The 68,571-nt window shown below is 44.0% G+C and overlaps 5 protein-coding genes and 1 long non-coding RNA gene across 11 annotated transcripts; 4 read left to right on the top strand and 2 right to left on the bottom strand.

The window, feature by feature from the left end:
* The first annotated feature begins 1,318 nt into the window (after positions 1-1,318).
* LOC146432416 (fatty acyl-CoA hydrolase precursor, medium chain-like) lies at positions 1,319-10,934 on the top strand. Of its 2 annotated transcripts, XM_085072045.1 has the most exons (14): positions 1,319-1,406; positions 2,830-3,034; positions 3,852-3,996; positions 4,442-4,575; positions 4,906-5,059; positions 5,926-6,027; positions 6,861-6,965; positions 7,092-7,145; positions 7,647-7,787; positions 7,872-7,958; positions 8,943-9,090; positions 9,279-9,410; positions 9,706-9,778; positions 10,196-10,934. In XM_085072045.1, exons 1-14 carry the CDS (start codon positions 1,334-1,336, stop codon positions 10,368-10,370), a joined length of 1,728 nt encoding a protein of 575 aa, XP_084928171.1. In that variant the 5' UTR covers positions 1,319-1,333; the 3' UTR covers positions 10,371-10,934. The 2 variants fall into 2 exon arrangements, with proteins under 2 accessions (XP_084928171.1, XP_084928172.1); XM_085072046.1 differs by lacking the exon at positions 7,092-7,145.
* Positions 10,935-13,250: 2,316 nt separating this feature from the next.
* Positions 13,251-19,237, top strand: PDCD2L (programmed cell death 2 like). Its single transcript, XM_085072047.1, has 7 exons — positions 13,251-13,390; positions 13,523-13,686; positions 13,799-13,868; positions 14,845-15,275; positions 16,655-16,768; positions 18,403-18,551; positions 19,081-19,237. Exons 1-7 carry the CDS (start codon positions 13,280-13,282, stop codon positions 19,209-19,211), a joined length of 1,170 nt encoding a protein of 389 aa, XP_084928173.1. The 5' UTR covers positions 13,251-13,279; the 3' UTR covers positions 19,212-19,237.
* A 9,110-nt stretch (positions 19,238-28,347) lies between these two features.
* On the bottom strand, positions 28,348-37,947 carry LOC146432414 (fatty acyl-CoA hydrolase precursor, medium chain-like). Of its 2 annotated transcripts, XM_085072041.1 has the most exons (14): positions 37,805-37,947; positions 36,246-36,450; positions 35,284-35,428; positions 34,705-34,838; positions 34,221-34,374; positions 33,249-33,350; positions 32,311-32,415; positions 32,131-32,184; positions 31,487-31,627; positions 31,316-31,402; positions 30,192-30,339; positions 29,872-30,003; positions 29,504-29,576; positions 28,348-29,086 (listed from the first exon to the last, which is right to left on the bottom strand). In XM_085072041.1, the coding sequence occupies exons 1-14, from the start codon at positions 37,875-37,877 to the stop codon at positions 28,912-28,914; spliced, it is 1,728 nt and encodes a 575-aa protein (XP_084928167.1). In that variant the 5' UTR covers positions 37,878-37,947; the 3' UTR covers positions 28,348-28,911. The 2 variants fall into 2 exon arrangements, with proteins under 2 accessions (XP_084928167.1, XP_084928168.1); XM_085072042.1 differs by lacking the exon at positions 32,131-32,184.
* Positions 34,802-51,362, top strand: LOC146432413 (uncharacterized). Its single transcript, XR_014854584.1, has 2 exons — positions 34,802-34,872; positions 50,488-51,362. It is a non-coding gene; the product is annotated as an uncharacterized LOC146432413 (long non-coding RNA).
* Positions 41,891-52,998, bottom strand: CES2 (carboxylesterase 2). The gene is made up of 13 exons (XM_085072044.1): positions 52,825-52,998; positions 52,074-52,278; positions 51,607-51,745; positions 51,229-51,362; positions 50,602-50,755; positions 50,269-50,370; positions 49,425-49,523; positions 48,809-48,949; positions 47,533-47,613; positions 45,152-45,299; positions 44,335-44,484; positions 42,520-42,592; positions 41,891-42,369 (listed from the first exon to the last, which is right to left on the bottom strand). The coding sequence occupies exons 1-13, from the start codon at positions 52,898-52,900 to the stop codon at positions 42,180-42,182; spliced, it is 1,692 nt and encodes a 563-aa protein (XP_084928170.1). The 5' UTR covers positions 52,901-52,998; the 3' UTR covers positions 41,891-42,179.
* Positions 52,999-53,798: 800 nt separating this feature from the next.
* Positions 53,799-55,761, top strand: CIAO2B (cytosolic iron-sulfur assembly component 2B). Of its 4 annotated transcripts, none has more exons than XM_085072040.1 (5): positions 53,799-54,024; positions 54,113-54,190; positions 54,384-54,509; positions 54,963-55,038; positions 55,542-55,761. In XM_085072040.1, the coding sequence occupies exons 1-5, from the start codon at positions 53,884-53,886 to the stop codon at positions 55,637-55,639; spliced, it is 519 nt and encodes a 172-aa protein (XP_084928166.1). In that variant the 5' UTR covers positions 53,799-53,883; the 3' UTR covers positions 55,640-55,761. The 4 variants fall into 4 exon arrangements, with proteins under 4 accessions (XP_084928166.1, XP_084928164.1, XP_084928165.1 ...); XM_085072038.1 differs by lacking the exon at positions 55,542-55,761 and adding an exon at positions 55,257-55,535 and having other exon boundaries at positions 53,827-54,024; XM_085072039.1 differs by lacking the exon at positions 55,542-55,761 and adding an exon at positions 55,257-55,534 and having other exon boundaries at positions 53,829-54,024; positions 54,993-55,038.
* Positions 55,762-68,571: the final 12,810 nt, after the last annotated feature.

Here is a 68,571-nt window from a genome sequence, read left to right as displayed (position 1 = left end):
GCCTGGACAAGAGAAGGCTCCAGGGAGACCTTGGAGCACCTTGCAGTACCCCAGGGGAGGCTACAAGAAAAATGGAGAGGGACTTCTGCCAAGGGCATGTAGTATCTGGACAAGGGGGAATGGCTTCAAACCAATAAAGGTAGGTTTAAATCAGATTTACAGAAGAAATTCTTCCCTGTGAGGGTGGAGAGGCCCTGGCACAGGCTGCTCAGAAAAGCTGTGGCTGCCCCTGGATCCCTGGAAGTGTCCAAGGCCAAGGTGGACAAGGCTTACAACAACCTGGGATGGTGGAAGGTGTCCCTGCCCATGGCAGGAGCGGAATGAGTAGAGCTTTGAGGTTTCTTACAACCCAAATAATTCTGTGATCTTATCATATGATTCTTTGAAATGCTGTTTCTGACAACTGAGAATTCCCATGATCTGAAATTGCAAAACTGCCCTTCTGGGGCAAGAGTTATTGCAGTTGGGAAAAAAAAGGGCAGAGCAAAAACCTTACGTAAACTTAACATCTTAGTTAATGTGAGCAGAAGATCTCTTTTATTAGTTACTATTCAGCCATTCTATTCTCTCCTTTTCACATCATCCTTCAACTATGGATGTGAACTGACTCGACATAAATCCTCCAGATTTTTCAGAGGCATTAAGTATATAGTTACCACCCAAATACCACCCTTTAATATTGTTCCCACATTACAAAAGCTGATAAGTCATCTCTTTATTGCTGTAACTGTATTGCAACGCTATATCAACCGTCCCTGAACACACAGGACTGAGTGACAGATGTCTCCTGCACCCTGCAGGAAAAGCTGGGATTTTTCCAATGATGGTTTAGTCAGAAATTATCCTTTAGTGAGAATGAAAATCACTCAACTTTTACTTCAGTAAAAGCATGCTTTTCATATTGCTTTGGATTTGGATATAATGTGTTTCTTACATTGAGATCTTAATACGCAAATGAAGTAAACATAATAAAGTAGAATTGAGGTGCCTTCCTGGTCTCCGTGCTGTGCAGAGTGAGGAAATCCTCCCCTCCTTGTCCCAGCCGGTGGTGCTGCAGCAGCAGTCAAACCCTCCCGCCGCAATGCAAGGCTGTTTTCCAAAGCCTTTCGAAGCCCGCTGTGCCGGAGATGTTTGAATAAAATTCCAAGGGAGCAGCAGGGAGGCAGCAGGAGCCCCGTGGGGCAGGAGGGCTCCGTGCTCCCCACCCGAGCCGGCAGTGCCGCTCCTGGCTCGCAGCCCGGGCACTCCCTCGCCTCCTCCGTGTTTGCCTTGCGTAAGGTGGCCCTGGCGAGCCTATAAAGCCTCAGCCCGCGGGGTTCGTGCCAGTGGCACCATGGCAGCTGCGAGGGACACAGCGCTGCTGGCCTGGATCCTCCTCATCGGGGCCACGGCGCTGGTGGCGACAGGTAAACACCGGGGGTTCTGCCCTGTGCTCCTGGAGGGTGAGAGAGCACCGGCAGCTGCCTCTGGGGGCAGCCCCAGTGCCACCCGAGAGCTGGGCACCGAGCCTGGGCAGAGCTGGGCACCGAGCCTGGGCAGAGCTGGGAACAGACCCTGGGTAGAGCTGGGCACCGAGCCTGGGCAGAGCTGGGAACAAACCCTGGGCAGAGCTGGGCACCGACCCTGGGCAGAGCTGGGAGCAAACATTGAACTGTGATGGACACAAACCCTGGGCAGAGCTGGGCACAGACCCTGGGCAGAGCTGGGCACAGACCCTGGGCAGAGCTGGGAACAGACCCTGGGCAGAGCTGGGAACAAACCCTGGGTAGAGCTGGGCACAGATCCTGGGCAGAGCTCGGAACAGACCCTGGGTAGAGCTGGGCACCAACCCTAGGCTGAGATGGACACCAACCCTGGCACAGCCGGGCACAAACCCCAGGCAGAGCTGGGCACAGACCCTGGAAAGAGCTGGGAACAAACCCTGGGTAGAGCTGGGAACAAACCTTGAGCTGTGATGGACACAAACCCTGGGCAGAGCTGGGAACAGACCCTGGGCAGAGCTGGGAACAGACCCTGGGCAGAGCTGGGAACAAACCCTGGGCAGAGCTGGGAACAAACCCTGGGCAGAGCTGGGCACGCAGACTGAGCGGCAGTAGCAAAAAGTTCATTTCAGTTTTTTAGACCTCTTTCAGTCATTTGTCTTTACTGCCTTTCTTGCAAATAGCAAAATCAAATCCCTTTCCCAAAATCTTGCCTGCTGAGGCCAAGCAGCCACAGTACCACATCTGTATTTTGATATTAAGAACTTCCACATTGATCTTAAAATGAATCTTGCTTCAATGTTAACAGTATTTGTTTGTGCCAGACTGTTCTTAGGTATGTTAGAAGCTTTTTCTCTTAGCTGTACATACTATTGAGGATCTGGAATATATTTTGTCTCTTCATTGCCTTTTCTTAATGAGAGCAATCTATTGAACTTTTATCTAACAACCCTGAGCAAAACAGGATTAGGCTCTATATGCAAGCACTAATGTGTGTGTGGCAAGACAATAGATATGATATACCTGAGGGAGATCATACATACAGACCAATCAAAATGAAGGCTGAAATATTGTCAGCTATACTGACTTAATAAAGGCATAATAAAAGTGTGTTAGAACAAATTAGTAAATCTAAAATGTAAATTAGTCAATACTAGTAATTAGTAAAATAGATGAGTGACATAAAATAGCAAATTAGAATGGTGTACAGTTAAAACTGATTAGTTTGTTGAAGCTTTGTGCATAAAAATTACTTGTTCAAGTAAACTAAAGGTGTATATTTATGTAGCAAATCTGGCAATACTTTCTGGATAGATCAATTATGTGATTTTGTACTCTCATCCCACAGAACAAAAAGCAGAACAACCAGAAGCAGAGACCAAATATGGGAGAGTGCAAGGGTACCAATTCAAAGTAGACACAGCTGAGAAGAGTGTGAATGTCTTTTTGGGAGTTCCTTTTGCTAAGCCTCCGGTTGGATCACTGAGGTTTTCTGAACCCCAGCCACCTGAGCCATGGGAAGGAGTCAGAGATGCCACTTCCTACCCACCAATGTAAGGCAATGACAAAACCACTGCATTTTAATGATGTTATACTCCATGCAATCCCATGACACTGATCTACACACAGGGCAATGCACAAAGATCAATTCCTTGGTGCCATCTCATTGCACCTGCAGCTGTTACAGAGCATGCACTTCTAAAGACACCTTTCTTAGCTGCTCTCTTTACAAAAGCTGCACTTTCATGGGCATCAGTGATGGACTGAGATGGACCAGCACTTTACTGATAATGCTCTGCCTCAGCAGCACTTGGCCATCACTTACCAATGACTGTGAACCTTTGGAGCAGAGACAGAAAGAAGCTGAGGAAATGCTGGAATACAACATTAGGGGAAAATGCAGAGTCAAGTGCTTAAAAGGGCACATAAGAAATGCAGAGCAATTCTAATCTGCATTGTAAATGTCTCACTCCCATTGTCCTACTGCCCTTGTTTAGTGTCTCAAGCCTGACACCACTGCAATATAAAAACCTACTGGAGATGTAAAATAATTACCTTATATTTCCATTGAAGTAATTTATAGCCACATGTATTTGCAGATATATTTCTGTGATATTTTCAAACATGCAAAACTATATCTCCATGTCACTGTGTGGCTTTATTTTTACAACTCTCATTAATGACAGGTCATAGGAAGAATATACATTAAAAGCAGTAAAAAAAAATTATGTTTGCAGTTGCCACCAATCCAGAAATGGAGTAGAGATTGGTTTCTGGTCTTCACTTAGTTGTGGAAGTGCAAAAAAGCTTCTGTTCATAGCTTTGTGGTTTTAGTTATTTCTGTTGCTTGTTATTTTTTCATTAATTCAGGTGTCTACAGGATAAAGTACAAGGACAACACTTTTCGGACATGATTACCAATAGAAAAGAGAAAGTTCTTCTCCAAGTGTCTGAGGACTGCTTGTACCTAAATGTGTACACACCTGTTTCTGCAGGAAAACAGGAGAAGCTGCCTGTAAGCAAAATCCTTGTAACACCTTGAGCAAAGTTATCTGACAGCAAACCTACAGCCTGTGCCATTTGCAGACACACAGGGGCAGTTGTGGAGTGACGATCAACTTACACGCTTTGCCCCAGCAAATATCAGCTGAAATTTCAAAGACACAAAATCCTATTTTACAAGTAAAATTGTATTGTCATTTTAGCTAAGCAATGCTTGATTTCCTCTAAATAATCTGTCCAAAGTCACAGGACACTCACATAATGTAGGCATTTAACAAAACCAATGCCACTTTGTAGAGCTGCAGGCCCTAGACTAGAAAGATTTCTACCACCTGTGAAAAGTAATCTGAAAGAATCAGAAGTGAAATAACACAAAAGATTATATTTTGGGTTATATTTAGTTTTTATCACTGGGAGCTCACACCTGTGCTGGGTTGATCCTGTCCTTTTCTTTACAGGTCTTAGTATGGATCCATGGAGGTGGATTAGTTTTTGGAGCAGCTTCATCATATGATGGCTCAGCATTAGCAGCCTTTGACAACGTGGTGGTTGTAACAATTCAGTACAGATTAGGTATTGCTGGATATTTTAGGTAAGATGTTTTATCTCAGTTTTTCCTATGTGGTTTCCAAAATGATGTGTGCAAAGCCTTTGTGAAGTGCAGAAGACTTGCTTAGGCAAAGAAACATTCCTGAGTTGCATCTGCAAGGGTTGGGGACAATTTCCAGTCCCAAGGCAGCTTCCAGATCTGTTCTTGTGGGGTTGCTGCTCCAGTCTCAAGGCTTTCTGAGCCATTCATTTGTCAGTTGTGTAGAGCAGTTCTGCGTAGAGAATGGCAGATGCTTTTTCACACCACAGACTGTATTTTCCTTTGTCTTTTTCTTGCACTGAGCATTTAAATGAATCTCTTCTCTCCCTGCAGCACTGGGGATGAGCATGCCCGAGGTAACTGGGGGTATTTAGATCAAGTAGCAGCTCTTCGGTGGATTCAGGAAAATATTCAATATTTTGGAGGAGATCCAGGATCTGTCACTATCTTTGGAGAATCTGCAGGAGGAATCAGTGTTTCAGCTCTTGTAAGTTCACAGGAATATTGAATTTTAATTACTTAGGGGAAAAGAAACTCCTCCATCCATTTTCAGTATGTGCAGAAGTCAGTGAGAGAAAAGGGATGGTGTAACAGTGAGAAATCACCCAGGTCTTTGATTGAACAACAAGGCAACAATACAGCAAAACAATACAGATCCTGATAGATGAAAATGTTTCATTTTCATGTTCAAATGCTGTAGTTAACTCCCAAAATGTTATTGCTCATCTCCTGAATTAAATTCTGGAGCTTTTTTCAATGTAAAAACCCCCTGAAGCTGAATCTTGGGAGAAAAGTCCCTTAAGAGGAGTTCAGGACTGCTGCCCATTTTCTCTTTGCTTTGACAGCCATTTGTGCAAAGTGATTGAGGGGAATAGTCATGATAGCTGAACTAGACCTGAGGTTTGTGACCCAGTGGCTGTGCAAAATCTTTACATCAGCACTGAGCACGTTGGCTGTGATGCTCTCCTTCTCCAGTCCCTCACAGTCTGGTACAGATCACACAGTTGTACCAGGGCTCATTGCTACACGGGATAAAAATTCCTGTTTCCTCAGGCCAACAGTTCTTTCTTGCCCTTCTGCAGCACAGCCAGATTACCTTGGGCACATTCAATCCACACCTGGCTGGCAGTGTAGTGCCATGCAGTGCTGGAAGCAAAGTGCTGTGGGAGGGGAAAGGCAGCTGAACTCCTCCCTGAGTGCTGCCAAAGCACTTTGTGCAGCTGGACTATGGTCAGAGGCTACAGGATAACACTGACGACATGGCCTTTCAAAATGCTTCAAATGGCAATTGCTGATACTGAAATCCAGAGGTAGAGCACAGTGCTTGTCATGCTTGTTCTTGCTTTTCCACAGGTCTTGTCTCCCCTGGCCAAGGGCTTGTTCCACAAGGCCATTTCAGAGAGTGGTACTGTACTCCTGGGTTTGTTCACTGACCAGCCTAAGGAGGAAGCACAAGTGGGTATTTGTGGTCATTTTAATTACTTTTTCCAGATAGTTTTGCATATCTTCAACTACTCATTCCAAAATACAGAAATATATTTTTTTCTTGTGAAACAGTCCCCACAGTCATTAAAGGCAGTACTTCTGTGTGTAAATAGTACATGTTTAATGATGTGCTGCTTTCCAAATACCCAAATATCCACAAAGAAAAGAGAGAAGGCAAGGAAGAATCAAATGTAAAGGAATATTACAAGATGTAATGTCTTCAAGAAAAGGCCACCTATAATTTTTGTCTTGAAAATGGTATCAGATTCTGAATACTCTTCTCTCCCTCCTGTTTGATGCCTGTAGTTTGCAAATAAATGAGATCTTATTCAGTTGTTTAATTTGAGAACTAGTACTGCCTTCAATCCCCTTCTTTCTCTTCAACTACAAGAAACAATTTCCAGGAACCTGGATCCTGGGATATAAAAGAGACAGCTCTCTCTGATGACAGCTGCTACAGCTGAAAGCACGTCACCAAGAGTAGTAGAATGTTGCCCTGCAGATGGTTTATTCTCTAAGTCTTTTATATCACCCAGCCTTCTCAGCCTGGCATGTTATCTACCAGAATTCTCATCCTGGAACATTTCTGTATCAAAAGAATCTGGAGGCAGAGGTTCTGTCCTTCTGCCCAGCCCTTGGTGTCAAGGGTTGTGAGGGTTTCCAGTGCCCTCCCTCTGGAGCTGAGACATGCCAGCCTCCAGCAATCCTTGTGCAGGACCTTCGGCTCCTCTCGCTGGACTCGGTGTCTCACAGAGCCAGATATGGGAAATGTGTCCAAAACTGTTTGTTTTTACTGCTTACAGAAAATTGCTGCTGTCTCTGGCTGTGAAAAATCCAGTTCAGCTGCAATAGTTGAATGCTTGAGAGAAAAAACAGAAGAAGAGCTAGTACAGATAACACAAAAAATGGTAGGTGAAATGGTATTTCTTGCATTTAAATGATATTTCAGACCTTTCCATAACAGAGAATACTCTTGGTGTGATATTAGGAGAACTTGAAGTGAGTGTAAAATCTGACTTTCTTGACCTTTTCAGGACATGACAACACTGCAGGTGTGCAGCAACACCTCACCTGAAAACTGCAAACAGGTAACTGCCCTTGCACTCTGCATGCACTTGGAGCTACCTGTGGTTTGCTGTCCTGCTCTGCCAGGGCAGGGAAAAGAAAATGGCATGGATTATTCTAGAGAAACTGAAAATCAAATACTATATTATGTCCTATGTTAAATTCTTATCACGATAATGTGATATCACATCACAATATGTGCATTTGAAATTTCAATACAGAAGTTGGGTTTTCCCCCACTGTTCCACACATCCATTACAATATGGAACTAAGAAAATATGTAAGTTCAACATAGTGACTTTTGTTTCACAAAAAAACCCATCAAAAATACAATGTTAATCTTCACAGAATCTTCTGCCTAATGCAGAAAATATGTCAGAAAAATTTAAAATGGCTTGGATCCCATTACTTCTTGTATTTTCATTTGGCTTCACTTTGGAACTGAAGTAAAAATCTGAACTCTTTTTAGAAGAAAAATTAATGTATTAATGAAGTTTTCCCTTTTTTCCCCCCTTATTGTTTAGGATTTCTTTTGCATCAGTGCATGTGTGGATGGTGTATTTTTTCCAAAGAGTCCCAGGGAATTACTATCGGAAAATTCAATCAGTGCAGTCCCATACATAATAGGAGTAAATAACTGTGAATATGGATGGGTAATCCCAATGGTAAGGGACTTTTAACGTTGTTTTTTAAACATCACATTGTAAATACCAGATTTTTTTATAAGTACGATTCTCTGTATCACACAGCTGCTGAAATATCCTCCTTTTGTGGATGGTCTGGATAAAGATGTTGCACATCAAATTTTACAGAGCAACTTAGTATTAATCACTAAGGTAAGAGACCATTTTCAGAATAACCCAGTCCTGCTGCTTCTCTGGTCTGGCTCTGTTTGTATCCTCAGAAGGACACATTTGACTCTAAAATGTCGTTCTGCTGGACAGCTCCCTGCCATGGGGCACAAATGGGCAGAGATGTGCTGCATTCCTGTCACCTCTAGTGACTAAAAATACTCTCTAAATATCCAAACTAAATGCCCCTCTTCTTATAAAAGGAGTTCTGGGGGAATCCAGCAGTGATTCAGGTACCTAAACACAGGTCTCTTGGGACATTTTACATACCCCCAGGTTATCCATGACATGCAGAGTACCAGCAGGTATGACAGGAGATGTATGGGACACAACCTCCTGAGGCAGTAGCTGGGCACTAGAAAGGAAAAGCCAAAAGGTTTGGGGAGCACTGACACCTACGTTCAGCTTTCCTGAGGTTTTGTTTCCCTGTAATTTACAAACCTCTTGGCTTCATGGTTCCTTTGTGCTCTCCTGAAACTACAGTATAGAAAAGTACAGATTAAAAGGTAAGAATTAAGGACTCTATAAACAGGATAAGTACTTGCAAGGCTTCATTCAGTGACACTAACATCCACCGTGAACCAAGAAATGCAGAGCCCAGGCTTGTTCTGAAAGGGAGAAATTATGGTCATCTACAACAGTCAATGGATTTTATGAAATCCAGCAGGATTTCTTTGCTCTTATCAGGGTGGTTTCCACACAAGGGAGAGCAATCAGCATCCCTGACTGCTCTTTATCTAAACATGTTTGATCCTTAGATCTTGCATCCCTCTTTTCCCCAAGAACACCTGTACCCATAGCTGTGTAACTCCAATCCTGAGCTCTGAGCCACACTCTGACACAGCTGAGGATTTTCTCTGAAAGGTGATGTTTGGGGTTTAGCCAGAGCCATGCAGATCCACATTCCTTTACTGCTGTTACTCCTTATAATATTCATCATCATTATAAGTACTTTTACTGTGATTTCAGGGTGTCACATCTGAAGTTGTTGACAGAGTGTACAAGGAGTACATAGGGGATGCAGCAAGCCCTGCTCAGGTGCGAGATGGCCTGCTGGATGCAATTGGAGATGTCTTCTTTGTCATCTCAGCCGTGGAAGTGGCCAGACACCACAGAGGTAACTCAGCAGCTTTAGAAGAACTGTAGAATTCTGTCCTGGGAGTGGTGGGGACAGCATGCAGCACTCCTCCCTATCCAGAGAACTGCTGGAGTTTTCATTTAACCCAAAGAGCTTGTAATGAAACTTTATCTTCTTTGGAGCAGGTATTTTCAGCTCTCAAACTAACACTCTTCTGTACCCTCTAGATGCTGGACACCCAGTCTACTTTTATGAATTCCAGCATCGAGCAAGCTCACTGGAAGGTGTTGTACCAGAGTTTGTAAAAGCAGATCATGGAGCTGAGATTGCTTTTGTCTTTGGAAAGCCATTCTTAGCTGGTGATGTATCCATGCTTACTCCATATTCCTTTTAGAACCTCAGTATTACTCATCTTACTTACTGTAGAGCTTTAGAATAGAATTTCTCTCTTAGAAGCACTGTAATGAGCATAAACACTTTCCATCTTCAGTAGGAGATACTTTCCATTAAATCATTCATCTGCAGTCCTCTCCCAGAAAAAAAACTCCCATAGCCCAGGGCAACAAGTGGAAGTGACTACAGTCTGTTGGAATTGATAGAGCTGCTACTAATTATTTAGTTCCTAATGTGGCCCTTTCATCTCTCCCTTTGCAGGAGGTGCTACAAAGGAAGAAAATAAACTCAGCAGAAATGTTATGAGATACTGGACCAACTTTGCTAAAAATGGGTGAGAATCACAATGCTAATTACAGCTGAAGTTTTGCCTGTGGTGCCTGGAACACACTTACTTGCCTGAAGCAGTACTTATATGGTGGTTCCTAGAAATCTGGCAGAATTTAAGATAAATATTGAAGCAATTTCACTTTTTAATGGTCTTTTAAATGAACCTGCAGACACAAAGAGAAAAAAAATCTAAGAGCTGTTACTCCATCTGCAATGGAGTTTTAGAGCTAAAAGGAATGGCAACTATTACACTTTGGCTGTTCCACTGATGAGCATTTCCATAAAAAACTGTCCAACCATTCAGGTACCAGAATCACATGATCTGGGCTCATGTTGGTTTTCTGAAATGCTCTGAACCTGAGCAGTCAGAGAGCAATGGATTGGCAAATGAAGAGCTAACTTCTCATTCTATTCTTTCCAGAAATCCAAATGGAGAGGGCTTGGTCCATTGGCCTCAGTATGGCCTGGAGGAAAGATACCTGGAAATAGACCTGGAGCAAAAGGCAGCAGAGAAATTGAAAGAACACAAAGTGGAGTTTTGGGCACAACTCATGAAAGAAATACAGACTGAAAGGAGACATCACACAGATTTATAGGAGCTGTGGAGGGTACAGTTTGCATTCAAAACCCAAAGAAAAGTGAAACAAAATGAGTTTATCAGGATGCAGAGTAATAATCACCTTCTAGCTGACTGTTATGTGATCTGTTTCCTGATCAGTGAAAGGAGAGAAACAAGGGGAATTTAGAATGTTTTTTTAATTAAAAATCACTATTTAATGAAGAAGCAGAAAAAAACCCCACAATCTTTCAGGCTCAAACAGACCATGGTACCTACTCAATGCATATCAAAACTGAATAATGAGGTGGAAATGGACAAATGAATTGAAATCTGTAAGAAATTATCTATACAGAAGATGCCATAAGAGTCAGACTATCTGACAAGCTTATTTCCCTCTTCTTTCACAAGAATATGGTCAGTTGTCCTTCCTACAGCCTCTTTCTGCTTTCATTAACAGGAAATAGCTTGTAGGGAGCAGAACATCCATCAAACTACATCTGGGAGATGGGCTGGACATCTCACAAACGTGGACAGAAAGTTTATACTTGTTTCATTGGTTTGTGAGTTCTTATAAATAAATGTTGCTTTTGATTTTTTGGAACTTCCTTTTCTTTCACCTAACTGACAGAGACTAATTCCAAGAGGTTAAATCACACCCAAGAAGCCAGAAATGTGCCCAATTTCTTCCTTCAACCTAAAGGGTTCCAGGTGTGAACCTTTCAGGTTGCTGTGCAGGACCTGAGGCTTTAGGCTCTTTCACAAACTGTTCTGGGGTGTGGTTGTGTGTCCTTCAGCCCTTCCTGGCAAATTCCCTGTTCAGTGGCTGCAGGGAGGGAGGAAGCACTGCTGGCCAGACAGACACCCAGGGAGGCAGAGGGGAGAGCAAAGGCTGGTGGTGTTCCCTGCACATTGTTAGCTCAGCATTATCAAAAAGAAGAGCTGCTGACAGGCAGAGCTGCACCCCCAGTCTCCCACAGCTGCCACCACATTTTTGGCACATCTGGAATGGGTCAGGGCACACAAGTACTGAAGTTTTTTTTTGCCAAGTGACATGACAAGCAGGATACAAAGGAACAGGCAATGTGGGAATCCAGGAGAGCTCTCCTCATGCCAGTAATCAAACAGCAATTCTCTAACTACCCCTGTAACTGGTGTCCAGCTCACCCTCCCACATCCCACAGCACCCCACAGCCTGTGCCCTGCTCTTCCCAGGAGGGACTCTCACAGTGACACAGCCCAAGCTCCTGCCTGCACATGTTGATCCCTTGTAGGTGACTTCTTCTTCCTCCTCCTCCTCAGCTCTGGGTTCCCTTGCTTTTACACACCTGTGGGCCTTGAGCGGTGTGATCTATCTTACCTGACCATCCCCTTTTGTGCATTTTTGTGTAACTTGTGAAAACCACCAGTTGTTACAATTAGTAACAGCTAATTGCAGCAACCATACTGCTGCTTCTGGCACACATTTAATGCAGCATGTGGGGGACACTGGGGGCATTTTATCCCTTCCCTTGTTTTCCTCTGGCACAGCTTTTATGATCGCTATTGGTTTCTTTGTTGAATGGGAGTGTCTGTCCTTGTAGGTTCACAGAAATCATTCTCTTAAACAAGACAGAAAAACCCTGTGTGTGCAAACTCCTACGTATAACTGCTGTGGAAAAGGGAGGTATTTTAGTAGCTGCAGATGATAACAAAGTAGTTTCTGACTGTGTGAGGAGTGTTCTGTCCATCTGTCAAATTTCAACCCCAAATATCAAGACTGACACTGTCACACTGCTGAGAAAGGGCTACAGTGAGTAGGATACATTTATGTTCCTAACTTCTTTTTATTTCATAACTTTAGTAATAATGGTCACTTGTTATAGATTCCCAGTTGCATCTATATTTGAAGAAATTCTTAGCAGTATTCTTATTGATTATATTCAGCAAGAACTGCTGCTGTCCTGTTTTTCACATTCCATCAATAAGACCTTTAAACCTTTTTTTTTTTAATTTATTAATTATCTGTAATTTCTGTGGCTGCCTTTCAAATCTGGTCAACAAGTATGTTTGTTCTGTGCCAGCCCTGCTTCTCAGGACATCTTGTTGCAAAATGTGAAATATGTACAATTTTATTAAGAAAGGGGGTTCTTTGATGTTTGAACTTTGTAACTTTCAAGCCTAGTCAACAAGAAGGAGAGAGATTTAATCCGTGAAACAGAACAGCCGACAAACTCTAAGTGATGTCCAGGTGTTGGAAATACAAATTCCTGCTCAGGAAGGAAGAGGAAGAATTGCCCTGTTAAGGTTTAGGGCTGGACATGTTTCAATGATCTCAGCCCAGGGGAGGTTAACAAATCTTGGGGAGAAGGATTTCCACTGATACACGAGGAATGCAGAATTTACAGGCAATGAGGACACTTGGCAGAAGCCCAAGGTAAGGAAGAAACCAATAAACTAACTCAGGAACAGCACGGAATCAGCTCTGACCGGGTAAGGAATTGCAGCAGGGCAGATCACACCCACCAACCCACGGACCATGGACACGAGAATCCCCCGAGGCAAAGGAAGAGAAACACTGAGCACGGCACTGATTAGCGGGAGAAGCAAGATCCAATAGAAGACACAATGCTAATTAGTAAGAGAGCGGTGTACCTTGCAACCAATGCACAGTAACGCCTTTGCTAAAAGGAGTAGAGCGGAAAGTTTTGCCAGCCGTGCTGCTGGCTTCGTGGATTCGCCAGCCAGCGCCGCTTCGTGCGCACAACTGTAAATAAATAGTTTGCCTGCAGTCTTGTGTGGCTCGGCCCGTGGCAGGAAAGAGCCGCTCGGGGACAGCGCCGTGCTCCGGGCAAAGGCTCCGCGCCTCAGCGGCGCCTCAGGCGGGAGCTGCGCGGGGCTCGTGAGGGGAACTCCCGGCGCGCGGGCACGCGCACGCCGAGCTCACGGGCACGCGCACGCCGGCGGGCCATGGCGGGCGGGCCGCCCGTGCTGCTGGGGCTGCGCGACGCCGCCATGGCGGGGCCGCGCCCGGCCGGGCCGTTGCCCGCATGGGCCACCAACAAGCTGGGCGGCACCGCGGTAGGGCCGGGCCGGGGCCGGCGGGGCCGGGGCTGGCGGGGCCGGGGCTGGCGGGGCCGGGGCTGGCGGGGCCGGGGCGCGGGGCGCGGGGCGCGTCCCGGCCGGGCCTGAGCGCTGCTGTCGGTTTTGCAGGACTGGCTGCCGGCGGTGCGGGCGGCCCCGCCGCGGTGCGCGCAGTGCGCGGGCGCGCTGGCGCTGCTGGTGCAGGTGTACTGCCCGGTGGAGCGCGGCCCCGCGCACCGCGCGCTCCACGTGTTCGCCTGCGCCGCGCCGCGCTGCTGGGGAGCTGCCCGCAGGTGAGCGCGGGGCCGCGGCTGCTCGTCGCTCGTCGTTATTGTCCTTGTTATTCCTGCCGCTGGTCGGTTTTCCACCCTCACCTTCTGTTTCTCTTCGCCCGGCACGTGGAAGCTGGAAGGTGCTGCGCTCCCAGTACTCGCAGGCCCAGGAAAAACAAGCCCAGGATCTCAGCGTCAGACAGGTACAGCTGAGCTCTGCCTGCCCGGGCTGTGCCGGGGCTGCAGGGAGAATGCTCTGAAACAGAGCCTGGCTGAGCTGAATGAGCTGCACAGCCTACACCTCCTTGTCTAGGTAACCACAACCTTCCTCCAGAAGCTGCACTCTGGGATGGTTTCCGGTCCCGTTCTGTGGTTGTGTGGAGAAGTCATGGTCACAGACTTTTTCTCACTGCACTACGTTGTTTACTAGGAGAGTAACCTACTGTTTGTGATCTGTGTCAGGCTGCTTTTCAAGTGAAGATTGCAGTCCAGCTGTACCGCCAAAACTGATACTTAATACTTTAATTACTTCAGCTAACTAAACTGTATTTTTCAACCTCAAATGATTGGGCTATGCTGTCTAGGTAGGGATCTTTCAGATGTTTTCTTTACTTTCTAATTTTAATTGATCTCTTTAATATATCACGGATTTTAATTAATCTGACTCAATTATTATTAATGTATTTGTGATGAAGAGCAGCACATAGGCTTAAGCAGATTGGAAGAGGAGGGTGGCATCAAACTCGTGATGGCACGCAGGGAGAGTTTGCAGTGTGAAATTTTGGGCTGTGGTAAATGAGCTTTTGCTCTAGTCAAATGATGGTGGTGGTATTATAATTTCCTTCTGTCTTCTGCCCTGTGAGTTGCCTGTGGTGCAGTAACTGCCTCAGCTAGACTCTGCCACAGCCAGGTCATGGCAGCAGGAGGCACAAGGGCCACTCAAAACACTGATGAATTCTTGTTCTAATTCTCCAGTGTGAGATGTTGTTGCCATAACAGTGGTGGTGTGAGAAGTAAATGTGGGTGTGTTGGGAATTAGCACTGTGAGGAGAAGAGGTGCAATAACACTGAGCATTAGGTGAAGGTCTCAGTTTTCTCCTCTGTTAGAAGCTGTATCTGAGCAGCACTGGGGTGGCAGACCTTGGCAACGTTCTCTTCCCTTTTTTTTGTGCTTCTCAGAAACAAGAATCAACCTTTGCTGCAAAGGATTGGTGTGAGGATGCAGATGACTGGGGAGCCTGTGATGGAGCAGAGTCTCCTGCTTGTGCCTCCCTCCAGCTGCTTGGCCTAAAGGAAGCTGTGAGTAGCGATGTGGAGTGTGCATCCCAGTTCCAGCAGCTCCAGCTGTCTGATGGCTCAGGTCCCCAAGGCACACATCCTGCAGCCACTGAGGAAATGGATGGCTCAGGTCCCCAGGGCACACATCCTGCAGCCACTGAGGAAATGGTGATGGCAGCAGCTGGTTCATCTCCTGTGTTCCAGCCCTTCTACATTGATGTTGTAGATGAGGAGGACTACACAGGTTCTCTTGATACAGATCATGCAGATAAGCTACTGAGGGAGTATCAGCAGAGAGAGCATGTTGATTTGGAACAGATGATGTCAGAAAGGTGAGAACAAGTCTGGATTTCATGGTGAACCTGAGGGAATTGTGTAGTTTTCTGTGTGCTGACTGTTCATCTAAATGGGACTCTCAGTAAAGGTGAATGATTTTGTCTGGAAGCTCCTTCAGGAGCCATTGGTGTGCAATTCTGTGCTGGAAGAACAGAACAGTGCACGCAGGGCTGTCAAATCTGGAGTTACTCAAAATGCATCTATTTCTGAGTGACTGAGCAGTTGGAATGTTCTTGGTCTACAGACGCAGCAGAGGATGGTCAACCTCTGGATCCAAACCAGAATGGTGAAACAATATCTCTGCGAAATGACATAACTGTGTTTCATGAAATTTCACACTTTTCTTCACAGGGCTAAAGCTTTTCTTCAATTTCAGTTGCATTTTTAAGAGTTTAATTATTTAGGGATTTTGGCTAAAGACTGGCATGATGGTGACACCTGAAGGTTTAGTAGAAGTTGTCTAAAAATGCATTTTTGAACATAGTTATTGAAAATATTTTCTTAGTAAAATATTTAACTCGGGTGATCGCAGTGAGCACTTATATCTCGGCCATTAGTGCCTGAATTGTGGACAGCATTGAATTTCTTTATAGCTAAAGCTGCTGTCATTTGCCAAATCTGCACTTTTCAGCAGTGGTGTTCCTGTTGAGTTTTGTTGACCTTTATAAAATTGTAGAAATTTAATTGTGCTTGATGCGGAATTGAAAAAGATATCATCATAATTTTAAAAACAGGAAAAAATTAGGAAAGTTATTGAGGAGTTTTTTGAATAAATAATGTCGGCACTTGATTTGGGGTCTCAGCCTGGTTCATGCAAAGTCGTATTTATTGTACAGAAAACATCATGGTTTTATAGTGTTACAAAGTATAACTTTAGCCTTTACAAGAACTTGTTACATGTTTTACTTTCTTAATGGGCAACTGATTGCTTTCGTCCTGCCCAATCCCTCCTGCTAATCACCCATGCATAAGGTAAACAGTCCTGCCTCACTTATCAGTCTCCTGCCCCTGCCAGGGGCTATTCAGCTCAACCCTCCCAAATGTCTCACATTAACTGATAACAAAAGATCTCCATAGCTGCAACCTTCAAGCAGCTTCCACCCAAACTCCCACGGAAGAAAGCGGGTCTCTGCTGGATTTGAGTCCCATGTGATAGTTTGAAACACTGTTAGTAATTGTGAGCCACCAAAAAACGAAGAACTAAAAGGAAAATGTTCACTAGCAACCTCTAACAGGAATTGTCTCTTTATGTGTGTATCTTTTTTTAGCATACTTAGTATAATTTAATGTGAGTGTATAGTAACCACTGCTTATTTAAAAGATGCATGTCATACTGAAAACCTCGCTGGACAGTTTGTTTCTTGTTTTCTTACAGTTTTGCTGGTGAAGATGGTAATGAAAAATATGAGAAGAGTGAAGTCAAAAGCTGGGACCACACATTCCATAAATTCATGAAAAGGATATCTGTGTGTCCTGAACAGATTCTAAGGTATGTTGATAATCTGGTTCTAACAGGGAGATACAAATCATAGGCATGGATGGTTAGTACATCAAAATAAATAATTTTCTTGGAAATACATGTATGTTTTAATTTTTTAATCAAAAGAATTTGCTAAGGGGACTGTTGCCATGTCTGTGGTCAGACTTCAGTCCTGGTTGGGCTTTTTTATACAACATCTTAAGTGGATGAAGAGCAAAGCAGGATCAGAGATGATAGCTCTGACTATGGGAGGCTTTCGACATAGGACCTGATGAGAAGAGACTCAGACTGTCTTTGAAGCCTCGCTGAAATCCAGGCACAGAGGTTTCCTAGTGACAGTGTTGAGGTGCAGGTATGACACAGTGGTGTGCTGTTGTGGTAGATTTCCAAGGTTGTCTGCTGCTCTGACATTTTGTAACCTATTTGGAATGTCTAATGTCTGTCCTTGACTGAAGCAAGAAATTAGTGGTTTTAAAGGCCCAGTTCTGCAGCTTGCTGTGGACAGCCCTCAGCACCCAGCAGTCCTCAGGTCATGTAAATCTGTTGCTTTTCCTGGAACAGAAGCAGGGGGAACCTCTGAGTAGCTGCTCTTCCTGAGAGAGGCGTTAATTCTAGATGGGGGTATAACAAAGAGTAACTCCTAAGTCATTCGTAGTACCAGGAAAGACAGGTTTTCATGGATCACACCAGGTGTTCCAGGGAGTCCAGTGCTGCCTGTCTGGTCAGGCTGTCCCAGTGTGGTCACAGGGCTTTTGTTTATCAAGTGTCCAGAACCAGCTGGAACTGACTGGTCCTTTTTCTGCTGAGGAGTTAAAAGTCTGAGTGACTGGCTAGACAGAAAAGAAACATGAGAAACTTTTACTGATTGTCAGAGATGAATCAGGAGATGTACTGATGCAGCACCCAAGGAGCATTTTCAGACAGCTTTGCACTGCCTCTATCCCTTTGCAGTATTGTGCTCTTTGGATTTGCCATTCTTCTAAAACATCACCTCAGGTGTTCCCTGGGACTGTCCCTGGTTAGAACCTCTCCCCAGCTTCCCTTTGGCCTCCCTGCAGATTGTCAGTGTTCTCTTAGGCTCCCATTTCTCCTGCCTGCCTGCTGACCTTCAGCAGAGCACAGAATCCCCTGCTTGCCATTCAGTGGAAACCATCCTTGGTCTGGGTTTCCTGTTAGCTGTGAAGCTCTCATAGCTCTTACAAATACACCATCAGTTCTGAGGCATAGCTACAGTGGTTTTGAGACCTGTTGTGTGTTAAATCTTTTACTTGTGTATTTTTTTCTTTCATTCCTACTGTTTAGCATTCCATTTTTCAGGAAAGTGTAGTTTGCTTAATGAAATGAGTCCGGTACAACATATTTTGGAGGTGTCAATTCAAAGCATTTATCTCCTTTAAATGCAGCTCTTTCCTTAAGACTTTCCAAGCTTTAACCTTCCAAGTATTTCCCCCTCCCCATCCTTATTCTTTGTTAAATGTTTCCTTTGAAGCTGAGGCAATGATTTAGGCTTATAACCATGTAATTTACTTGAAGCAAGTTCAGAGATTTCAGCAAATCCTGAACAGCGTTGCTAACATGTAAGTTTTCCTATCAAATTTTGATTAAAAATAAATAATGAGTTTTTCTTCCCTGTCATCTCCTAGATACTCTTGGGGTGGCCAGCCTTTATTCATAACGAGTCCTCCAGCCAACCTGGAGCAGGGAATTCCAGCCTGCAGGAACTGTGGAAGCAGCAGGGTGTTTGAGTTCCAGCTGATGCCCATGCTGGTCAGCATGCTCCAGAGTGACTCAGGTGCTTGACTTGCTTGAATCAGTACTTCAAGCAGTCTCCTTTTGGGGAAAGTGTAGTGAACTGCAGTTTGGGTTGTTTCTTGCTACCCACGTGTGCTTCACCACAGTGATGATGTTCCAGAGACTCTGCTGTCGCCATTACAGATTTCACTGGGCAAAAGAGAGAGCCCTGCTTTATGGACACTCTCTGATTGCAGCTTGGGTCGCTCACTAGGGAACTTTAATAACTACAGTAGGGACAATTCCATGGCCTTGGGAGTATGAGTCTTTATTGCCTCTTAAAGGAGGCCTTGGAAAATATATGTGTGGTGGGATAAGATTGCAGACACTTTAAAAGCTCTTTGAAAATTCTGATTTGGCTTCTTTTAAAATGTTTAACATTAGAAAATGCTATTTACAGAGGAGACTGAATATGAGAAGTATTTTCTGAATTAATAATTTGTGCAAAAACTGAAGTATAGTGGTAAGCAATAGCCCCTGATAATGACACTTTTCATGCCTTTACACACCTTCGTTGCTTTGTTTTTCAGATCTGTCAGTGGAATTTGGAACTGTTATAGTTTACACATGTGAGAGAAGCTGTTGGCCAGCAAATCATCAAACCCCTCTTGAAGAATTTCTTTTTGTACAAGAAGACCCAGATCAGACATTATTTAAATAAAGTGTACTTCTCTGCATAGATGAAAAGTCTGTGGGTGTGTTTTGGTTTTTGTTTTGTTGGGTTTTTTTTTTACTACAGGTGTATAATTATGTAACAGAATTTTCCTCAGGTGTGGTGAAAAATTGAATTTGTTTGATGGCATTGTGCTTATTTCCAAGAATAACTGATTGACATATATTGTCGTGCCTCTTAAATGTGGTTACAAAACTTTCATACTTCCGTTACACATGGAACTTGCAGTGTAGAGATTGTTTCACAGTTCCAGTTACTCTTAGCATTTGGGGAGGGAAGTAAAAGAGAAAACTGCCATGAGAAAATGTTTCTCCTATACTGTTAGCATTTATCAGCCACACAGGATCCAGGTTTGAGAAACTCTTAGCAGTGGAGAATTTAATGCCAACTTGATTTTAAAAAGCAATTCTGCTTTGATTTGGCCATGGATTGGAAATTCTGTGGGGAGTGGCTGAAAGGCCTTGCTGTCCCTGCAGCCTTCCAACATGAAGTTTTTCTGTGTTTTTCCATTGAAGGAAATGTTCCTTTTGCATAGTTAAATGAGTGTGACAGTGCCATGGGTTGGGGTGGGGAGAAGGTGGAGGGTGAGTTAACCCTTGTGTCCTCACAGGTACAGAACTGGGGTGGCTCAGCACGTGCCTTGGTGCCACAGTGTGATTGTGCAGCTTTAGTTAAAACTGTCTGCATTCTGCTGTGGCATTCCTTGTTGCCTTAGGCTGAACTGCAGTGTCTTAACTGACTGAAGGAGAAGTGATTTAGGTGTCCTTAGGGCATTCTGTACAGGTTTAATGATGCAACATAAATAATGCACTAAAAGTGGGGGTTTAAAATAAGGGGGACTGGGGGAGGAAACAACACACGTGGGTGAAAACACGATGACCTAAAGTGATTGAATGTTTGCAAAGTTGTGTTTTGGAGGAATAATTGTAGCTTACCACATCAACATCTAGTGGTGAGTTTGTGCCCTGGCTATGATGCTGATGAGCGATGTAGGGACCCCAGGCAGGCGCAAAGGAGAGCCATTTATTGCCGGAAAGCTGGCCTTTTTAAGCAGTTAGCCAGTCATCAGGTTACAGTTTTAAGGCACAACAAGCCCAAATCAACCAACCATCATCAAACACCGTGTGGTGGACATGGGAATGTCATACAGCAGTCTCAGTTTCTCACGTCCCTCTATTCCAGCTGAATCATTCTCCCACAGTTCCCATCTCTTCAAGCTAAGTAACAGGCCGGAGCCATGTTGCAAGGCCTTTCCCTTATAAAGCCTTACCTATCGGCAGCAATTCCCCCTTCGTTGTTTATGTGTTGCACAGTTAGAACTGTCTGGACCAGTAAGGCCATTGTCTTATCAAGACTACTACTGATCATTTGTTGCACACAAGATAAAATACATGGGATACATAGCACAATCATTAAGAACATACCAAGGATAACTATGCCATACATTACTAAGTGTTTAAGCCATGTCCCAAAGCCAAGGTTATCGAGCTATGAAGACACCCCACTGTCATTCACCCTCATTGTTTTGCAGTAGCTGTTTAGTGAATTGCTTAAGATTACTAATGCTCTTATGAACGGACTCTGAATGGTCACTTAAGTTCATGCAGCACCTGCCATCAAAATCTCCACACCCATGGCCTTGAGCCAGCAGCAATAAATCGATGGCAGCCCTGTTTTGTAATGTTGCATGTTGTAGTGACCAATTTAATGTCAGCCAGCATTGCTGAAAGAGTGACACTAGTGGTGTTAGCTTCCTGTGCAAGCCAGCAGCCGAGCTTGTTAAAGAAGCCAAAGCATGAGCAGTACCGATTGCTGGTATTGAGCTAGCAGAGATACGCTCAGCAGTGTTCCAGAAAGTTACTGTTGGATTGCAGTCCTCGCTGATAACCCGTGTGCTGCAGCTAACCTGATGCTGTGCTGCAAGTATTAGAGCAGTTCAATTTGGATGAAACAAAGTTAGTTGGCCAATGGTGCAAGGTCTGCCAACAGCTTTGCTTGGTATACCTTTCCAGACATGCTCCCCACATATTAAGAACAAGTCCAAGGGAAGAGCAATAGCGCTGATACCGGATGTCAGTCGACTTTCCAAGGTCCGATTACACCACAAGGAAGTATTACTGAAAATACCTTTAGGAGAGACATCAAAGTTAACACTGTTCATATGAACGTCAAATGTATCATCAATGTAAAAGCATAGCGAGGTGTGCAAAGTCCCTAGCGTATCTAGTTCTTGTGGCTGTGAGAGCAAAGCTGGAAAGTCATACATCCATCTCAGATCTTTGTACCATGTCTCATCCCATCCTGCGGTCTTTTGCCAGATGGCCTGGCACCACTGCCTAGGCTGCAGTTTTGCTGCATGCTTTCATTGTATAGCTTACCAAAACGCTTTTCGCCAATGGGTACCCCTGCCAAGTACGTGCGAAAGTGATCGCTAGGAGTTGCTATAGAGATGCACATAGTATCAGCGTGCGTAGCATTTGCAAGGGTGATCCACACATTTGTGCCATCCAGTGTAGGGGGTAAGACACTCGCGATGCCTTCGCCAATCAGGATGATGCAACAAATGGTCACACACACCATGAAGGAACCCATTTCACATGGTGACCTGTGGAGACACAAGCATAACCCATTCCCCACATTAACAAGTCTAAATGTCCTGCCCACTGCCCTGTTACTGTGTCGTTTACCACCACTGGAGGCCTGGGACGAGCCTTTTATCAAAAGAATATTGCCTTTTGCATACTGGTTGGCCAGCTTCATCCCGATTCAGGAAATTGAGAACATACAGGGCTTTTGGTCACCTATCATGTGGGCGCTCCAACTCCCCCTTCTTTTGTTTTTGAAGCATAGTTTTTAGTGTTCTGTGGGCATGTTCAATGATCGCCTGACGAGTGGGAGAGTGAGGGATACCTGTGTCGTAGGTGACACCCCATTGCTGTAAGAACTGGCGAGTCTGCTCAGAAGCATAAACTGCGCCATTGTCTGCCTTTATAGTGTCTGGAAGGCCCAAAGCAGCAAAACATGTGAGCCAGTGCTGAGTAACAACACGAGCCTTTCCTCCTGTGTGGGCAGTTGCCATTGGAAAATGTGAGAAAGCGTCAACAGTTACATGAACATATTTTAAATGACCGAATTCTGGAATATGAGTAACATCAGTTTGCCAGACAGAACTGGCAGTCAAGCCTTGAGGATTGACACCCTCTGCCAAAGGATCAGGAGCAATTCCTTGGCAAGAGGGACACGAAAGCAGAATGCCATGAGCCTGCAAGGTGGTTAGTTGAAACTGCTTTCATAAAGAGTGTGCATTCTGATAAAAAAAGTAATGAGACAGCTTAGCCTGAGCAAACTTATTAGGCACAACATTTGGCATGACAGTGAGATCCATGTAAGTATTACCTTCCATGATAGGTCCAGGTAGATCTGTATGAGAACAAACTTGTAGCACATAGAAGTCATGCTGCCTGTTGTTAATCAAAAGCCATAGCATACAGAACTCTGTAAATAAAGCTTGGTTATCAATATATTGACGATTCTAAATGAAAAATTGCATTAGCAGCATATGCAGAATCAGTTACAATGTTGAGCAGTTCATCTGAAAACAACTGAAAAGCATAACAGATAGGGGCTAACTCTAGGATTTGTACTGGAGCATTTTGTCCTGTCAGAATCCTTTTATGCCACTGGCCAGAGTCACCTTCACGCTGTATTACTGCAGCTTTGCTGGTTCTGCTGGATGCATCCGTAAAAACAGTCATTTCATCAGCGGGGGTCATACTGCAGTGGTGTTTTGCATACAAGCGGAAGCTACCCATTTCCGTCCACAGGCAATGTGAAGGGTAGTGAAGAGACAATTGTCCTGAAAAATCTGCAAGTGCGATCTGAAAGTTAGTGTCCTCTGACAACAGCCATGACAAGTTGTCCTTGTTTGCAGGCATATAGATTACATGTGGATCCTGGCCATTAAGCTTCTGCAGCCACTCGTGGCCTTTCATGATTAGCTGTGCAAACATGTCATTGGCAGTTCATAGTCTTTGTTGCTGTATGTGGTAAAAATAGCCACTCCAGTACATGCAAGGGATCACTGTCATTTAGAAACCACTAAAACAAAACAGCAAATGGTTGAAACCTGATAGCCACAATAGCAAGAGAAACGGGTTCATCTGGGTCCAGTCTCCAGCCCTGATGATTTTCCAGTGCCAGAGCACAACAATCTTGGGCTTTCTTAGCATCTGGAGTTAGCTGCCAGGAAGAGTTGAGATCAGGGTCACCCCTGGGTAAAACAAGCAGGAGGTGCAAGAGCTCTGTGGATGAACCTAGAATGGGACATAACCAGTTCAAAGAACCTAACGATTTCTGCAAATGATTTAAGATCAGGTTATCCTTAACACAAAGCTTTACAGGCTGAGGACAGAGAGCGTGCTGAGTAATTTTCCACCCTAGGTAATGTCACAGGGGCTGCTGCTGCACTTTCTCGGATGCAACGGCTAAGCCAGCTGCTCAAACTGCTTGAACAACAGCCACCTGTATGGAACACAAAACAGAATGATCTTTAGCTACAAGTAAAATATCGTCCATGCAGTGGTATATGGTTCCCTCAGAAAATTGGTGGCATACAGGACGCACAGTAAGGTCTACCACTCTCTGGCATATAGTTGGGCTGTTGCATGTGCCTTGTGGCAAAACTGTCCAGTGATACCTTTTCATTGGCTCTGCTCTCTCACAATGGTTCATGGTGGGCACTGAAAAGGCAAAATGGGGTGCATCATCAGAGTGCATGGGAATGGTAAAAAGCAATCTTTTAAGTTGTTGAAGGATGGGGGAGGGGTGGAATTTTCTCCATCCCTGTTACTAGGAAAGCACAATGACCAGGTACTCAAGGACCACTAACTCTTGTAAGAGACAATAGATGTGGCTGGGTGTGGTAAAGGGAGGTGGAATCTGATGCTGGGGACCTCACTTGCTTGCTGGGCACTGGAGGGGGAAGAGGGAAGCTCCTGCCTTCCTTTGGCTGCGACTGTGGAGAGTCCGGCTCTGCACTGCCTTCTGATCCTGGCTGGGTGAGCTCTCACTTGGGAAAGGGCGCAGGATTCTGACACTTTTCCCCGCCGGGAACCTGCGCCTCCCCAGCTGCGCTCGCAGCTGCTGCAGAGGAGCCCGGCTGTCGCTGCCCCTGCCTGTTGGAACACACTGCGGCTTCTGCCATAACTGCGGAGCTCCTGCCACCTTTGCTGGCTAGCCCGGCTGAGCCATTGCTGCCACTCAAGCTCGCTGCTCTGAGCTCCCTGCTGCACGCTGCCCAGCCTGCCCGCCATGAGCCACATGACACCGACCTTGCGCCACAGCGCCCCCTGCAGCTGCGTGGGAGTGATCGCAACTGTCCTGCCCGGCTGGCAGCCCAACAGCGCCCCTGCTGGCTGTAACTGTGACTGCACCGAACGGGAAAGTGCTTGGCATCCCAGGGACATCTGCCACCAGGTTTCTGGTTTTTGTTTGTTGTTGCTACAGTTGTTGTTGCTCGTTTACTTTGTTATAGATACTAGTAAAGAACTGTTATTCCTTTTCCCATATCTATGCCTGAAAGCCCTTGATTCCAAAGTTATAATCATTCTGAGGGAAAGGAGGGGGGGGGTAAAATTCTCTATTCTAAGGGAGGTTTCCACCTTTCTTAGCAGACACCTGTCTTTCAAACCAAGACATAAATCTATGCAACAATGGCCCAATCCAGAGGAATCATCGCTGGAGAGGGAAGTCCAGGTTGTAAAGCACCCATTGGTTCAATGACTGCATTTACCACTCACAAGTCATGTAACAGCCTCCATTTACCACTTTCCTTGGGTATGCAAAAACCAGGAGTGTTCCAAGGGCTAGAGGAGGGTTGTATGTGCCCAAGAGACAGCTGTTCATCTACAAGCTGCTGTAGGTGTTGCAGCCGTTCCTTACGTAGGGGCCATTGAGAGACCCAGACAGGGTCATCTGTCTTCCATGCAAGTTTACATGTGTTCAGTATCTGTGTATGGAACAGCTATTAAATGGCCCCTTTTCCTCCTGGCGTTGTGCTGTAGAATGGAACAAGCTGTGCCAGACACTGGCCTGAAGGCACAAAGCAAGGTGGAATGGGCATCCAGAGCATGATCTGTATTTCACCTTCAAAGTCAGGGTTGATGACACCAGGTAACACAAAGAGTCCTGGCTTAGTAGTAGAAGGAGGTCTGATGAGCAAAGTATGCATATTATTACCAATAGGTCCCCACATCCCCGTAGGGACTAAATGAACCGATGTCATCTGCAGAGTTAGTGGCTGGCCAGAGGTCAGGTCCATTCTGGCACTTCCACAGGTTGCGGGGATGAGCTGACTTGCCAAATGCCATGCTGGGTTCTAGCCTTTTCATAAACACCCTCACCGATTAATTGAACCACAAGTACCAGGGGATTCCTCCACTGTAGATGCCCTGCCTGAGACATGCAGGATGCATGGTAGTCCAAGAACCAAATGACATACTGGGTCACTGTTACTATCATTTTCATCATGTTTTTCCAGTCAGTAGGAGTAAGTACGTTGGCAGAGCTTAGGGTCTCTATATGGCGGTAAGTTGTCCGGAAGACACACCAGTCTCCTGTGCTAACCTGCGCATCTCTCTCATAACAGAGTACTCTACATCTTATAGGCTGGGGGGTTTACCTTGCTTATAATAGACCACCAGATACGCAGTTAGATGTGAAGGCACGAGGGTTTGATCTCATGTAGGATGCAGCTGTACTGCCTGGGCATTAAACGGTGCCGGGTCTGAATAGCTAGCCAAAGTGTTTGTCTCCAGAGGGGTTGCCATAGCAACAGAGCTGACTGGCAGCTCCTGGGAGGTGCTTGGTGGGGGAGCAATACCACCCTGGGGCCGAGAGGGGGCAGAGTAGCTGCAGCATTGGAGGAGCCATGCAGAGGCAGGGATCTATCCCAGGGACCTCAAAAGTGGCCATGGGGCTACAACTGAGTACTGTATTTCTGCAGCCATGCAGGCTGCTGCCAAAGACTGTATTTCCACAGCCATGGGGACATGTGAATCTGAGGGGCCAGAACCTGCAGTATGGGCCAGTGAAAGTGATGCAGGCAAGGGGGGAGCTTATGCTGAGGGGCAGGCAGCAAAGGCAGCACCATGGGAGCAGCAGGCAGTGCAGAAGTGCCGTTGGGAGGGGTGGAGATGGGGGAGTGGGCAGCAAAAGAGCGCTGGGACCTGACAGAGTCTGGCATGTGGGGGAACTGCTATGGAGGAATGCCTACCTGTGAGAAAGCGCTATTGCAGAAGGCAGCTGTGTGGGGTGGGGGCTGTGGGGGTGGCAGGCTCCAGGGGTGGTCCAAAGAGCAAATCTGTGTTAGATTCTGTGAGAGTCGCTACAACAATTTGATTCACTGCAAGCAAGCCTGGAGACACTTAAGAGGCAAAGTCAGAGAAGTGAGTATTTGCTTTTTTTCAGTGCACCGGGGAAAAAAAGAGGTGCATTTTTTGGGGGGGAATTTTGTGGGGGAATTCACTCCTCCAAACACACACTGGCACATCCAAAGACATGGTGTTATAGGTAAAATTCATGAATATTCATCACATTCCCTTGGATAGGAGTGGTTATACAAATAATTTCTCGGAAGTCATTAATATCATTAGCATGCGCACCGTGCATGCTGCTTACATCCCAGTGCTCTTTGAAGACCGCAAAAACCCCTCCAGGATTACGGTCATCACAATGCACTTTTCACCTTTCTCTCTGGAGCATGCATAGTCCGTCATGAGATGATTCAGCGGTTTCTGTGCTGGCTTCAAATGGATTCTTGTCCCTCTTATCTTGATAAGATTAAGGGAATCCTGTTTTTCTAGGTTTTACAATTCACATATTCTGTCTCTCAATAGTTAACTTGAGTTACCTATTGATTACCCCTTTCTCAAATTCCCCATGTTGTGAGATGCCTGGAAGCAAAGGGATCACCCATGCTCACAAGGTCAAAGAGTCTATGTCCAACCCCTTTCCAAGCATCTAGCTCATAAATGCTGGCAGAGAGAAATTCCCCCACATGTGTAGAGATTCAATCTAACAAAGCAAGCAACCTAGCATTGGGAATGTCTCTGTTCTGCCATTGTAAAAGCTGCTGTAAAGTGTCTAGGGTCTGGTTTTGCTCAAGCAATAGTTTCGTACCCATGATAAACCCACAGCTCCCCTTAAAATGATGAATGCGTGCCCTGGAATGTGAAAAGGTGAAGCCCAGGATCGCTCATGGGGTCTAAGCGTGCTGCTGAAGTTTCCTGTTAGAATGTGCTCCTTGGAGCTGCTGCCGGGGTCCTTTGCGTGGGCTTGACCCATGCCAGAGCCCACAGTATCTGACGTAGGCCATGGTCCAGGGTCTCTTCAGGGGCTCAGGCTCTTCAGTCCTGTGATTCAATTGTCCCTGTTCATTGGCCACCAGCTGTGGTGCTGATGAGCGATGTGAGGATGCCAGGCAGACGCAATGGAGTGCTCTTTAGTGCCAAAAACCCGGCCTTTTTAAGCAGTTAGCCAGTTATCAGATTAAATAGTTTTAAGGCACAACAAGCCCAAGTCAACCAATCACCACACATCACGATGTGGACACACAACTGTCGTGCAGCAGTCTCTCAGTTTCTCACATCTCTCTATTCCAGCTGAATCATTCTCCCATAGTTCCATTATACTTAGCCTAAATAACAGGCCAGAGCCATGTTACAAGGCCTTTCCTTTATAAAGCCTTACCTATTGGTGGCAGGGGGTGCAGCTCTGCACGTCAGCAGCTCTTCTCTTTGATAATGCTGAGCTAACAATGTGCAGGGAACACCACCAGCCTTTGCTCTCCCCTCTGCCTCCCTGGGTGTCTGTCTGGCCAGCAGTGCTTCCTCCCTCCCTGCAGCCACTGAACAGGGAATTTGCCAGGAAGGGCTGAAGGACACACAACCACACCCCAGAACAGTTTGTGAAAGAGCCTAAAGCCTCAGGTCCTGCACAGCAACCTGAAAGATTCACACCTGGAACCCTTTAGGTTGAAGGAAGAAATTGGGCACATTTCTGGCTTCTTGGGTGTGATTTAACCTCTTGGAATTAGTCACTGTCAGTAAGGTGAAAGAAAAGAAAGTTCCAAAAAATCAAAAGCAACATTTATTTATAAGAATTCAGAAACCAATAAAACAAGTATAAATTTTCTGTCCTCCTTTGTGAGATGTCAAGCCCATCTCCCAGATGTAGTTTGATGGATGTTCTGCTCCCTACAAGCTATTTCCTGTTAATGAAAGCAGAAAGAGGCTGTAGGAAGGACAACTGACCATATTCTTGTGAAAGAAGAGGAAAATAAGCTTGTCAGATAGTCTGACTCTTATGTCATCTTCTGTATAGATAATTTCTTACAGATTTCAATTCATTTGTCCATTTCCACCTCATTATTCAGATTTGATATGCATTGAGTAGGTACCATGGTCTGTTTGAGCCTGAAAGATTGTGGGGTTTTTTCCTGCTTCTTCATTAAATAGTGATTTTTAATTAAAAAAACATTCTAAATTCCCCTTGTTTCTCTCCTTTCACTGATCAGGAAACAGATCACATAACAGTCAGCTAGAAGGTGATTATTACTCTGCATCCTGACAAACTCATTTTGTTTCACTTTTCTTTGGGTTTTGAATGCAAACTGTACTTTCCACAGCTCCTATAAATCTGTGTGATGTCTCCTTTCAGTCTGTATTTCTTTCATGAGTTGTGCCCAAAACTCCACTTTGTGTTCTTTAAATTTCTCTGCTGCCTTTTGCTCCAGGTCTATTTCCAGGTATCTTTCCTCCAGGCCATACTGAGGCCAATGGACCAAGCCCTCTCCATTGGGATTTCTGGAAAGAATAGAATGAGAAGTTAGCTCTTCATTTGCCAATCCATTGCTCTCTGACTGCTCAGGTTCAGAGCATTTCAGAAAACCAACATGAGCCCAGATCATGTGATTCTGGTACCTGAATGGTTGGACAGTTTTTTATGGAAATGCTCATCAGTGGAACAGCCAAAGTGTAATAGTTGCCATTCCTTTTAGGTCTAAAACTCCATTGCAGATGGAGTAACAGCTCTTAGATTTTTTTTCTCTTTGTGTCTGCAGGTTCATTTAAAAGACCATTAAAAAGTGAAATTGCTTCAATATTTATCTTAAATTCTGCCAGATTTCTAGGAACCACCATACAAGTACTGCTTCAGGCAAGTAAGTGTGTTCCAGGCACCACAGACAAAACTTCAGCTGTAATTAGCATTGTGATTCTCACCCATTTTTAGCAAAGTTGGTCCAGTATCTCATAACATTTCTGCTGAGTTTATTTTCTTCCTTTGTAGCACCTCCTGCAAAGGGAGAGATGAAAGGGCCACATTAGGAACTAAATAATTAGTAGCAGCTCTATCAATTCCAACAGACTGTAGTCACTTCCACTTGTTGCCCTGGGCTATGGGAGTTTTTTTTCTGGGAGAGGACTGCAGATGAATGATTTAATGGAAAGTATCTCCTACTGAAGATGGAAAGTGTTTATGCACATTACAGTGCTTCTAGGAGAGAAATTCTATTCTAAAGCTCTACAGTAAGTATGATGAGTAATACTGAGGTTCTAAAAGGAATATGGAGTAAGCATGGATACATCACCAGCTAAGAATGGCTTTCCAAAGACAAAAGCAATCTCAGCTCCATGATCTGCTTTTACAAACTCTGGTACAACACCTTCCAGTGAGCTTGCTCGATGCTGGAATTCATAAAAGTAGACTGGGTGTCCAGCATCTAGAGGGTACAGAAGAGTGTTAGTTTGAGAGCTGAAAATACCTGCTCCAAAGAAGATAAAGTTTCATTACAAGCTCTTTGGGTTAAATAAAAACACCAACAGTTCTCTGGATAGGGAGGAGTGCTGCATGCTGTCCCCACCACTCCCAGGACAGAATTCTACAGTTCTTCTAAAGCTGCTGAGTTACCTCTGTGGTGTCTGGCCACTTCCACGGCTGAGATGACAAAGAAGACATCTCCAATTGCATCCAGCAGGCCATCTCGCACCTGAGCAGGGCTTGCTGCATCCCCTATGTACTCCTTGTACACTCTGTCAACAACTTCAGATGTGACACCCTGAAATCACAGTAAAAGTACTTATAATGATGATGAATATTATAAGGAGTAACAGCAGTAAAGGAATGTGGATCTGCATGGCTCTGTCTAAACCCCAAACATCACCTTTCAGAGAAAATCCTCAGCTGTGTCAGAGTGTGGCTCAGAGCTCAGGATTGGAGTTACACAGCTATGGGTACAGGTGTTCTTGGGGAAAAGAGGATCTAAGGATCAAACATGTTTAGATAAAGAGCAGTCAGGGATGCTGATTGCTCTCCCTTGTGTGGAAACCACCCTGATAAGAGCAAAGAAATCCTGCTGGATTTCATAAAATCCATTGATTGTTGTAGATGATCATAATTTCTCCCTTTCAGAACAAGCCTGGGCTCTGCATTTCTTGGTTCATGGTGGATGTTAGTGTCACTGAATGATGCCTTGCAAGTACTTATCCTGTTTATAGAGTCCTTAATTCTTACCTTTTAATCTGTACTTTTCTATCTAGTAGTTTCAGGAGAGCACAAAGGAACCATGAAGCCAAGAGGTTTGTAAATTACAGGGAAACAAAACCTCAGGAAAGTTGAACGTAGGTGTCAGTGCTCCCCAAACCTTTTGGCTTTTCCTTTCTAGTGCCCAGCTACTGCCTCAGGAGGTTGTGTCCCATACATCTCCTGTCATACCTGCTGGTACTCTGCATGTCATGGATAACCTGGGGGTATGTAAAATGTCCCAAGAGACCTGTGTTTAGGTACCTGAATCACTGCTGGATTCCCCCAGAACTCCTTTTTTAAGAAGAGGGGCATTTAGTTTGGATATTTAGAGAGTATTTTTAGTCACTAGAGGTGACAGGAATGCAGCACATCTCTGCCCATTTGTGCCCCATGGCAGGGAGCTGTCCAGCAGAACGACATTTTAGAGTCAAATGTGTCCTTCTGAGGATACAAACAGAGCCAGACCAGAGAAGCAGCAGCACTGGGTTATTCTGAAAATGGTCTCTTACCTTAGTGATTAATACTAAGTTGCTCTGTAAAATTTGATGTGCAACATCTTTATCCAGACCATCCACAAAAGGAGGATATTTCAGCAGCTGTGTGATACAGAGAATCGTACTTATTAAAGAAGCTTCTATTTAGAAAATTATATGTAAATAACAACATTTTCAGTCTCTTACCATCGGAAGTCCCCATCCAAATTCACAGTTATTTACTCCTATTATGTATGGGACTGCATTGATTGATTTTTCCAATAGTAATTCCCTGGGACTCTTTGGAAAAAATGCACCATCCACACATGCACTGATGAAAAAGAAATCCTGATCAAAAAGGGAAACAAGAAAAAAAATCCTCGTTAATTCAATAATTTTTCTTCTAAAAAGAGTTCAGATTTTAACTTCAGTTCCAAAGTGAAGCCAAATGAAAATACAAGATGTAAGGCAAACCATGCCATCTTAAAAGTTTCTCTGACATATTTTCTGCACTAGGCAGAAGATTCTGTGAAGATTAGCATTAGAATTCTGGTATTCTTTTGTGAAACAAAAGTCACTATGTTGAACTTACATATTTTCTTAGTTCCATATTGTAATGGATGTATGGAACAGTGGGGGGAAAAACCAATTTCTGTATTGAAATTTCAAACGCCCATATTGTGATTTGATATCACAGTACTGTGATAAGAACTTCTAAGTAGGACATAATATAGAACTTGATTTTCAGTTTCTCCAGAATAATCCATGCCATTTTCTTTTCCTTGCCCTGGCAGAGCAAGACAGCAAACCACAGGTAGCTCCAAGTGCATGCAGAGTGCAAGGGCAGTTACCTGTTTGCAGTTTTCAGGTGAGGTGTTGCTGCACACCTGCAGTGTTGTCATGTCCTGAAAAGGTCAAGAAAGTCAGATTTTACATTTACTTCAAGTTCTCCTAATATCACACCAAGAGTATTCTCTGTTATGGACAGATCTGAAATGTCATTTAAATGGAAGAAATACCATTTCACCTACCATTTTTTGTGTTATCTGTACTAGCTCTTCTTCTGTTTTTTCTCTCAAGCATTCAACTATTGCAGCTGAACTGGATTTTTCACAGCCAGAGACAGCAGCAATTTTCTGTAAGCAGTAAAAACAAACAGTTTTGGACACATTTCCCAAATCTGGCTCTGTGAGACACCGAGTCCAGCGAGAGGAGCCAAAGGTCCTGCACAAGGATTGCTGGAGGCTGGCATGTCTCAGCTCCAGAGGGAGGGCACTGGAAACCCTCACAACCCTTGACACCAAGGGCTGGGCAGAAGGACAGAACCTCTGCCTCCGGATTCTTTTGATACAGAAATGTTCCAGGATGAGAATTCTGGTAGATAACATGCCAGGCTGAGAAGGCTGGATGATATAAAAGACTTAGAGAATAAACCATCTGCAGGGCAACATTCTACTACTCTTGGTGATGTGCTTTTAGCTGTAGCAGCTGTCATCAGAGAGAGCTGTCTCTTTTATATCCCAGGATCCAGGTTCCTGGAAATTGTTTCTTGTAGTTGAAGAGAAAGAAAGGGATTGAAGCCAGTACTAGTTCTCAAATTAAACAACTGAATAAGATCTCATTTATTTGCAAACTACAGTCATCAAACAGGAGGGAGAGAAGAGTATTCAGAATCTGATACCATTTTCAAGACAAAAATTATGGCTGCATGTTTCTTGAAGACATTACATCTTGTAATATTCCTTTACATTTGATTCTTCCTTGCCTTCTCTCTTTTCTTTGTGGATATTTGGGTATTTGGAAAGCAACACATCATTACACATGTACTATTTACACACAGAAGTACTGCCTTTAATGACTGTGGGGACTGTTTCACAAGAAAAAAATATATTTCTGTATTTTGGAATGAGTAGTTGAAGATATGCAAAACTATCTGGAAAAAGTAACTAAAATGACCACAAATACCCACTTGTGCTTCCTCCTTAGGCTGGTCAGTGAACAAACCCAGGAGTACAGTACCACTCTCTGAAATGGCCTTGTGGAACAAGCCCTTGGCCAGGGGAGACAAGACCTGTGGAAAAGCAAGAACAAGCATGACAAGCACTGTGCTCTACCTCTGGATTTCAGTATCAGCAATTGCCATTTGAAGCATTTTGAAAGGCCATGTCATCAGTGTTATCCTGTAGCCTCTGACCATAGTCCAGCTGCACAAAGTGCTTTGGCAGCACTCAGGGAGAAGGAGTTCAGCTGCCTTTCCCCTCCCACAGCACTTTGCTTCCAGCACTGCATGGCACTACACTGCAAGCCAGGTGTGGATTGAATGTGCCCAAGGTAATCTGGCTGTGCTGCAGAAGGGCAAGAAAGAACTGTTGGCCTGAGGAAACAGGAATTTTTATCCCGTGTAGCAATGAGCCCTGGTACAACTGTGTGATCTGTACCAGACTGTGAGGGACTGGAGAAGGAGAGCATCACAGCCAACGTGCTCAGTGCTGATGTAAAGATTTTGCACAGCCACTGGGTCACAAACCTCAGGTCTAGTTCAGCTATCATGACTACTCACCTCAATCACTTTGCACAAATGGCTGTCAAAGCAAAGAGAAAATGGGCAGCAGTCCTGAACTCCTCTTAAGGGACTTTTCTCCCAAGATTCAGCTTCAGGGGGTTTTTTACATTGAAAAAAGCTCCAGAATTTAATTCAGGAGATGAGCAATAACATTTTGGGAGTTAACTACAGCATTTGAACATGAAAATGAAACATTTTCATCTATCAGGATCTGTATTGTTTTGCTGTATTGTTGCCTTGTTGTTCTATCAAAGACCTGGGTGATGTCTCACTGTTGCACCATCCCTTTTCTCTCACTGACTTCTGCACATACTGAAAATGGATGGAGGAGTTTCTTTTCCCCTAAGTAATTAAAATTCAATATTCCTGTGAACTTACAAGAGCTGAAACACTGATTCCTCCTGCAGATTCTCCAAAGATAGTGACAGATCCTGGATCTCCTCCAAAATATTGAATATTTTCCTGAATCCACCGAAGAGCTGCTACTTGATCTAAATACCCCCAGTTACCTCGGGCATGCTCATCCCCAGTGCTGCAGGGAGAGAAGAGATTCATTTAAATGCTCAGTGCAAGAAAAAGGCAAAGGAAAATACAGTCTGTGGTGTGAAAAAGCATCTGCCATTCTCTACGCAGGACTGCTCTACACAACTGACAAATGAATGGCTCAGAAAGCCTTGAGACTGGAGCAGCAACCCCACAAGAACAGATCTGGAAGCTGCCTTGGGACTGGAAATTGTCCCCAACCTTTGCAGATGCAACACAGGAATGTTTCTTTGCCTAAGCAAGTCTTCTGCACTTCACAAAGGCTTTGCACACATCATTTTGGAAACCACATAGGAAAAACTGAGATAAAACATCTTACCTAAAATATCCAGCAATACCTAATCTGTACTGAATTGTTACAACCACCACGTTGTCAAAGGCTGCTAATGCTGAGCCATCATATGATGAAGCTGCTCCAAAAACTAATCCACCTCCATGGATCCACACTAAGACCTGTAAAGAAAAGGACAGGATCAACCCAGCACAGGTATGAGCTCCCAGTGATAAAAACTAAATATAACCCAAAATATAATCTTTTGTGTTATTTCACTTCTGATTCTTTCAGATTACTTTTCACAGGTGGTAGAAATCTTTCTAGTCTAAGGCCTGCAGCTCTACAAAGTGGCATTGGTTTTGTTAAATGCCTACATTATGTGAGTGTCCTGTGACTTTGGACAGATTATTTAGAGGAAATCAAGCATTGCTTAGCTAAAATGACAATACAATTTTACTTGTAAAATAGGATTTTGTGTCTGTTAAATTTCAGCTGATATTTGCTGGGGCAAAGCGTGTAAGTTGATCATCACTCCACAACTGCCCCTGTGTGTCTGCAAATGGCACAGGCTGTAGGTTTGCTGTCAGATAACTTTGCTCAAGATGTTACAAGGATTTTGCTTACAGGCAGCTTCTCCTGTTTTCCTGCAGAAACAGGTGTGTACACATTTAGGTACAAGCAGTCCTCAGACACTTGGAGAGGAACTTTCTCTTTTCTATTGGTAATCATGTCCGAAAAGTGTTGTCCTTGTACTTTATCCTGTAGACACCTGAATTAATGAAAAGACAAGAAGAAACAGAAATAACTAAAACCACAAAGCTATGAACAGAAGCTTTTTTGCACTTCCACAACTAAGTGAAGACCAGAAACCAATCTCTACTCCATTTCTGGATTGGTGGCAACTGCAAACATAATTTTTTTTTACTGCTTTTAATGTATATTCTTCCTATGACCTGTCATTAATGAGAGTTGTAAAAATAAAGCCACACAGTGACATGGAGATATAGTTTTGCATGTTTGAAAATATCACAGAAATATATCTGCAAATACATGTAGCTATAAGTTACTGCAATGGAAATATAAGGTAATTATTTTACATCTCCAGTAGGTTTTCATGTTGTGATGGTATCTGGCTTGAGACACTAAACAAGGGCAGTAGGACAGCTGGAATGAGACATTTACAATGCAGATTAGAATTGCTCTGCATTTCTTATGTGCCCTTTTAAGCACTTGACTCTGCATTTTCCCCTAATGTTGTATTCCAGCATTTCCTCAGCTTCTTTCTGTCTCTGCTCCAAAGGTTCACAGTCATTGGTAAGTGATGGCCAAGTGCTGCTGAGGCAGAGCATTATCAGTAAAGTGCTGGTCCATCTCAGTCCATCACTGATGCCCATGAAAGTGCAGCTTTTGTAAAGAGAGCAGCTAAGAAAGGTGTCTTTAGAAGTGCATGCTCTGTAACAGCTGCAGGTGCAATGAGATGGCACCAAGGAATTGATCTTTGTGCATTGCCCTGTGTGTAGATCAGTGTCATGGGATTGCATGGAGTATAACATCATTAAAATGCAGTGGTTTTGTCATTGCCTTACATTGGTGGGTAGGAAGTGGCATCTCTGACTCCTTCCCATGGCTCAGGTGGCTGGGGTTCAGAAAACCTCAGTGATCCAACCGGAGGCTTAGCAAAAGGAACTCCCAAAAAGACATTCACACTCTTCTCAGCTGTGTCTACTTTGAATTGGTACCCTTGCACTCTCCCATATTTGGTCTCTGCTTCTGGTTGTTCTGCTTTTTGTTCTGTGGGATGAGAGCACAAAATCACATAATTGATCTATCCAGAAAGTATTGCCAGATTTGCTACATAAATATACACCTTTAGTTTACTTGAACAAGTAATTTTTATGCACAAAGCTTCAACAAACTAATCAGTTTCAACTGTACACCATTCTAATTTGCTATTTCATGTTACTAATATATTTTACTAATTATTAGTATTTAATAATTTACATTTTAGATTTACTAATTTGTTCTAACACACTTTTATTATGCCTTTATTAAGTCAGTATAGCTGACAATATTTCAGCCTTCATTTTGATTGGTCTGTATGTCTGATCTCCCTCAGGTATATCATATCTATTGTCTTGCCACACACACATTAGTGCTTGCATATAGATCCTAATCCTGTTTTGCTCAGGGTTGTTAGATAAAAGTTCAATAGATTGCTCTCATTAAGAAAAGGCAATCAAGAGACAAAATATATTCCAGATCCTCAATAGTATGTACAGCTAAGAGAAAAAGCTTCTAACATACCTAAGAACAGTCTGGCACAAACAAATACTGTTAACATTGAAGCAAGATTAATTTTAAGATCAATGTGGAAGTTCTTAATATCAAATTAGAGGTGTGGTACTGTGGCTGCTTGGCCTCAGCAGGCAAGATTTTGGGAAAGGGATTTGATTTTGCTATTTGCAAGAAAGGCAGTAAAGACAAATGACTGAAAGAGGTCTAAAAAACTGAAGTGCACTTTTTGCTACTGCCGCTCAGTCTGCGTGCCCAGCTCTGCCCAGGGTTTGTTCCCAGCTCTGCCCAGGGTTTGTTCCCAGCTCTTTCCAGGGTCTGTTCCCAGCTCTGCCCAGGGTCTGTGCCCAGCTCTACCCAGGGTTTGTTCCCAGCTCTGCCCAGGGTCTGTTCCCAGCTCTGCCCAGGGTTTGTTCCCAGCTCTGCCCAGGGTTTGTGTCCATCACAGCTCAAGGTTTGTTCCCAGCTCTACCCAGGGTTTGTTCCCAGCTCTGCCCAGGGTTTGTTCCCAGCTCTGCCCAGGGATGTTCCCAGCTCTGCCCAGGGTTTGTTCCCAGCTCTGCCCAGGGTCTGTGTCCATCACAGTTCAATGCTTGTGCCCAGCTCTGCCCAGGGTCGGTGCCCAGCTCTGCCCAGGGTTTGTTCCCAGCTCTGCCCAGGGTTTGTTCCCAGCTCTGCCCAGGGTCTGTTCCCAGCTCTGCCCAGGGTCTGTTCCCAGCTCTGCCGAGGGTCGGTGCCCTGCTCTGCCCAGGCTCGGTGACCAGCTCTCGGGTGGCACTGGGGCTGCCCCCAGAGGCAGCTGCCGGTGCTCTCTCACCCTCCAGGAGCACAGGGCAGAACCCCCGGTGTTTACCTGTCGCCACCAGCGCCGTGCCCCCGATGAGGAGGATCCAGGCCAGCAGCGCTGTGTCCCTCGCAGCTGCCATGGTGCCACTGGCACGAACCCCGCGGGCTGAGGCTTTATAGGCTCGCCAGGGCCACCTTACGCAAGGCAAACACGGAGGAGGCGAGGGAGTGCCCGGGCTGCGAGCCAGGAGCGGCACTGCCGGCTCGGGTGGGGAGCACGGAGCCCTCCTGCCCCACGGGGCTCCTGCTGCCTCCCTGCTGCTCCCTTGGAATTTTGTTCAAACATCTCCGGCACAGCGGGCTTCGAAAGGCTTTGGAAAACAGCCTTGCATTGCGGCGGGAGGGTTTGACTGCTGCTGCAGCACCACCGGCTGGGACAAGGAGGGGAGGATTTCCTCACTCTGCACAGCACGGAGACCAGGAAGGCACCTCAATTCTACTTTATTATGTTTACTTCATTTGCGTATCAAGATCTCAATGTAAGAAACACGTTATATCCAAATCCAAAGCAATATGAAAAGCATGCTTTTACTGAAGTAAAAGTTGAGTGATTTTCATTCTCACTAAAGGATAATTTCTGACTAAACCATCATTGGAAAAATCCCAGCTTTTCCTGCAGGGTGCAGGAGACATCTGTCACTCAGTCCTGTGTGTTCAGCGACGTTTGATATAGCGTTGCAATACAGTTACAGCAATAAAGAGATGACTTATCAGCTTTTGTAATGTGGGAACAATACTAAAGGGTGGTATTTGGGTGGTAACTATATACTTAATGCCTCTGAAAAATCTGGAGGATTTATGTCGAGTCAGTTCACATCCATAGTTGAAGGATGATGTGAAAAGGAGAGAATAGAATGGCTGAATAGTAACTAATAAAAGAGATCTTCTGCTCACATTAACTAAGATGTTAAGTTTACGTAAGGTTTTTGCTCTGCCCTTTTTTTTCCCAACTGCAATAACTCTTGCCCCAGAAGGGCAGTTTTGCAATTTCAGATCATGGGAATTCTCAGTTGTCAGAAACAGCATTTCAAAGAATCATATGATAAGATCACAGAATTACTTGGGTTGTAAGAAACCTCAAAACTCTACTCATTCTGCTCCTGCCATGGGCAGGGACACCTTCCACCATCCCAGGTTGTTGTAAGCCTTGTCCACCTTGGCCTTGGACACTTCCAGGGATCCAGGGGCAGCCACAGCTTTTCTGAGCAGCCTGTGCCAGGGCCTCTCCACCCTCACAGGGAAGAATTTCTTCTGTAAATCTAATTTAAACCTACCTTTATTGGTTTGAAGCCATTCCCCCTTGTCCAGATACTACATGCCCTTGGCAGAAGTCCCTCTCCATTTTTCTTGTAGCCTCCCCTGGGGTACTGCAAGGTGCTCCAAGGTCTCCCTGGAGCCTTCTCTTGTCCAGGCTGAACAACCCAACTCTCTCAGCCTGTCTCTGTAGGAGAGATGCTCCATTGCTACAGATCCATTTCTGCTCACACCTCTCTTTACAGCTAAGTGGGTTACAAGACCCCCAGTCTTTAAATGAGTTTTGCACATCCATTATGCTCCTGCTAATCCCCTGTGCTGTGGCTGTGCTTGTGCACTTTACCCCAAATGTTGGGTGAGTACTTTACTCCAAACCTTGCTCTGTGTATCTGCACAGGTGTGATTTACAGCCCTGCAGGTAAACCCAGCCAACTTTAACCTGGGCTGCTCCCAGAGCAAACTGTCAGCAGCTATCTCAGTGACTCCTTCCAGGGCATGCTGTGTCTCAAGCATTTGCTGTGTCTGTGGTGACTCTTGAGCTCTGCCCCAGTGCCCTGCCCACCCTGCAGCTCCTGTGGCTGAGGGCATGGCCAGTGCTCACTGAACACTGGCAGGTGGATAACACTGGAAATCTGAGCTGCTGAGGAAACAATGAGGACAACATCTTCGTTGCAGAATTACAGTGAATTGTGGCTGCACAGGAGTCCTCCTTCCTTCTTTCTCAAGAGTGAAGTTCAGGACACTAAAGGTCAACAAAACTGGTCTGGGAGTAGTCTGCAGTGCTTGAATGTACAGTCTATGCAGTAATGATAGATGCATGCATTGTCCAATGGAAATAATTTTAGGGCATTAATTTTAATTTTAAAGCATTTATTGTAAGACATTTTGCTGCTTGCCCTCAATCAGTGAATAATGCATAAGTCAATGGTCAATCAAAAAATCCTGCCATGTGATGACCTTTGCCTCTTTGTACTTTAATGAGCTGCTACCTTTCATGATTTCAACAGCTGAAAAAAAATTGGCAAATATCCCTGCTCCTGGTGAGGATTCAATGGAGCTACAGGATACAGAACTTAGAGCTAGAGCCTATGAAGCTTGGACAGCTTTACCACATGCTAAAGAGTGTTAATCTCACACCAGGATGTCTCTGGGGTGAGACAGGAGCATCAGAGCATTGATTTCTACATAGATGTGAGTAATATCTTCTGACATTTTCCACTGTGATTTATTTTTAGTGCTGGCCTGTGTTAGGAAGTCACTGCAAGTGCACTTCTCTGCATACACAAGATGAGCATATATTCTGTGCACATCCATGCAATCCTGCCAGTTTATCTCCTTTAAAAGGGAGTGGAACAGCACCTCAAGAGTTTGTGCAAGGAAGACCTGACAAGACTAGTTGGAAATGATATTCCCCTCACAAAACAAAGGAGGTAAAATAAAGGAGCAGGGACAGATGCTCAGGAGGAAGTTCTGCTTACCAGGACAGCAGTTGTGTTGACAGTCTCACCCTGCTCCTCCATTCTGACTGGCAACAGAACTTGGGCAAGAAGGTGTAGGAAATCCCACTCTACTCTTTCCAAGAAAGTACTAGGAAAGAAGGGACGGCTAGCTAGTTGCTGTAGAACATGATTAAGTCTAAATAATTTAAAATTCTTCCAGAGATCCAGGGGGGAGCTGAAGGGAAGTGATGCTCATTGCCCTGTAGGATCTGTGGAGCTGCATCACTCTGCTGTGAGGCACCAGTGTGAGCAGCATTGTGGCTGGGATAGCTGGAGCAGCCTGGTGTTGAAGTGTGGCTCTGCAAGGCTCCATTAGGTTTTTCCTTTGTTCCCCTGCTCTGTATGTTATTGGCTGTTTTGAAATATGCACCCTGCCTTATCAGAAATCTATTGGTGTGTATCCCTGCCCTTCTTCCCTCAGACCTTCCGGGATTTGCTCTACAGAGCCAATCCCTCCCCCCTTCTCTTCCCTTATAAACTCATGCCAGCATGATCCCGGCTGTCACTGTTTTCGGACTCCCAGTCCCTTTGCCCCTCTCCCGCTTTCCTCCCCCTTTCCCCTTCCCTGCAACCCCCCCAAAGACCCAAATAAACCTCCCTGGGGGACTGGAGACAGTGTCCAGTATGTTGTTTCGCCTCACCCACGTTTCCAGCAGAGTTTCTGTCGCTCGAGCTTCATGCCGCGCTGTGTGCGCCCCGGCCCTGCCCGGCACGGACTTGCATGGAGGTACGCACCGTGGCAGACCTCGTTCGTGGCGTTTCTGGGTCCTGCCGCTTTCCCCAGAGCGAGAAGCCTCAGCCTGGGACCAGGTACAGGAGACAAAGACAGGGCAGGGAAGTGACTGACAACTCTGACATGGAGAGTTCAAGCCTTGCTCTTGGCAGCCCAAGCACCAATCAGCTGGTGAGGGCCCTGGAGTGGCTCTGGGACAGAGCCAGGGCTGGCAGTGAGGCTGGGAGCCACTGCTGACAGGGACAGTGGCACTGACTGGTGGCACTGGGAACAGCTTGGAGCACAGAGAGAAGCACTGTGGGAAAGACAGAAATGTTGATCCTTGTAGGGGTTACAGCTAAATTGAAAAGAAGACAACTGTGGGAACAGGTGACATCTTCTCCTTTTTCTAACATTTGGAAGAAGTCGTAATTCCAGCACTACTCTTACAGATGAAGTACCACAGGAGTCAGAACTGTCCTGTCTCAGCTGTAAAACCAGCTGACAAGGCAGAACATGCTGTAGTTTCATCTTCTTTCCTCAGAGGACATTTCTGTATCTACAGCACACCAAAACTTCTGTACCACCACTGATAAATTTGACATCAAGAGTCAGTTTTACGCAGAAATTTGGTCTTCATTGATTTCACTTTATTAAAACAATGTTGCTGCTACATTTTGTCTTCAGTCATGGGGGACTGACAGAAAAACCTGAGCACTGAAATCAGGGGAAATCTGGCAGCTGTACTTAAAAAGTGAGGGATCCACTGGAATTATTACAGTGAATAATCTCAAGTGTCACGATTGTGAAGAATAGGTGAAAAGAAGGGAAATGTAATTTTATCCTCAAAATTACTTTAAGTAATTTCTTTCATTATCCTAATAGTTCGCATACTATGTGCTTGTTTAGACTGTAAACTATAATTCTAATCTAAACTTCTTGTTCTCCTTGTTTTTGTTATTTGTCTTTTCAAGCATCACTTTCTTCCAGAATTCTACCTTCTTTTCTTTCAGCTTGCTGGCTTTCTTTTGCTGTAGGTTTATCTGCAAGTATTCCTCATTTAGGTTGTAAGATGGCCATTCAACCAGCCCCTCTCCATTAGGATTTCTGTAAACAAGATGAAAAGAAAGAGTCAGTGCCCCTTGCAGTCACAGGGGAATTCAATCACAGAAGTTAAGACTGAACCAACAAACCAGCCGATTCCCCATGGAGTCAGTGCAAAGCAGCAATGTGTGTCATCAGTCTCATGATTCTTACCCATTTCGAGCAAAGTTAGCCCAGTACTTCATCAGAGTTCTGCTAAGCTGCTTCTCTTCCTCTGTAACTTCACCTGAAAGACAAAACACAGAACAGTTACTGTGTGTGGCAGAAATGGAGACATTGCTACTCCAGGAGCACCTTTTCTGTGTGTGAAGATGCTGTAGCAACTTAGCAATTGCCACAGAGACACAAAACCAGTAAAATATCAGTGATACAGAAAGCATCAGGGGATTTCCTCGTGATTTCCCCATCAGGCCCTCCTCATGAATGACTTCAGCATAATTACCCTTCCTGTACAAATTGGGGAATTTGGGAACAAGGAAATAAGGGGATGTGCCTGTAACTTTCCAGGAAACCAGAAGCAGAACCAAAAACCCCACGTGTGTCCTCCATCCCGGTACACTCCAGGAATGTGCCACATGGCTTTGTTTCTGGGATCCCATTCTAGTTTTGTGGGACTGAAAGCCTCCCTCTTACTGGGAGCATGACTAGGCAAAGATTTCTTCATTTATGGCACACAAGATGATGCCACTGCATTTCTCAGCACTATAAGAGTATTTATTTAAATATAGTTATCCATAACTCACTGTATCACTAGGTGAGAATTATTTCAGTTGCAGTGTGTTATTAATTATAAATGTATCTCAATACACTATGAAAAATATTTGCTATCTTAATGCCCTTGGTAAGCTCAGGCAAATGGAAAATAAAGTTTCAGTGTTTTCTAGTGCCATAAGTACGTAAGTAAAAAAAAACAACCTGAAATATAAGCAAAATGAGAAGGCTCTGGTAACAGATTAACAAAGGGCTTTGCAACATAGCTGGATTTCACCAACGTTCAGTGGAGTAAAAGGAAATACTTTCACTTAGACTATGAACTACTGTGCAAATGACAAAAAGCAAAGCAGAAAAAAGGGTGAATTCACTTAAAATAAGCAGAATTTTTGTGTCTCTCTGTCAAAATAAGAACTGTTCCTAATTTGTTCCATGGGAAAGAAAAGACTCCATGTTGAGCATTACTGTTTTAGGCAGATGTCATTAAAGGATGTTGCTGGATTCCTAATATTCCTTAGGAAGTGGCAACATGTATCTTAACTGTTCAGTGATTGGCAGATTCATTGGGAATGTAACAACATGGGATTCTGCCTGGAAGAACTTTTAGGATCCTGTGGGAATTTGGGGAGTGCACCCTTCATCCTCCCTCAATGGACTGGCTCCATTTTGAATAAGTGTTTAAGTATTAATTGAGTTGTGGGGCAACACTGACATTGGATTTGACACAGAAAATGAAATGCTGGAATTCCAAGCCTTGCTCTGAACACTACTGGAATCATTTCCTGCAAAAGAGACCATGTCCCCCATTCTCTGGAGCCTGATAAGCTGTGGGATTTCCTGGAAAGGAGGAGGCACTGACCTAAACTCTTTAGGAAATGATGAGGTCCTGGATTTGCTCCTTCCCAAGCACTCTGCAAGTTTAATTGACCTTTCCTTCAATTTACTTTCCAGCCAAAGGTATTTGACAAATTCATGCACAGTGCTGGGATAATGACCATGAATTTTCTAGCAAATGTCCTATTTGCTGAATTGCTGACAACATCTGTATCTTCGTGTGCTTCAGAAGGGGCAAAGTGTGCAGGAGAGAAGATGGAGAAGATGGTTAAATGTGTAACACCACTTCTGACATGGGAGAGGGTTGTGGTTTGGTCTCACTGCCAATATGTGCACTTTAGTCTGATCAAAATGAATGAATACTGAATAGAATAATGCAGTGCTACCAGAGCAATTTAAGAGTGAACAGTGTGTGTTCCTTACTGCAGAGCTGGATGTCACCAGCCAGAAATGGCCCCCCAAAGACAAAGCCAACTTCATCCCCATGGTCAGCCTTCACATAGTCTGGTTTGCTGTCCCAGTACGAACTGGGCCGGTGCTGGAATTCAAAGAAGTAGGTAGGAGCTCCAGACTCTGCAAGACATAACATTCAAAGAGTTACAGAAGAGATACATGAACTACAGCTGCCATCAACTGTTTAAAATATTACTTTAAACAAAGCTTTATACTGGCCACAATTCTAATGTAATTGTTACACTCAAATATGTTCTTCTATTTATAATGCAAAATTAGGAACTCTGCACTTACACAAAAAAAAAAAAAAGATAAAAATTCAAAGATCCACCCTAGGAAAACTTACAGAAAACAAAATAACATCAAACTGTTTCCAGTTCTGGGTGTCTTGGCATGGCTTCTCTACAATTAAATCTCCAGGAAATCTCTAAATTACCAGGAAATCTCCAGAGCACAGAGCTGCTGACCTCCCAAGTAGCCTTGGCCAAAGGACAAAGGTTGCTTTGATAGGTTTTAATTTTTAAGCCTGGATACTTCAGTTAGCAAACATTTAACTGTGTTATCATGCTCTGCTCTCAATATATTGTGATTATAAGCACAGTGCAAGACGCTTCTACAAAGATAAGGGACTACAGACAACCCTGCAGACCTGTATCATTCCTCACCCTCCAGTTCTCAGTGGGAATCCCAAGCAGGGCTGCCTGTATATGACAGGACTTGTGTCTACATCATTTGATCCAGCCTACAGAGGGGGGTTTGAATGTCCCACTGCTGTTGATCAGCTTACCCCTGTGATAATTCAGTGCTTTAATGGCAGGCATGACAATTGCCATGTCCCCTAGCAGGTCCAGGAATCCGTCCCGTAGCTCTGCAGGATCCTCCGTGTCTCCCAGATATTCATCTAAGATCCTGGGCAGAAAATCTGAGGGTACATCCTAAGAGACAATGGTGGACCAAGAAACAAACAGACAAATTATCAGTGTCTGCATTAGCAGCTAAAAATGCTAGCTTGTAAACTTCAGAGATTCTGCAAAGGCACAAAGGTCCAGGACAAGCACCCATGCTAAAGGGAAACAAAACGAATTCACACATTTTGTGGGGGAAAAATCCAACACCAACATCAAAAACCAAAACAAAACAACCACCGCAGGTCAAATTTGCAACAGATTTATGTGGATTAAAACTCTACAGGAATCAATGAAAATCCAGCAATTTCTCCTGACAATACCTTTGGCTTCTGTTTCCTTCAGTAGAAAAGAGATGGAAATATCAAAAGTAGATCCTCAGTCCTTGAAAGATTTATGGACTAGAGAACAAGACCAATGGGATTTCCAAACACAGTGTAGGTTTTCAGGCTTGAAAGGATGTGCTTGAAAGACACATCCCAAAACTAGGAGTGCAGAGTAACTACTTTAAAAGCTACATTTAATTTAATGTAAACATATTGAAAAATCTGCCTTGAAACATCCCAAGCAGGAGATTAGCCACAAGATACCTCAACACTCAGGATGCAATTACAGTAATCCTACAAATACATAGGAAGTGTTGGTTGAGGTCTAGAATGAAAAAGGCATTTTCCCAGATCCCAAGCCTGACTCAATCCTATTTCTGTGCAACTCCCTACACCCTGGTCCTGTCAACTTTGCTGGGACTTTCCCCAAAGCATAACATGACTGTCGCGGTTTGACCCTGACTGAACGCCAGGCACCTCGACTCTCTCTTGCTGCAGGAAAGAAACCTGCAAAAATACACATCAATCTCGTGAGTCAAATGAGATAGGACATTGCTAGGAGGACGCACAAAGAAAGGGCAAACAGGCTCCAAGCTTAAAGTTGCAAAAAGTGATGTAATTACCTAACAGAGTTGGAGGATAAAATGCAAGGCAAAAATAAACTTTTCATACACTGTTTTGTTCACTCCCCCCCTCCCTCTTACGAACCCATATTATTCACCCCTTTTCCTCTTTTTTAACCAACAAACCCTGGTAGGGAGGCAGGGTGTGGGTATTTTCTCAGTCCACAGAGCAGATCCATAAATCTATTCATCACCACAATTCTACTACAAATACTGTTTATCTCTACTTATTTCTCTCTCTCTCTCCCTCTCTCTCTCTCCAGACAGATTTTTTCTGCTCTTACCCCCACCCTCTTAAGAAGCACTCTCTCCGCTCACCCCCATTCCCTCTTTCCAAACCAGCAACACAGACAGGGGGCAGGGTAGGGGTTTTCTGGTCAGTCCAATCAGGGAGAGGGGTTCTCTACTTAGCCATGGGGTCTCTCTCATGAGAGACAGTCTTCTGGGAACTTCTTTGTTGTGGGTCCAATCTCACCAGCGACATCCCGCCCGAATTCTGCTGCTACATGAGTCCTCTTGTTCATAGGGTGCTGTGCAGACTCTCTCGAGCCAAGGCCAGGCTGCTTCCATGCCAGGAGCAAGGCCTTTCTCTCTCTTGCAAGGCCTTTTGCAGCTTTAACTCTTTAGATGAGACTCTCTCTGGATCACAGCTTTCTCCAGGCATCCACCTGCCCCTCTGGCATGGGCTGTAGGTGAATTTCTGCACCCCCATGGACTCCATGGGCTGCAGGGCAACAACCTGCTCCCCCCATGGTCTTCACCACAGCTAGCACAGAGTTTTCAGCTCTGGTGCCTGGAGCACCTCCTGCCCCACCTTCTCCACTGACCTTGGTGTCTCCATGTTGTTCTCTCTTCACATATTTTCACCTCCTCCTCTTCCTCTAGCTAAAAAGAAGTGCATGCTTGCCTTGTTTTGATTTTTTCTTAAATATGTTTTCACAGAGGTGTAACTAGCACCTCTAATTGGCTTAAACCTGGCTGGCAGCATGTCCATCACTTTCAGAGCCATCAGAGATTGGCTCTGCTGGACTTGATGAAAAACTTCCAGAACTTTCACTCAGGACACACAGGAGCCATCTTTGTGCCACTCCCCACCCCTCAGACACTTCCTCAGGCCTACCACAACAGCTTCTGAAGAGTCCAAATTTCTCCTAGATGTTAAAAAATACCTTACTGATGTTTTGGGCCAATCAAAACCACCACAATGACCTCAGCCCTTAGTAACACTATGACTTAAGCATTGAGACTCAAATTTGTTACATACATGAAAAAGAAAATTCATGTCTCAAATTAGATTAGTGAAACAGTACTTACTATCATTGGTAGAAAAACCTCTACAGTTGAGGCAATTGATTTTCTATCTCCTATTTCCCTCAAAGCTGTCATTTTTGATGTCTGTACAGAAAAGAAAAAAGAATGTTATTAGCACCATTCAATGTCTCAATTTTTTTTTTAACATTGGAATGGCATTATTCCATTTATTCTTACTACTGGTGTTTATTTTTGAAGCATCATATCACATGCAAAAGTGCAGCACAATGCAGCAGCTCTTGAAAACCTTGCATTTACTGCAGCAAATGCTGCCTTGGTGAAGGTTTCTACATAAACCACTCATACTACATAGTTTATCCTTAAATCAACATTAAGAAACTTGTAAGACTAGAAAGCATTAAGGCAGAGTTGAAGCAAAAAGTTGCTTCTGTCTCACAGGCTTATTTTCCTTCTGTTGCTGGAGATCTTAAAAGTCACTGCCAGTCTGTCTCTAGTCCAGTTGTTAGAGCCCTTTGAAATAAAGATAAGGCAGTGTTCCTCCTCTTTTACAGCATTACATATAACAACTCTTCTGTCTGCAAAATAAATTCAAACAGATTTCACTTTACATTGTTCTCCTGGGACTTAGAACCAGCACACTCCCAGAGACAGTTATTCCAAAGATTCAGAACAAATGCTTTGTATTACAGAAAGGAACCTGAGTACTTAAGAAATGAAAAAAAGGGACAAGAAAGAGAGGATACAAATCCATCTCCTGCAGTTTTATGCACTGATTGCAATTGCTCATTTTTCTGAGCTACCCACTGAGTTCATATGAGAAAGGATTGGTGCACAGAGAATGGGCAGGATACCTGCATTATCCCCACACTCTGTCCCAGATGAGATTTTCAAAAGAAAGCTCTTTCTGCAGGGTGCTAATGACAGGGAAAGCTGGTTTAGGTGATCAGTGGCACATTTTTAAACACACTGTGTATCAACCCTGACTACAGTGCCTTGTGGAGGAAAGGATTTGCTTTATTTTTCTTTCAGTAATAAGCCCTTGATTGTTGCATTCTTTTTCCTTTCTGCCTGGATAAGGGATTAAAATTTTAGGACAAGAAAACACTGTACAAAAATTGATGTTCCACCTGATGTGTCCATATAGTTTAACTTGCAGGATGAAGCCTCTCTCACCCTCTTGTGACCAACTGGTTCTGGGTCACTGCTGAGCCATAATGCAAGCAAAGTCTACTTTGTATGTATTTCCAATAATGCAAAGATTTGTCCTACCACGTAACACAAACATTAAAAACACATTAAAGAATAGACATTAAATTACAGATCTAATATTCCAGCCAAACTCATTGTTGGTGACTCCTATTATGAATGGGACTGCATTGAATTCTTTTCCAGCCAGTATCTCTTCAGGTGGCTTATGAAGAAATACTCCATCCAAAACTATGGGCAGAAATGAGATTTCCTGAAGGAAGATAAAAAATAAATAAAATTACTCATTAACAGCATTTCCAATTTTTCCTTCAAATAATATAAAATGTTCGCATTTAATGTTTTAAGTGCAAAAGAGGGCTTTAAGAAATTCAAGTATCTACAGCCACTGTAACATAAATTTAGTTTGGCACAGGAGTATAAAATTCAAGCCTGGCTGGGCCAAGGTGTAGAGGAATGTAATCAGTTCCTGATCCTGTGCTGCTTCTGACATTAAAACATAGGGATGCTGAAACCTTGCTCACAATTCTACAGGTGCTGTCACACTTTGCTGAAACTTCCAGAGAGAAATTATGTGTGAAATTATTTCAACATTTAGGGAGTATTTTGACAAAAGATAAGAAAAATCAACTTTGGAAGAGACCATTAGAGACCTCTGATCAGAGGCTGAGCTAAAGTTTTGCAAGTAAGCCATTACAAAAATTCTGTTGCCATGAAGTCTCACCTACCTTGCTGTTAAGGACGATGTGCTCTGCTTCCTGCTTCCTCAAGCAGTTCAGCAGGGAGAGGGAGCTGCTCGTCTCACACTTAAAGATACTGGCAATTTTCTGAAAATTATCAACAAAGACAAGCACTGTTAGAAAATTGTCATACACACTACTAATAATTTACTTTAATGGTAGATTTAGGTGAGCTTGATAGATTCTTGAATATTTTATTTTACTAGAAATGCTACAGTTTGATCACAAAGTGGAATAATTCTGGTATACTTCTCTTTCTTGCTGTATTTCCATCCACTGTCTACAATAAACTTTGCTGTAGAGATAATAAAAGCTTGTAGCATAAACCAAATAAGGAAAGAAAATTCAGAAACATTTACATTATTACCACCTGCCTTTACGGAAAAGAAATCAAAAGGCACTTATAGAAATAATTTTTTGTTTGTTTCATATTTAATTAATTTACTTCACATGATGGCCCTCCCTAAAAGACCACAGGTCAATAAAAAACTGAATGCTGCTTCTAGATTCTTGTTAAACTTTCCATAATAAATGCCACAGTTACAGTGACTATAGGGTACAGTGGGCATGAAAAGGGACATTTGTCTAGCTTGGCATGTGTGTGACTGGAAATACCTGTCAGCCCACAGCTGTTACAATCATGTAGCTGTACAGTCTATTTCTAACACCAAACAGAGCAAAATTAAATAGGTGTGCTGCAAGAATGAAATGGATCAACTTTGTTGTATAATATGCAATGAGATTTTCCCCTTTTCTCTTTTAACCAAATTATCACATACAAGTATTCTATTTTAGATTATAAAGACTTTAAAATGCAAAACAATGAGCCTACCTCAAGATCCGTTGAAAGACGTAAATCTCTACCGGGGGGAATTAGAATTCCACTCTCTGATATGGCTTTATGAAAGAGACCCTTAGACAAAGGAGATAACACCTGCCAAAAAGAGAACAGAAAGGATTTATTCTACATTAACACCCTTATTCCATAACTCTATGCTTGACAAAGGCTCCTGGATTCAGTGGGGAATCACACATCTTTATTTGCTTACAGGGGAGGTCTCCAGATTTTTCATAAAAGCTGTTAAACTTACTGTTAAAAACCAGATTAAGCATGAAATGTTGCACTAATTGAGTTTTTGAAGATTTTTATCTCCTATATACCTACATGTGCAAAAACACAGCAAGATCCTGCAGATATACCAAAGAGAGTGACAGATCCTGGATCTCCACCAAAGTGCTCAATATTTCCTTGGACCCATCGAAGAGCTGCAACTTGATCCAAAAAGGCCCAGTTCCCCGGGGCGTGCTCATCACCAGTGCTGAAAGGAGAGCAGCACAAACCTCTTCTCAGGAACAGTAACAACACCACAATAAAGCCAATCTCAACAATTTATATTTTGTGCAAAATGTCATATTTGGCCCTGACCTATAGCTCCTGACTCACCTCTACTCTCTGCTCACCTCTGTACAGGTGGATCTGTGGCCTTTACTCTAGATGAGCTTTTGCTTTACACAGCAGTGGATGGAAGCAAAGGCCAGAACAAACATCCTATCCAGAACCAAATAAGAGCAACTGTGATTTGATAGCAGGCTGCAATCAGGTGACCATGCAGACGGAATGTACAGACATTTCTTAGTGTCCTGAAGCCCTGATTTCAGTGAATTATGTACATTTAAACCACTGTAACAGTGGGGAGCTGGTGTAGAAGTTCAGAGGATTTAGCAAACAATACTACCCATGCTTTAAACATGACAGCAAGTACTTTGTAAGAACCGAAACAGGTGATCTTACTTGAAGAATCCAAGGAGTCCCAGTCTGTACTGAATTATTACCACCACAACATTCTCGTAGGCTGCCAATGCAGAGCCATCATACCTAGCAGCACCACCAAATATAAAATTGCCTCCATGGATCCACACCATTACCTTAGAAACAAAAGGGTGAAACACTTTTATGCATTGGTTTGCAGATTTCATTTGAAAAAGGAAAACAACATCAGAGAACTAGGAACTCCACCAAAGTACAATGGCAGCTGAATTTTAGGTTAGTGGACTTTGAATTTTACATACAGATATTATTTCTGCTAGCACAGCATCATTTTTTCAAAAGAAATTAAGTCTCTCAGGAGCAATCATTACAAAACACAAGTTTGTTCAATGGTTTACATACAGGTAACTTGTCCTTCTTGCTTGAGCCAGCAGGGCTGTAGACACTGAGATACAGACAGTCCTCAGAAGTCTGGAATGCAAGGTGCTTTTCTTTAAAGTTTTTTTCAGCTATTTTCAACATGGACAGATCTTGAGGACATCTTCACCAAAAAAAAAAAAAAAAAGTACAATTATTAGTACTAAAACTGCAATAGCATCAGTGTAACAATGATACAGAAAAAACTTTTTTTTTTGCCCCAGAGGCTGAATCCCCACAGGGTGCTTGAATTTTGTGTAATTTATAATCAGTGAGAGGTGCAGCTTGTAAAAGTACATCTCTACAGTTGTGCTTGAAATATTCCAGTACTGGCAGTGTATCCACTACCAAATACAAACTCCTTAAGAAAAATCAGGCCTCTGTACCCCAATAAATACAACCCTGACCACCACGAACAGGTTCTATCTACAAATGAATGGAACAGCTCTCACAGTGGTGGGTAAGAAGTTGCATCTCTCAAACCAGTCCAGGGTTCAGGTGGTTCAGGTGAGGAAAACCTCAAGGATCCAAGAGGGGCTTTTGCAAAAGGTATTCCAAGGAAAACATTTACAAGCTTGTCTGTCCCCTTCACATTTGTCTGTGTTCCTTTGAGCCGTCCAAGAGGAATAGTCACTTCTGGCTCAGCACCACTCTGTCCTAAGTAACACAAAAGGTAAAAAAAAAAAAAAAAAGGCATCTTCATAATTATCAGGCAGACTTTTCAATGAAGTATTTTAGCTGACTGTTTAATTTAGAACATTTCAGCTTATTCCTTTCAGTTTTGTTCAGTTTTCATTTTGCTTTGGTACAGTGACAGACACTCCCTGCCAAGCCCTCCTGCTAGTGACACCTGGAGCCAGGTAGGACAGAGCTTAGTCACAGTGCAAGAAGAACAAACTACAAAGCCAACAACAAAACCATTAACATTTCCTAAATTTAGCATTCAACAAGACCTTGAAAACACTTCGTTTAGATCATTCAGAAATGTTTTTGCTTTCTCCCTTTTAAAAAAGACAGAAACCTTATTTTCATTAAATCATCTCAGAAATGGTTTGATCTCACAAAACCAGTAATTTTTGCATCATGAAGGCATTTTTGCAGATTGCTAACGAAAGCATAAGAGATTTTCTGCCTTTGAAAAAATCACGGCAACTTGTCGGTGCAGTGGCTTCCCGAGGAGCGACAAGAGATCGCGGGTCTCACCTTGTGCCCCGCACCCCAGGAGCGCTGCACTACAGAACAAGGTGCAGAGCAGCGCAATCGGGCTCGGAGGAGCCATTGTTCACCCGCGACCGGGCCCTCGGTGACTCTCTCAGGTATTATGCGGAAGAGAAGGGGACAAAGGTCCCAGCGAGGGCACTCGTTGCAGGGAGCGCAGCTGAGAGCGAGCGCGATCCCCGAGCGGCACAGCTGGCGGCAGCTGCTGCTGGCACTGCACAGCCCGGCTGCGGCCACGGGACAGCCCAGCGTGACCCGGCCATGGGCTGCCCGTGCCACCGGCACAGCAAACGGGGAAGAGGCTCAACAGGCTCCAGACCTGAAATTCTATAAAGCTCTTTAAAAAACCCTTTAAACAACAAAAACCTCACCAAAACAACACCACACCACCAACTGAACAAGGCAGCAAAAAAGCCCAACAACGCACAACCCCCCCAAACAACCGAGTGACTACAAATAACTAGAAACTAACAATAAAAATAAAAGAAAAATAAATCGAAATAGTTAAATCTTGTCTTAATCCCCTTTTAAAGGGGTATATGAAGCCAAAGTATGTCATCGCTAGATTCTATCACTCCAGTTTGTTTGCGTGTTTGGTTTTTTGTTGTTGTTTGTTTGACTTTTCACAGCAGGAAACATGAGATGAATAACTTTAATCGGAGCATCCTTGGCAGCACCGGGCCCGGCCCCGAAGGCCCTGGCGGACACTGCGCTGCCGACTCCATTCGCTTCCAGCCTTGTCCTGCAGCCGAACCGGGCGCGGGCAGCTGAACCGAGGCTCCGGAGAAGCGGAACAGCCCCGCTCCCGCCCCGGCAGGCTGCTCGGAGCCGGCCCGCCCCGGGAGGCTGCTCGGAGCCGGCCCGCCCCGCTCCCGCCCCGCTCCCGCCCCGCTCCCGCCCCGCTCCCGCCCCGCTCCCGCCCCGCTCCCGCCCCGCAGGCCGTGCCCGCCCAGGCCCCGCGCGGTGCGGCGGCGATCGCGGTCCGGGCTGGTTCCGGTGCGGGCCGCTGCCGGTGCCCGTTCCGGTTCAGCTGCCGGTGCCGCCATGGTGGGCCCGGGCCCGGGCGCGGCGCCGCTGGAGAACGCGAATCCGCTCATCTACCGGCGCTCCGGGGAGCGCCCCGTGACGGCACGCGAGGAGGACGACGAGCTGCCCGACGCCATCGATGACCGGGAGATCTTCGATATCCTGCGGGAGCGGAGGGCCGGGCGGGCCGGGCGGGGCGGTGGGGCGGGCGGGCTCCGAGCAGCGCCGCTTTCCTTAAGCCGCACATCTCATCCGCTCCATCAATGACCCCGAGCACCCCCTCACCCTGGAGGAGCTCAACGTCGTCGAGCAAGTGCGAGTGAAAGTGAGATCTCGCCGGGTTGTGCTGCCTCAGCCGTCTGATTACCTAATTGCTTCTTTATAATATTTAAATGTATTTCTCGTAGCACCTAAACATAACACTGAAAAATGTCAATGAACAAATGTAGGAGCGAGTCGCGTTCGCCCTGCAGGGGCTCGTGTGTTGGGCTGTGAGCAGAGGTGTGTGTTTCCCGCAGGTGAACGATGCCGAGAGCACGGTGTCGGTGGAGTTCACCCCCACCATCCCGCACTGCAGCATGGCCACCCTCATCGGCCTCTCCATAAAGGTCAAGCTGCTCCGCTCTCTGCCCGACAGATTCAAGGTGAGCAGTCTAGCCACTCTGGGAAGCAACAGAGGGGGATTGCGTTTGGGAAAATTAGAACAAAAACCCACCAAAACACCAAAAAAGCTGGCTTACTTACAGGGAAAAGTAACTACAGCTTTTTTCATTTTTGGTGTGAGCAAGACTGCTGGAAGCAGAGAGGGCAGTGGGCTGAAATATCAGTGTGCAGTTGTGGTTCTGGGGCTGTTGTCATGGACCAGTGGGGTTATGAGGGGAATCCCTGCAGTGCTCTGTGGTGTGGCAGCAGGAGAAGTCTCACCCTTGTTTGAAACAGGCTTAAGCAGGTGCAAATGCAGAATACTCTGTGATTTTAGAGTTTTGTTTTATTCTGTTGTATAGAGTAACTGATAGTGGCAAGAATGTCCTTTTTCCCCCCCTCTTTTTGTTAGTCTTATTTTTGTTAGTTTGAACTTCTAATGTTTGGTTGACTAGTCCCCTGCTTCTCTTGTGATGCTATTTCAGCTAGATGTTCATATAACGCCAGGAACACATGCCTCTGAGCACGCAGGTAAGGCTTTTAGTCCTCTCTTCTGGGGTCTTTATATTTGTTTTAATCATGAAAATTAGCAAAGAGAGAGATTCCCCCAGCTGCAGAACAGCTGCTTCGTGTCTGGGACTTCCTGTGCGTCAGATTCTGGGGGATGTTCCAGAACAGGAACATGGAGTGTCACTTAGATTGCTCTGTAGTGTTCTTTAAACATCTCCTCAGGCAACCTGTTCTCTCAGACAGTCACTGATTTGCCTGAGCACTTGGAAAAAGGGAGGAAAACGGGGATTTCTTGCGTTCCACCTCTGGAGCAGCTCCCTGCTGCTGAATCATGGCCAGCTTGCTGGATAACAGGGATGACAAAGGCTCTGCCTTTAGACAGCAGCTCTGGGGTGCACTTGGCATCCTCAGAACTGCCTGCAGTGCCATGGCAACTGTGATTATGTGTCTCAACGTAAAATGCTTTAAGGAAGACATCGAGTCCCAATGTCCTGACTGGTTTCTTGTGGTTTTTTTCTGCACAGTTAATAAACAGCTCGCTGATAAAGAACGTGTGGCAGCTGCTTTGGAAAACTCTCACCTGCTGGAAGTGGTGAATCAGTGTTTGTCTGCTCGGTCATAATTGCCTGATGAGGAAATCATTGATATTCTGATCTATTAAACTGATTTTGTATATAAGTGGTGATGTTACATTATACATATATTTGTGAGCAAAATAAAATCACTTGGATTCTGTTGAGGAAATGTTTCTTTGCTCTTTAAAAAAATACTGTGGGGAATTAGCTTACAGACAGCTACAAAAATATAATGAAGGTTAGCTTTTTAATTTTATGAGCCATTGCATACATACAGTTATTACATATGTACAACTGGTTTCTCACTACTCAAAATTAGTTATAAACTGCATTTTAGAAGTGGAGTCTGCTCACTGGACTTCACAACTACCAAGATAATTTTTTGTTAAAATCTTTATATTCTTGTGACAGTTTCAGACTGCTAATACGGTTTTAGCTTCAGACATCACAAATTGTACAAGCTGCTGTGTGCAAAGTTGTAGGACATTTAGCAGTAAGTGTCCACACTTCCAAATCATGATACTACATTTGATTATCCAAATGTGGAGGGCTCTTTAGGCCTGTATAAAACACAATTTATTTTTAATTACTACTTCATTGCAGTAGGAATACAGTATCTTCGAGGGAGGTTTTATTTATGCACCTGCAATACTGGCGTTAACAATTCTCAGTATGAACAGCCCAGCAGGCTCTGCTGAAAGACTGTCCTGGCAGTGTTTGACAGCTAAAGGACAAGATCTGCTTTAAATGTCTTGAGATTTAATATTGAAACCCAGCCTATGCTTCTGGTTTGGGAGCTGTGGCGTGCATTAAGTCATTGTCTTTGGCAGACATTGACGATAGAAAAACTCATTTAGAATTAATTTAACTTTCGTAAAAGATGTGTCTAGTCCTAGACCACATTGAAAAACAACCTGTTGAGAAATCCTGTTGGGTATTTTGGTGCATGCACATATACAATGTTGCCTTCATTGCCATCCGTTACCTGGAAAATAAGAAACATACTTTCTAAAAAATAAGTTGTGCTCCCAGTTTGATGGTGGTGCTTTGTATTCCAGTGGCATTTTCTCTGGGAGGGTCTCAGATGCTCTTTAGAAAGGCTTATGGACATTGTGTACAGCACAGTCTGAGAGTCCAGTCTGGTGCTCCAAGTGCGACATCTAAAGTCACTCAGCAAAATAGGATGGAAACAAAACCAGACCTTCCCATTCAGAAATGTTTGCCCAGGGCTTCTACAGAAACTCTGCAGCAGCCTCATCCTGCTCATTTGGCTTGGCATCCTGTGAATGGGCAGCACTGCTGGGATGTATGAATGGAACTGTAAGACAGTATTTATGTAATATTAATATTGGGCAAGGAACAGAATGACCCAGCTTTCCTCTGCCTCTCTTGTTGAATCACTGAACTGATTAGTTCTGACATCGCCAACATTTGCACCACAGATGAAACTTCAGCCATGGTAATGCATGCAGGCAGCTCCTGGGCACCACGCTTGGTTGGATTGATTTTGTTTTCTGGTTTTTGGTGGCTTTTTTAAAAGAAAATTAATTTTGCCCCCCAGATTTTGGGGAAGAAAGAAATGCAAGTATGTGCCAGGGGGAAAACAGAAGGAAGACTAAGCTGCCAACAGATTGCTTCAGCATGCGCTCCAAACAGAGAAGAAATCAGTAAATGGTGTTTTGCTGAAGTTCCCCGCTTGGCTTTCAGCACTGCATAATATTAGTGTTAAATAATTTGTTGGGATGTTGGCACTTGTTTTGTGAAGCACACTGCACAGCACGTACCAACCCTGGGGATGCACTTTGTACCATTTATCTTCTCAGAGAAGCAACAGAATGTGTGTAATGGTTTAAATTTATAGTAAATAGTGGGGAGAAGACTTTTAAGTAAGGTGAATCTGCTGTGGGTTTTCAAAGAAGAGATCTGACTTCTATTTAGGGATGGAGAATTTGATTACTTTAGATCTGGCATGTTTGTTTAAGTGACATGGATGTTGTATTTTTGAGAGAAACAACCACAATGACTTTGCTGAAGGCCCCAGGCCCTCCAGTCCAGGCTCCCTCAGCTCTGTACTTGCTGATAATGTAACACCAGCTCTGGTGGGAATCTTCCATCCTGCTTTTAATGATCATTAGTTGGTTTCTACTGTGTGGAGACAAAGTGGAAGAAGAAAACACTCATTTGTTGGAAATATTTCTTTTCAGATGTTTATTTTTCAAAAAAAGCTACCCCTAAATGTAGCCTCTGGAATGCTTTGTAATGGGACACATTCCATGAGAAACTATGACACTTTGGAGCAGCTGTGTTAAATATAAACAGCCTCATTCAAGTCCAGGAAAAATGCCAGCAGTAGACATCTGCTTCACATTCCTGGGCTCTGGGCAGAGCCTTCCAGAGGTGGCTGGATGGCATTCCCTGTTCCCAGCGTGCAGGCAGGAGCTCCCCAGGCCAGCTGGATGGCATTCCCCACTCCCAGTCTGCTCTCAGGGCCGTTGTCTGTGCTGTCCCTGGAATTACCTGCTCTGGAGTGTGTTTGAGCCCACAGACCAAGGCAGCTCCTGCATCCCGGGGTGGGGACAGGACAGGATCCTCCCCACTGCTGCTGCAGTGTCCTTGCTGCTGGTGCCAGCAGGCTGAACCTTCTGCAGCCTGGGCATGCCTCAGGGTCAGGAGTGGCAGGGAAGCAGCTCAGCAGCTTTGTATCCAAAGACACAGCTGAACTGTCCATGGAAGGACTTCACCCTTGCAAGGCACTATCTCCTGTGCCCCTTGGGTGGAGCAGCTTGTGCCACACATTGGGAAATGTGAATTAATAAAAGCTATTTCAGTATTCTGGCCATGCTTAAAAGTGACATGTCTGTGTCAATAAAGGGCTTTGATAAAGATCTCCCTCTGGAGCTTTGATTTATAAACTGTGTGTTTTACAACTTTTTTCATAGCTGTTAAAAGCATTTCCCTTTAGCCTGTCAAGCAGATAACTGGTCCCCTTTCCCTTCCTTTACCAAATGCACTGTTTGGCATAAATACAGACTGAAGAAGTGGTAGAGTCAACATTTTTCCATAGGGAAACGTTTATAACAAAATCTCTCTGGTGTTACTAAGTAACAGCAAATAGAACCAAACCAGGGAAAGTTGAAATGTGTTTAAGTTTGCTGGTATGTCTCACAGCCATTTGCCAGCAACATTTAATAGCACATGAAAATTTCATTCCACAAAATGCTAAAAATACTGGACATTTTTACAAAATGAACAAATAACACAGAGGTCTCATTGTGTCCAACACTCTTCAATAGCTGCAGAAGACATTCTCTCACACTCTGTGACCTCTTTATCTATTTCTTATTATCAATTCATACATTTATTATTTTATGTCCTACCTGTAAAGAGCTTCTGCATCCTGCCACACACAGTTTATCTCCATTCCTTAACTTTTCTTTGTGGCTCTAAGGAACAGCACTGTCTGCAGTGATAAAAACATCCAGGTCCTTTGGAGGGATGAAACCCTGCTCTCCCAGTTCCATTCTGCCACTCCCTGGGGTCTCTTGTCAGTTGTCTCATCAGCCTTGCAGCATCTCATTGCAGCACTCATCCTTCAGACACCAAGGCTGTCTTCTGGAACAGAAGCCAAAACAGGATCAGCTTCCAGAGCAGGAGTGGAGGGAGAGAACAGGCCACAAGTTAATTCCCAGTAAATCTGTGGAAAAAGGTATGACCTGGAAATGAGGAACAGCTGCTGGACATTTGGGAAGACACAGGAAGAGAAAGAAATGGCAGGGATGTGCCACACCTCACTGTGCTGCCACTGCCCTCACATGGAGCTTCTCCTCTGCGGGAGGCTTTGTTCTCCAGATGGAAAGGAAATAAGTGAGCTCCAATTACCTCCCACCCCTCTGCTTTCCTGGCACAGCCACATCCTGACCCCCTGTGCCTTCCCTGCTGGGCTGTGTCACATCCCAGGAGTGCCCTGAGCTGCTGCAGGGCTTTGCTGTCCTGCTGCAGGTGGGTCTCAAGCAGCAGACAGGATCAGGAGAACAAGCATCCCCATAAGCCCAACGCTTTAAGCTGACAAAGGGACATCTGGGCCACTTGCCAAGTGCAGTGGCCAGAGAGCTTGGGGCACAGCTGTGTCCCTGCTGAGCCAAGCAGGACCCAAGCGACTGGCAAGGCATCACTGCCAAACTCTGCTGGACCTGATCCTCCCCAATATTTTGATGTAACTTGGAGATGATGGTTTATCACAGCACTTTTTTTCCTGATCTACCCAAATTAGTTCCATCCAGGTTCCCATCAGATGTGCCACGCATGGCTTTGACTGAAAGAACCTCAGAAGGCTGTCAGGAGCTTGCTTAACCCTGGGATCCTTGGTAGCTTGATTTCTCCATTTTGCTAGTGGGAGAGCTGGCACATGCTCTGCCTAAGGATTATGGAGGTATCTAAGCAGCAATACTTTTTATTTCCCCTGCAAAGTGACAAATAAATCATCCACATAGTCTGAAATGCTTGGAGGGAGAAACAATAAATGCCAATAGATTCCATTATTTTTCCCAAGCAGCTTTAATATAACAAAACTAGTTTTTATCACTGAAAATCAGAAAATGGCTTCATTAACATTCCAGCCACCTTAAAAAAAAAAGCAATTTCTTTTAGGCAGACAGAAAATAACAATTAGGAATGAGTCATAAAAATTGTTTCTCTTCAAATTTGAACTAATTTATTTTCATAACAACACATTTATGCCCTTGGTTTTTTTAAATGTAAGTCAACAATGTAAAAAGCCTGTCAAATTCTACTTTATTAATGTTTCTTACTAACAACAAAAGTGAATAGGAGCCTGAACATAACCCATTGTATAAACAATTTCCTCCCCTTTCCATTCACCATTCTGGGTCTGATCCTGAAAACTTAAGAGTTTTAACTGAGGTTATACTATGGATTATAATTTTAGCATAGAAGTGATGTAGTTTTGTCACATTTATCTTTCTTTGTAAGGGCAATATTGGGCCGTTCCTAGTAAAATTAGAGAGTGAATTTGTTTTTTCAAACAAAAAGTAAACATAGTATTGGATTTAATTTCAGTTATATCTGCCTTCCTTTAGGTACCTGTCGTTTGTGTGCACACAGTTCAGTTCATCAGTACTTTAAGCACTTCGCTGCACAGGAGAAGTACTTAGGCAGTTACCAAGTTATATAATTAAATTATTTTCTGCATTTTATGCCTTAATAAATAAACACTGTAGCTTAGATGCAAATTCTGTACACATCAGGTAATGCATCATATTAGTTTAGCCGTTGCAATATGTTCTACTAAAATCGTTAACAGTGCAGGAACTTTGCTGGGAGTGTTTTGAAGCTGCTGCGCCTTTCTCTGACATTCTGCTGCCATCCGGGCTTCAGGCTCTTGAGAGCAGCTTGAGTTTTTCCCTGACTACAAAGGAGTTGTGTCTTTTCCTGGCTTGCATGCCTAGCTGGGCAATCCCAGCTCCGACAAGATGGGAGAGACACGAATCGTGCCTTGATCCAGCTGGGAAGAATGAAAGCCAGCCCGCAGAGTAGGCTCTGGAATACACAAATAAAACAAGATGCCAAGGAGAGGAAATACACGAGAGCTGCCAAGGCTGTGATGTAATGATCAGCAGCAGTCAGGTCTGTACCAGAAACACCGCTGGTCACTAGAGCTCACAGAGCCCGAGCTGTGACAGCCAGGACATCCCGGGACACTCCGGGATGGGCTTTTCCCTCCTTGACTTGCTCTCTGCCAGCACCGAGCGCGGCCCGGGCCAGCCAGCCTGGAAACGCCGCTCGGCAGCGCTGCAGGTTCAGTGTGGGACGGCAGAACAGAGAGCCCGGGCGGGAGGGAGAGCAGGGAATCTGGGGGAACAGGCGATAGATACCCAGCCGGGCGGGGGTCCCCGCGGGCAGATGGGGCTGCGCTCCCAGCCCGGCAGGACCGGGATCCTGTCCCTCCCATCCCGGCAGGGCCGGGATCCTGTCCCTCTCATCCCGACAGGACCGGGATCCTGTCCCTCTCATCCCGGCAGGACCGGGATCCTGTCCCTCCCAGCCCGGCAGGACCGGGATCCTGTCCCTCCCAGCCCACCTCGGGGCTCCTGCCGCCTGCCAGGGCACGGCACAGACATTGTCCGGGCAGCTCTGCCGTGCCCTGTTTGCCGGGTTCAGCACCCTCATCCCGGGGCTCCAAGGCACCATCCTGCTGCATCATATCGGTTTTTCCACTTGCACTTGACCAAATCCTTTGACGAACAGTAAATCAGTGTACACCATCCACAGCCTTCTGTCCCTATATAGTGATGGACTGTACTCACAAGAGGGTGTCTTTTCCATTCATAAAATCCTTTATTTTTTAAAGCCGACACAGCTTCAGCTGAACGGAGATAAAATTTATTTCGGCTGACTGGGTGATTATTGAAGCATTCAATTTTAATCTGGGTGATGGTTAATGAAATCTGCCATAAAATCGTTTGTGGTTTCAGTCTTTGTAGAAACCCTCACAAATATGTAATAGATACAGAGAAATAAATAGGAACAGTATAGAATGCATTGTTATTTTCTGTCACAGCTAATCAAGGGAAGCCTATAGATCAACATGGCTTGATGGTGCCAGCATGACAGACTCATTTCTCCAATGAACTGTTTTCTTCTTATATGGCAAAAAAGCACTGCATCTGTATGAGATCATCTAGAAAAGTCCTTCTTCCTGAAAAATACTATATTCTTTTTTTGTTGCCTAGTTACACGCTGCTGTTACCTTAGAAGGCTGTAGATTCATCTGAATGATTCTGGTGGAGCTGGTTTGCTTGAAGAGAGGAGTGATGCAAATTTATAACCCTTGTAAAGACATGAAAGAAAGGGGTGAATGTGAAAGAAAGCCTTTGCAGAAAAGCAATTTACTGTATTTGTCATATTTTTTAATGACATTAATTGTTGAATAAAGTCCATTTCACCCCACGGCCCGGGGTGCATGAGCAGGCAGTGACTGACTGACACAAACTTGATGTTTCTAATGTGAGAGTCTGATGCCAAGGAAACATTTGCCTTTTTCATGTTAATTGCTGCTGTGAGTAATTGTGGAGAAGGCAAAAGGATGTTGAGGCCTGATTCTGATCTCATTTCCGAAACTGTGACAGGTAAAAAAGCCATGAAAAGCACATGAAAACGTGCTGAATTCCATTAGCACCAGAGAACTGGATGATCACTGAGTCTTTCTCTGAATATAAGCAGCTTTGATGACTTGGAAAATGAAGTGCCTAAAGCCCAAAAGTTTACATTGTAATGTGCTTGTCAAAAAATCTTCCGTCTGGAAACTCTTCATGCATGAGACATGCAGAGATTGAGAGCTGAGCAATAACTCTCTGTCACTTTCCCAATGTGACCAGCAGCTCAGGATGCCCGAGTGAAGTGAGGTAAGATGAAAGCCTTGCTGAAGACTCCAGTATGCTGGTATTCACTGGATGTTGAGAATTTGCCTCTGGGAAGAACCAGATGAGCATGGAAATAAAGATATTTCTTACCTGCTTCACTGTGACTGCTTTGGGTGCAGGATGTCCTTAATATGCATCATGATTTTGCAGTTTTGTCTTTTGGACCGAGAGAATTTTAGCACTGGAGTTTTGATTCAGATTTATCTAGTTAGGGCTGGCTTTCAAATTAAGATCTGCATTTGCTTACACAAAATAACATTTTTCAAGTCAACTGCCTATAAAGCCCTTCACGTAAGATACACACTTTGTACCATCCTCTTACCTCAGTCTAGGCTTGTGCTTACTCTCTGTATTTAATCATGAACTTAAATACTGACCATTTGATATTTTTCTGAGAGAAAGTGGTGGATAATGAAGCATATTATGATTATAAAAATTACATAATGTCTCAAGAATAGAAACAGAAAGAACTTCGACAATTTAAAATGAAAAAAAAGAGAATTCTTTTCATTTTAAAATAACTCTATAATAAGAATTTTGAAGATTTTCACTAGAATGTCTTGTGTAGCAGCAGAGGCAAAGCAGGAAATGTGACATTCAAAAGAGGCAGAGATGCCTTTTACTGCTATGATGCAAATACGGAATTTGCCAAACTCAGCACATTCCAACTGGAAAAATTCTGAGTTTTTCCTGGAGGAGAGGATAACATCTCTCACATCCAAATTCCCACACACTTTGCATGAATGATTCCACTCACACACTCACACCATAAATTCTGCACTGGTTTATAAGAAGTACAAAGCTTTTTCAATTCAAATTTTCAAGTCTCCCCTGTGATTGTGAGTTTTTGCCTCAGCTTCAAAGTTTCATTTATTGAAATGTAAGGAAAGTGGAGTTTCCCCACAAGGGAGACAAGAACAGACTTTGTCACCCAAAGCAGAAGGGCAGCTGTGTTTGATTCTGTCCCCACAGGTCCCCACCAGGAGCCTCACCTAACATGCAGTGATTCTCAGCCTCACAAATGCACGTTTGGACACAGCACTGAAATAATCTGTGTAAGAAAAGATACATTAAACATTCTTTGTCCTTCTTTCTTATCCAGTACACAGAAGAGGGCAGCACAGAGGAAGTTTCATGTTATATTGCCATAAAGCTTCTGAGCTGTGTTTCTGTCCTGCGTCCTTCCCTCAGTGGTGCATCCATTTGGGAGCCAGTTGGGCATTTCCTCCAAAGATCACAGGTCTGCTGCTATTATGGGTTTTCAATCCAAGGAGACTTTTCCTTGTTCCCCTGTCATTTTCATGGAAACATCTACAATATGATGACTTTATCCAGATTTTCAGAGCTGCTAACAGCCAATTTTGAAGACTTTGACCCACAGGCATATGGAAAAATGAGTTCTGAGTGTTATCAAGGGTGATTTTAGGCTGTTTTCTACTCTATTTCCTGGCTATTGAATGCTTAGTCCCTCAATAAAATAGAAGTCTGCAAAAATGTTACTCAGTGCTCAGCTGACAGAGTAAACAGATGCTAGGAATTCTCGGGATTAACAAAGAAAGCAGAAAGCATTACTGTCCACTGTGAAAGTCCATGGGAATGTAGTTTTATAATCTATGTTTTTAATCTGTGTACTTGCTCTCCCCTAATGTCTAAAAATGCATTAATAAAGATAGAGAAGAACTCCAGGTTCCTAAGGCACAAGACAAAATCACTGCAGAAAGGTATAAAATCACTGCATGTGTGAAGAAGACATCAGGGAAACCTTATTCTCTGCTTCACCATTCAGTAAATGGGGGTGTTACAGGATATTGAAAATGTATGTGTGTTAAAAAACAGTTAGAAAAATATGTAGAAAAATCCTACATCAAGAGCCTCTGGTGGTTGTGTGTGTGGATTTTTAATTGTGTTTATCATGTTCTTATTGTCCATTCTTCTTTAGATATCTGCTACTGACAGCTGCTGGAAAGTGGCTGTAAGCTGAGTCTGACCCAGGATGGCTCCTTTAATTTGTTATTGTAAATAGACTCATTCCTCTTGCCAAGAGCTATTGCTGGTAAACAATAAATCCTTCATTCTAAATTTACTTCCTTAGCACTACGTAATTCTTAGTAAGACAGACAGCCACTTACTTTGCTCACCCCTTAAACCGTCTGTAAATTCAGAAACCTTTTCATGGTCTCTGAATTCCAGATATTTCTCATGAAGGGCCTCTGAAATCCCCTCTAAGGAGACTACATCCCACAGGAATCATAAAGGGATATTTAGCATTCCACTCCTGAAGGGATGATGTATGACACACACTTTGGCTATGACAGGTTTAATTCTGAAAAGGAGGAATTAGGGGTGATTAAAGAAAACAATTATGGAAATATCTTAGGTCATGTTCTGATTTTAGTCCAAACTTGAAATGCAATAGTGGCAAACAGCTGACCCCATGAGTCCCAGGGAAATCCAAGTACCCAAACCCTGCCTCCCGAAGCCAGTGTAGCACAGGCAGTTACTGTCCCGGTGAGAAGTAAATTCACAACCGAAAAACTGAAACTGAGTGGAAATTTGAAGTTAGGCTAAGACAGAATTCTTTCCCCAAGTATACCCCAAGATGTATAAGAATTTTACCAACACTCTGTGGAAAAGCAGTGGAGGAACTCCACAGGCACAGTGAAATTGGATCTGCCACTTGTGCAACTCCTCTTTTCGCGGCAATGATTCACCTGGTTCCGTTGGTCATGAGCTTATCTAGTACTGGAAGTTTTGTAGCTTACTCAAAGTAGCGAGAAATTCAGAGCAGCTGAAAGATGAACCACATTTCCACTTATTCTCATCCCAAGTTATTTTTTCCACTCCTTTGCAAGAGTTTCAGAAAGACAGGCCTTTGCTTTACGTTACAAGCCATGGACTTGGAAAGTACCTATTTTATCATTCTCTACCTGAAAATGCAAACATTTCTGCTTTCTTTTGCAATGATCTTTAGAATTTCTGGTCTGGAGCTGAGAGGAAGCATGGTAGCCATGAAAGGAACCACTTTGTGACTAATTTTGTAGCTATAACAATGGATTTAGTTGGGTCTCTGCTTGCATTTCCCCCTTGGCACTCTCTGTGAGCTTTCTAAGCTGTATCGATTTCTATTGACTCCAAAGCTCATATTTCTCACATTATTGTTGCAGCCCCAATTCATGGCTACAATCAAAAATATTATCTGCCATTAAATCCAAGAGTAATTGTGAGGGAAAGCATGGCCCCTCAGCTGAAGGGGTGTGCTGCCTTCCCTTGGAGTTTCCAAAGGCAAGGTCAGCGTGGATGTGACATTTATCACTTTCCCACAAAGGAGCTCCTGCAGGCTGAAGGCTCCACCACTGCTGGTTATTGTACAGTTCAGAGTCCTTGCTTTTACCCCCTTATATTAACTGCAAGGCAATGGAATATAAATATGCCTCACATGAAAAAGTCTGATACAAACTGAACCAGTCAGCCCAGGGCTGTTCAGTTCACATTAATCTGTGATTTTAAGGGTGATGGTGAAGAAATCTTGATACCATATTTGCACTATATCCTACTTTTTGTAGGATAATGAAAAAAATGTTCTTTTTAATTTCCCTGTAACTCTATCTCTCTTTCTTAGGTTAACACCCCAACATACTTCACACTGCTGCCTCTGTCTCTTCTCCCAGTGGCCTGAGCATGTCAGTTTTGTAATAAAAATAATAATAATAATAATGCTATTTCTCAGTACAGGTATTTGGGAGGTAGCCAGGCTCATGCTTCTGCAGGAGTAATGCTTCATATAACTTGTCAAGAACAGATCCTTGTGGATATGTCTACAGTCTGTATAGAAATAGCTTCACCCACATAATGGCTGATTAATTAGACTCAAGGCAGTGCAGAGGAGCTGAAAAATAAGGAGGAGAGAAACCACGACTTCAGTGCTGATCCACACGGAGAACAGTGCTGACCCCCAAACCTCACTACTGCTAATCCAGGCTTTGGACTGCTCAATATGTTCCAATTATTCCTAATAAATTGTGAAACTGTTCTGATGCAAGACAGAGGCAACCCCCAAACCTGGAATTCAATAATAATATCAATTTGATGTAAAAAATATAAATGCTATTTATAATATGGGATTTGACCTTAAATGAACACTGATGAGGAAGAATCACATAAATGTAATGCAATCCCCGAAATTTTGCTTTTTAACCTGAAAATTCAAAGGGGAGAGGGTTAGGTGTTAGGTTTTACATGCTTAGTTCTGTTTAACTTAGTTTATCACTGCACCCCCTGTGAAGTCTGTGCTTATCATTTAGACCATGAATTGCACTCTGTATCTGATACAGAATAAAGGAACTCCTTTGGCTTTGTTACCCCACAAATATATAACTGGAAAAACAAGATCAAGCTGTGTTGCTGTTGAGCAGCTAGCAGAGTAAAGAACTCAGTTCTCAGTGGCAAGAAGGAAAGACCTTTATTGTTTTGATTTCATCATATATATAGAGTTTTCAAAAGTCAACCAGATTGGTTAGTTAGAAACCTCCCCCTAGGCCTGATTGGCCAGGCCTGCACCATCCAGATCTTGGGACACTGTTTTTAATAACATCCAAACTTTATTTATAAAACACAAAAAGAATTCTCATGGGAAAGACCTGTGCTAGCCACAAAGCTGCATGTTTTACATTTTCAAGATGATGAAAAGTAATCAGGCCAAGAGAATGCACTAGAAATGAACACTAGGATTTCTCAAAAGCTTAATGAAAAGTGAGTGGGGAAGTAGACAGAGAAAGAGTAAAACAGGAATGAGATAACAGAAAAAAATAAACTGTACATACTACAACAGTGAAATGCAAAGAAAGGCACATTATGTGGAAAGTGTATGAAATGAGGAAAATTAAAATCACTCAAAAATGAAATTAAACTGAAAAAAATGTATTCCCTTTTTAGAGAAAAGTGGGAGTTAGAACAATAGAAAAGAAGAGCAGAAAAGCAAGGCATGAAAATCTCTTTTAAATAGAAATAAATCACAGTTCATGTATCTGTTAGGATCATGATCACACAGAAGTGGAAGTAGAGGGCAGGTGAGAAAGAGATGATCCTAAAATCCCTCAAAGACACTGAAAGATCACTATTTGAAGCCTGTGGACTCATGTGCTCCCCACCGACATCAGCAGGTGCCACAGTAATGTATACATGAAAATACAGCAATATAATTACCAGCAAATAGGAAAAATACAGCAATAATTACCAGCAAATAGAATTACACGCTCTGTGAAGAGATATGTTAGGTTTCTCAAGTGATTAACCAGAATTATCAGCTAATTCCTTCCAACTTCACAAGACAGCTGGACCTGCAGAGATCAAAGGAGACAACCCAGCTCGGTGAGCCCTGTGATCCCCCAGGCCGAGGGGAGCAGGAACAGCCTTGGCACTGAGCTCCTCTGGGAAACTCCTGCTCATCCCTCCAGGAGCAAGTGAAGCCCTGGTGACACAATCCAAGGCCATCTCACTTTGCACTAACGGACACTCAAAGCACCCAGTGCCAGATCCTGGGC

The sequence above is a fragment of the Lichenostomus cassidix genome, chromosome 11 (genome assembly GCF_008360975.1).
Source record: "Lichenostomus cassidix isolate B80296 chromosome 11, HeHo_3.0, whole genome shotgun sequence".
NCBI classification, from domain to species: domain Eukaryota; kingdom Metazoa; phylum Chordata; class Aves; order Passeriformes; family Meliphagidae; genus Lichenostomus; species Lichenostomus cassidix.
Note: the sequence above shows the minus strand (reverse complement) of the source record. Positions and strands in the feature narration are given on the sequence as shown.

Bases quoted from the DNA above. Each gene is read 5' to 3' on its own strand.
- LOC146432416 (XM_085072045.1), top strand. From the start codon at position 1,334: ATGGCAGCTGCGAGGGACACAGCGCTGCTGGCCTGGATCCTCCTCATC. The intron at 3,997-4,441 runs GTAAGCAAAATC...TTTTCTTTACAG, and splicing joins GAAAACAGGAGAAGCTGCCT to GTCTTAGTATGGATCCATGG. The intron at 5,060-5,925 runs GTAAGTTCACAG...GCTTTTCCACAG, and splicing joins GAATCAGTGTTTCAGCTCTT to GTCTTGTCTCCCCTGGCCAA.
- PDCD2L (XM_085072047.1), top strand. From the start codon at position 13,280: ATGGCGGGCGGGCCGCCCGTGCTGCTGGGGCTGCGCGACGCCGCCATG. The intron at 13,687-13,798 runs GTGAGCGCGGGG...GGCACGTGGAAG, and splicing joins TGCTGGGGAGCTGCCCGCAG to CTGGAAGGTGCTGCGCTCCC. The intron at 18,552-19,080 runs GTGCTTGACTTG...TTTGTTTTTCAG, and splicing joins CATGCTCCAGAGTGACTCAG to ATCTGTCAGTGGAATTTGGA.
- CIAO2B (XM_085072040.1), top strand. From the start codon at position 53,884: ATGGTGGGCCCGGGCCCGGGCGCGGCGCCGCTGGAGAACGCGAATCCG. The intron at 54,191-54,383 runs GTGAGATCTCGC...TGTTTCCCGCAG, and splicing joins TCGAGCAAGTGCGAGTGAAA to GTGAACGATGCCGAGAGCAC. The intron at 55,039-55,541 runs GTAAGGCTTTTA...TTTTCTGCACAG, and splicing joins ACATGCCTCTGAGCACGCAG to TTAATAAACAGCTCGCTGAT.
- CES2 (XM_085072044.1), bottom strand. From the start codon at position 52,900: ATGGCTCCTCCGAGCCCGATTGCGCTGCTCTGCACCTTGTTCTGTAGT. The intron at 49,524-50,268 runs GTAGGCTCATTG...GATAATTTTCAG, and splicing joins GTCTTTCAACGGATCTTGAG to AAAATTGCCAGTATCTTTAA. The intron at 45,300-47,532 runs GTAAGTACTGTT...ATTGTCTCTTAG, and splicing joins AGGTTTTTCTACCAATGATA to GATGTACCCTCAGATTTTCT.
- LOC146432414 (XM_085072041.1), bottom strand. From the start codon at position 37,877: ATGGCAGCTGCGAGGGACACAGCGCTGCTGGCCTGGATCCTCCTCATC. The intron at 34,839-35,283 runs GTAAGCAAAATC...TTTTCTTTACAG, and splicing joins GAAAACAGGAGAAGCTGCCT to GTCTTAGTGTGGATCCATGG. The intron at 34,375-34,704 runs GTAAGATGTTTT...CTCTCCCTGCAG, and splicing joins GGTATTGCTGGATATTTTAG to CACTGGGGATGAGCATGCCC.